At 33.3% G+C, this 61,744-nt stretch overlaps 4 protein-coding genes across 6 annotated transcripts; all 4 read left to right on the plus strand.

Moving 5' to 3' along the window:
• The first annotated feature begins 18,084 nt into the window (after positions 1-18,084).
• LOC106769675 (CO(2)-response secreted protease) lies at positions 18,085-32,331 on the plus strand. The gene is made up of 11 exons (XM_014655395.2): positions 18,085-18,259; positions 18,349-18,452; positions 18,572-18,669; positions 21,626-21,796; positions 28,488-28,599; positions 28,732-29,269; positions 29,368-29,468; positions 29,709-29,951; positions 30,332-30,446; positions 31,025-31,241; positions 31,444-32,331. Exons 1-11 carry the CDS (start codon positions 18,173-18,175, stop codon positions 31,992-31,994), a joined length of 2,337 nt encoding a protein of 778 aa, XP_014510881.1. The 5' UTR covers positions 18,085-18,172; the 3' UTR covers positions 31,995-32,331.
• Positions 32,332-34,106: 1,775 nt separating this feature from the next.
• On the plus strand, positions 34,107-54,499 carry LOC106772154 (histone-lysine N-methyltransferase, H3 lysine-9 specific SUVH1). Of its 3 annotated transcripts, XM_014658355.2 has the most exons (3): positions 34,107-36,467; positions 36,916-36,983; positions 54,097-54,499. In XM_014658355.2, the coding sequence occupies exon 1, from the start codon at positions 34,395-34,397 to the stop codon at positions 36,402-36,404; it is 2,010 nt and encodes a 669-aa protein (XP_014513841.1). In that variant the 5' UTR covers positions 34,107-34,394; the 3' UTR covers positions 36,405-36,467; positions 36,916-36,983; positions 54,097-54,499. The 3 variants fall into 3 exon arrangements, with proteins under 3 accessions (XP_014513841.1, XP_014513842.1, XP_014513840.1); XM_014658356.2 differs by lacking the exon at positions 36,916-36,983; XM_014658354.2 differs by lacking the exon at positions 54,097-54,499 and having other exon boundaries at positions 36,916-37,182.
• LOC106770333 lies at positions 43,022-44,104 on the plus strand. The gene is made up of 3 exons (XM_014656148.1): positions 43,022-43,519; positions 43,704-43,805; positions 43,874-44,104. The coding sequence occupies exons 1-3, from the start codon at positions 43,022-43,024 to the stop codon at positions 44,102-44,104; spliced, it is 831 nt and encodes a 276-aa protein (XP_014511634.1).
• A 3,170-nt stretch (positions 54,500-57,669) lies between the features above and the next one.
• Positions 57,670-60,366, plus strand: LOC111242333. Its single transcript, XM_022785033.1, has 6 exons — positions 57,670-58,331; positions 58,406-59,493; positions 59,576-59,704; positions 59,794-59,897; positions 59,990-60,080; positions 60,158-60,366. Exons 2-6 carry the CDS (start codon positions 59,476-59,478, stop codon positions 60,257-60,259), a joined length of 444 nt encoding a protein of 147 aa, XP_022640754.1. The 5' UTR covers positions 57,670-58,331; positions 58,406-59,475; the 3' UTR covers positions 60,260-60,366.
• The last annotated feature ends 1,378 nt before the right edge of the window (positions 60,367-61,744 follow it).

The following is a 61,744-nucleotide window of genomic DNA, read 5'->3' on the forward strand; positions in this document are numbered from 1 at the left end:
AAAAGATTGGTTCACTTAAAAATCAATGTCATTTTCACAGTTGACCCCTGTGTTCAGAACTTTGCCTAAACTCCCCACTTATGTGGTCTTTGATCTCAGTGTTGTTTCTGCACAATGAGTTTTACAAAGAATTGTTCTTTGACCATGAAGTTTGATATAAATGTGATAATCAATGCCTGAAAATCACTTGTATGTCCAATAAGTCTTAAAAAAAATTGGTTCACTTAAAAATCAATGTCATTTTCATGGTTGAACCCTGTGTGCANAAACTTTGTCTGAACTCTCCACTTATTTGNCTTTTGCTCCCAATGCTTTTTCTACACAATGAGTTTTACAAAGAATGTTTCCTTGGNGACGGAGTTCGATATAAATGTCANCAACAATTCCTGAGTATCATTTGTATGTCCAATAAGTCTTTTAAAACATTGGTATGAATAAATTTATAAATGTTTTTAATGAATTTTCAGCATAACAAGTATGAATAAATTTTTTATATTGCGAATCAGATCGGGAGTAATATTATTCACCTAATCCTTTGTTATCCTTAGTCACGACAAGAAAATATGATTTTCAATATCCTTGAAAGAGACAAAAAGATGTTCAAACCTTCATAATCAATCACACAATAATATAATAATTGATGAATAATGAATACTCATACATTCATAAGAGCTTTTGTCGAAACTCAAAACATAAAATGCATAAATTATAATCATATGGTTGTTAGATGCTTACAGGTTAACAAACATAAATGTGGTGCGTATATTACTCCCAAGACAACATTTGCTGGGAAATCAGTATTTACATCAAATATGCCTATTTTCTAAGGTAAAAAAAATGCACTAATCTTCTAATTATGAATCTTGAATCTGCCTCTTTTGGGATTCAATTTTATTTGACTCCCTCCCAACTGGATGAATGAGATCCCTAATCATTTGAGTTCCTAATACAAAAAATCACCATATTACTACATATATTTCTTAGCTAAAAAATGAACAACAAACCTTGTAAGTGATACCGAAATAGCACAAGTTCCCAAAGTTCTAATGACAACATATTATATACGTCCTAAATACAATGTATCCATAACAAAAATAATTCAAGTTCAATATCAATTTTAAGACACTAGAATTACAAAAAGGCTATTGAGTTAGTCAGTACTCCCAATGATGAAGCTGCTAAAGTTTTTCATTTAAAAAACTTCATTTCATCTTTTCTCTACAAATGAAAAAATTAATAAAATCTCAAATAAACCGCCAAAAGTTTCATTATACAAAACATGAAAACAAAAGGAAGTACAATCATCGTGATAAACATGAAGCTATGTTACTTCATATGACCAAGTAATACAAGTTCACCCATCCTGACTTAATAAAGAATTCGGAACTATCTATATGAAACAATTATCGAGGAAAGAGTTTTATTACCCAAGAAAATATATCATCCTCAAATTAGCTTGAAGTAGGACTCAAGGGACTCCTACTGCTCGTTGTCCAATGCTGCTTAATTGGAGCATGAGCAAGTATCTCTTCATTCTCTAAAAGTTGCTTCAGCTCTTCAATGTATTCAACTTGATTAATGTTGATGATGTTCTTTTTATTGAGAGGATCCAGGACAATTAGTTTATCTCTTAATTCTGTGAAAGAAAGCTCATCTACTTTTTGTTCTTATGCTGATTCACCTCTAGATCCTTTTGCTCTGTATAAAATAACAACTTATGCACATCTTGAAATAGCAAAGTTCATAATATGGCACCAATTAAATAATGGCACATTTCACAAGGGAAATATAAAATGAAAATGAAAGTGTTTGGCAGCAAGCTACTTAATACAAAGTGATTAAAACGGTAGCAAAATCACAAGAATATCAATGAGATCACAACACTTTTTCAACAACTCAGATCAATATGCAAAATACATTNACACAAGTAAACTGCAGTAACATAATATATAAACGACTGTGCAAAAAGTGAAATGGTAAATTAATAATGATATATTTAAATGGTCAGTGGCTCATGTTTATACCTANAACAAGAATACTTTAGTAGTGTTTGCACAAGTTNATATTATATGAGAAGAGTACCATAAAGCTTTAAATATACAATTNTGCTTCTACTCAAATGAGAAGTCTCCATCGCAATAAAAAATTAATAAAGCAGATATTTCAGGACACCAACACATCTATTTTAACAAGCAGATTTCACATTTCAAAATGCATTAAATCCAAATTTCACTATTCAAATTCCCATTTATCTTTCCTTATGATGATAACATTTCTTCTTTAATTATGACATTCTTCTCTCCTTCCACACGAAGAACAAGAAACCGTGTAAGGGCCTCCCCAAAATGGAAAGAGATTTATGAAATAGAATAAAAGAAACTGAATAGTTTTATTGAATGATTGAGAAAAGGAGAACAAATTCTCTTGTAAAGTTAAACAAATAAGGTTAAACAATATCTCAATAACACCCACAAAACAACAAAACCCCCAACTGATAAAACAAAATTATAAAACAATTCAAACTCACCGATCAATAACAAACGGTTGTCCAAAGGAACGGTCCAACAGCGGCGTAATGGCAGAAAACGCTTTTGGTGGTCGTTGCTTCCAAACGGTGGAACTGTGGCGAAATGTCCTCCGGTGAACGGTGGCGGTCCTGGAACAGTCAAAACTCACTCAAACCATGATTCTTCTCACCACAACACGACTCTGGGTGCTTCTTCTCTCTAGGGTTCTCTCCAACCCAAAGTGATATTCTGATTCTGAAATTCCAAAATTAAAACCCGCCACTTGAAACACCAAAAATCCTTAATTTCCACGTCATTTTCTTTTTCTTATTTCTTGTATACATGGACCAATGACACTGTGACACGTGGCGGTGTCAAAAATTTGTAAAAAGTTGGGTGTCAAAGTATCATTATCCTTTAGCTTATGAGTCCTGATATTTTTGACAACTTTTTTTTAACAACTTTTTTATAACAGGACACGTGTCATTATTTTATTGGTTTGTTTGAACTTATGTTTAAAAAATATTTGAAATAGACCAATCACAAACTACCCGTATGCCTTATCAATAAAGAGTTGTAAAAAGAACTTTTTTTCTTACTTGGAAGATGCAAAAGGTTCCAAGTGGAAAATTCTCCCAACAAAATTTTGGAACATACAAAATTTATATATTTCATTATTGTTGTTAATATAATAAAAATAGCAAATAATTTAATATAATTATAAATTTTTTTCATATAGTTAAAAGATTGAATTTTGTTTCGTCAAATTAATTTTATAGTTGAATTAAAAGTAAAATCTTGAATTATTAATTTTTCAATATAAATAATTATATTGCTAATAAAAAAATTCATTTTTTTATTTTTTAATGTGAATAATCATATTGTCTGCAATAAATTCATTTTCTATTTTTTTATAATTGTAAAAACATAAAGAATTAAAATAAGATGAATTAAGTATCAATCAAGTAAAATGTATTTGATTTTTTTTTTTTATAAAAATTGACCTAATTTAAACATGATTGATAAATTTTTAAAATTTTGAATGATTGAAAGTAATACTCTCTTCATGCATACAATACCAAATATTTGAGGGATGACTTATGCCATATAAATTGCTTCAAGTTTGAGAAAAAAAAAATATTTTTTTGCTGTTATAGCTAGAAAAACTAAGCAGACAGTTAATTTTCTAATCTTCTACAAAAACTCATGCATAATACATAATGATGAAACTATACTCTTTTATGCTAGAAGGAAGAACAATTTATATATTACTTGAACTTTGAGGAAGCAAGTCAAAATGTAATCTTAGATTTAAGACGATAATACCCTAGTTAGGTTTTAAAGTGATGTGAATAAATATTAGTTTTGATCTAAGTCTTGGATAACATTAGCATGCATAAGCTTACAACTCAAACAATATAACTCACATTAAAGCTATCAAATACATGATAGAATCCTCTAAGAGTTGCAATAAGAGCATTAACTGAATGTGAATGTTTCCATTTATTCACTTTGTTTATTTTTTATTTTTTTGCAGAGAATGTTCATAATAAAAACTATCCTTTTGTCTAAACGATTTCATGCCTAAAGTCAAGCTACATTAAAAATCAATCACTTTGAGCCACTTGCTACTTTAAACAACTTATTTTTTTCATAATAGGGAAGTGACAATGGCAGAAAAGTGTCAGATTTGTTGCTTAAAATAAATAAATTGGATTATATAAGATAAAAGAAACGAATTAGGTGAAATTCATTTAATGAAACTCTCGTCTTAATGAAAGCATCCACTTTAACGCTCTACATATACTTCACTAGACATTGCATGCTACATCAAAATATTCACATAAAAGAAACTTAATATTATTATGAATTTAATGGCCAAAGCATAAATATTTTATTTTCTTTAATATCAAATATAATTTTTTTTTCATTCATATTAAATCATAATTGAATAAATGTTAAATAGTTATATAAAAGACTAAATAATTAAATATAATTAAAATTCTATAAGAACTAGAAGATCGATTATTTTTATAATGTTGAGAGAAAAAAAAAATATCTTGAGAATTTACGTGAATTTAATGAATATCTACACACTATTCATGTTTAATTTTGATGTAAAGAAACATTTGAGGAGTCATACGAAAACATAAGAAAATTGAAGTATTAGATGATGGAGATATCAAGAGAGGACTTCAATAATAAATTGGACGCTTAAGAAGATAGGACAGAAGCATCTAATCATAATTCTTTTTGCGATGCCTATTAAATAGAAGTTGGCCATGTACATAAAGACTTTGTAAAACATTCACAAAAACTCATTAAGTGCATAAGTCTCTTCTTTTTCAATGTTTGAAACTTTTAGTTCTCGACAAACATTTTGTGTTAGAAAATTGGTAAACAATGACAATTTCATTATATATCATTCACATTTATGTAAAACTAAAATTTAGATAATGAGAATTGATAAATATGAAGATATTTTATGTAATTGTGTAATTGAAAATATTTATAAACATTTAATTGTTCAGTAAAATCATTTATATATCATATATGACTGAGATAATCTTTATATATGATTAAGACCATCTCGGATTGGACAAAGTAACATAATATCGACAAGAACATCTCAGCCAAAGTTAACAAGGATAAACTATATTATCATTTGATGCACCTACCTGACTAGACTGTTAAAGTGTCTTTTATAAGCACATCCCTTTTCAGATTGGGATGACATCAGAACTTGTGAACATCTCAGAATATCCAGAAGCAGAGGAAAAGTAATCTTAGTTGAAGATTGAAAGAATGTAGAAAGGAGCTTCTTGTAGAGCCTTTACAGTGTGATTTCGACTTTGTAAGAATATTTGGTGCTCATCATGGAATCGATATACGCTCCAGGAAGAAAAACTTATGGTTTCTATAAGAAGCAAGATGACCAACGAAAAAGAAGTCGCTAACAACTCAAGCAAAATGGCCCTACTACTAGATATGAAGAAGGAGTTTGTTGAATTCAAAAAGAAGAGTGCAAAGGTGATGATGCGTTAAGAGAGGAGGAAAACGCGAGAATAAAGAGAAAGACGGAAGAGGTGGAACATAAAAAAAAGCAAAACCATCACTACCCCCAACACAAAACACAACATTTTGCCCTCCACCTATGCCTAAGATAGTGGAGCAAAACAGTTATGCCACGAATGAGCGAACAGGTGACACCACCAATACTTTCACAACCCATAGGAGAAGTTATAGACATTCCTTTATCGATAGGATAATGGACACCCCACTACTGAGTGTCACCAATTTTGCTCGAGTAAATAATTTTTTTTAAAAAAAAAAAGATTCCAAAAATAAGAAAAGGTGAGGTAAAAGTTTTCTTTTAAAAAAAACAAAAATCAAAAGAATATGAAAAAGAAAAATAAGAAATTCAAAATGGAAATGAAAAAAAGAGCAAATGGAAAAAAAAAACAGAAGATCCAGATCATTTACTCTAAGCATTGGAGTCAATTTCTTTTTGGCTCATGATGCTTAAGTCACACTCAAAATCTTAAACATTTTCTCCTTATAAAAGCATAATTTGTAATAGGAAGGGGACATCTCTTTTTGACCTAAATAAAAAAAAAAAACAAGAGAAGGAGACACAAAGGAGTAAAAGGAAGGAAAAGGAGAAAAAAAGATGAAGTATAGGGAACAAAAGATTCAAAGGATTTTAACTTACAAAAAAAACCCAAGTAGAAACACCACAAAGGTAATACAATAATCTGTCTATGTTTTCCATTCTAATAAACTCTCTATAAGATATTCATTTTCTCTTCTTGGTATTCTAGTATTGTTGTCAATATCATCCCATTAATAATATAAAGCTACTAAATAAAACAATATAAGATTAATAATGCAAAAGAGACAGTCAAACATATATAATATTAATACAAATATTTTAAAAAATTATATATAAAGAAACTAATGTTGTCTAAAGCTTTTCAAAAACTCTTGTACATAAGAACCACTACCAATTAAGAAAGCTACATAGCAACATCACCAAACATCACCACCTTCCTTTAGAGGCACATCATCACCTACTTTTTCATTTGATCACACTTGTAGGTGATTATTGAAAAGAGAAAAACAAACACACAAATACACAAAACATAGAAAAGAGTAAGCTAGTGTACAAAAGAGTTATCTAAAACCAAATAAGTCATGTTATAGATACAATTGAAGCAAGATAGACACAAGAATAGAATATGCACACAAGATATTCTAGACTCAATTATCTAGATACATACATTGACATCAGATTCATTGGAGGTGTGCACTTATGATGACCTCTACCGCTCTGCAGAGCAATTGATAATTGGTTTCACCCTACTACACACAAAAATAATCCCTTTCGTGCCTTAGTCCAAACCATATAGATTAGGACCTCCGACTATTTTTCACCACATAACACATTCTACTCTAATTAAGTGTGTAATTATTAGAGCGTGAGAATACCTCCTCACTTGAATCCATACATCAATGTATACACTAAAGGAACGCCACCATAGAATCTCTCCACAAAATTCCTAGAATTATGTCAAACACATATAACATCACCATGGAATCTTTCCACAAGATTCCTAGAATTACGCCAAACATATACATTCTCATATTTAATAACAAACTCGTAAAAGTACTTTCACATCATATATATTAACCATTAAAACCATGAACACGAATATTATCAACCATCAAAACCACTAAAAGCAGGTATATATATATATATATATATATATATATATATATATATATATATATATATATATATATATATATAAAATATGAAAATAAAAAATCTATTCCTTTTTTATGTTTGTTTTGGCACTCACGTCTTTAACATCCTTTTAAATAATTCAAAAGTATAAAAATTATAAAAATATAAATATATCAAAATAATAAAGAAAATTGCGTTATCTTTGTGTGGTTGGGTAAATACCTTTTTTATCAAAACCTTTTCTGGTAATATGGTTGGTCCGTGATCTATTAAAATTATCAAAAAAAATATAGTTTTTTTTTTAAAATAAAATAAATTAGTTTTCAACCAAAAAATAAATTATTTTAAAACTACGTTATCTTTAATTTTTCATTATGAATGAGAATATTGAAATGAGGTCGATTTTTTTTGTCTAATTCATAAAAAAAAAAATCATTTTGGCAAATAATTTTTTAGAACTATGTGATCCTAGTTTTTCATTAGGAATGAAAATACTTAGAAACGAAGTTAATGTGTACTATACCCAGATAGTCGACCGTTCAAGGGGAGTGTTATCTGTACTGATCGATAATTCAGTGATCACGAGTCAGATAAGATGGATGTCATTAATGGTCAGTTAATATATTTAATGGTCATATCAAAGACAAATATATGATATTTATAGTTGATTGACATATTATATTGCACAAATATATTGTATTAATGAATAATTAATATAATTAATGGGTTGAACGATTATGAGGCCAATAAATACAATATCAATGTTCAGGTAAAAGGATCATTCCCAATTACTATTATGATAATAGACCGAGGGCAGTATTTTCTAACTTGAGCATCGGAGTATTTTCTGCAGGACCACCACCGGTCGGGAGGACAACTTAAACACTAGACGAACGGATTGACATACTGAAGGTCATACTTGCAGGCAAAAGAGGTTAGAATTGAAGACGATCAACCTCGGACCCAATTCAACTGAAACAATTTTAAGCCCCCCAAGCCCCAAGCAGTTGTTTGCACGTCAGGAAGTTAAGCGGTGGGGGAGTTATAATGGTTGATTTTACATGTTTGTGTGTGTATATTTTGTGAACAAATCAACTCCTTCATAGCTTTTACCTTGTTTTATCCTCACGTTTAGTGTGTTTTCTAGTTTTCTTGTGTTTTATTTAGTATATGCTTTTTTTTACCTCTAATCTCTACGTTTGAGTGTGTGAAGTAAATGAATAGGAAGCAATTCTAGTGGAGGAAAACAAGCAAGAACTCAAGGAAACATGTTTTGGGACAATAAAAGATCAATTTGAAGCAAATACCCATGTTGGACGCCTTTGGATTCGCACAAGAGCCTCAATTTTAGAATGCTGTCAAAACCGCCCGAGCTGGGCGCCAAAATTCCAAGCTGGGCGCCAGAGAATGGGTTTGGGCGCCAGAAAGTGGCGCTGGGCGCGAAAACTTGTTGTAACTCACTTCTGATGCAGTGAAAAGTCACGCTGGGTGCCAGGAATCCGAGCTGGGCGCGAGTTTTCGCTGATATGTCAAAATGGGTTATTTAAACATGGCTCTCGCAATTTTTGAGAGGCTTCTCCTCCTACACTTCATTCTTCACCTAGAGAGATTGGGAGAGGCCCTTGGAAGCTATTTGGGGTGTTGGGAAGCTCTCTCACTCCCTCCTTGAGTCTTCAAGCTTCTTCAATGGTGATTTTGCCCCTTTGGGGTTGAGGAAGAAGATGGGTCACAAATTGGAGATGGAGATGCGAAGGGGAGGCGCAAATGGAGCATGGAGCAGCTGCCAAGAAACTTGGGAAAGGCTTTGCATATTCTCTTTGGTTCCAATTTCTTCCCTATCTCTTCAATTTGTAGAACCCTAAGTTCTCCTCCATGGAGGGTTTTTCCTATTTGTTGAGATTAGTTGTAAAACATGGAATTCTTATGTATTTTGTGATGCTAATGATATATGATTTTCCAATTCATGTTAGTATTTGATTTCTATGCTTAATGCTTGTTGTGGCTTGATCACCCATGGCATGAATTGTGGTTCTTGAAGTATTGAGAAATATGATTGAACCTAGAATTGAAATTGAATACTTATTGGATGGAATTGAGATGTTTGTGGATGCATGAGAATGAAATGGATGAATTCTAGTCTTGACAAATTGTAAATACACTATGTTAAATTCCTTGCACACCAACTGTTTGGTAAAATACCAAAAAGAGTTTCTTGTGTTGTTTATATGCACTTTGATGTCTAATTGAGTTATAAAAGGAAGAATTGTCATGTGTTGCACAAGTCCCTTGGGAGAGAACGATATTTATCACTTGCTACGCTGCGACCGGTGCACTTGCCGTTGGTTTTGCAACCAACAGTGCGTTTGCTTCACTCTTGGTTAAGATGATTCGTTTGTGGAATCACCGAGCGAGTCGTAGTTCCGCTCTGTGTAGAGGTGATTCGTTTGTGGAATCACTGAGCGGTGCGTTTGCTTCACTCTTGGCTAAGATGATTCGTTTGTGGAATCACCGAGTGAGTCGTAGTTCCGCTCTATGTAGAGGTGACTCGTTTGTGGAATCATTGAGCAGTCCGAGGTGAGTTTTTGGCTGCAAATAATAAGCTAACAAATATCTAAAAATATTTGGTATTATTTCTTGAATATCATATTACAAATTGTACTTAACTGATATGACCCCTAAGAGGTCATTCCCTACTCTTGCTCCTACTGCACAAATCGTCATGCCACTGATCGACCATGTCAGGTTGTCGATTGTCTTCCCTCGGGGCCTTTCTCTGCAACTCTCCCCGTACATACCTTTTCAAATGCCCAGCTCTCTCCAATCTCTCTATGTTGTCATAGAGGGCTACACAATCTTTGGTATTGTGCCCTAGATTCTGATGGTACTGGCAATGCTTTCCCCCATCAACATTTAGTGAAGTAGGTACTCATTTTACCACTAACAGGTTCACTCGCAGTGCCTCCTTCAGCACCTTCGCCCTCGAGGCATTCAAAGGTGTGTAACTCGTATAACTGGGCACTGTAGGGAAATCTTGGCACCTTGCACCACCCCCCCGCTCGTCTGGAATGAACAGTCTTTTTCCTTCCTTGTTTTCATGACTGGGCTTAACCGCATGTGTTGGTTCCTCCCTTTGTTCCTTCTGAAAGGCTCGCACTTCCTCAATCTTTATAAACCTTGTCGCTCAGGCTTGTAGTTCGGCAAGTGTTTGGGGCTCCTCGGCACAAAGGGAATCAACAAAAGGTCCTGGTCTCAGAGCGGTAGTTAAGGTGCCTATTGTCAACTTTCGATCCACATCTTTCACTGACGCACAGTCTGATTAAATCGATCCATGAACACTTAAAGTGTTTCATCTCTTCCTTGTTTCATTTTAACTAACGCCAAATATGTTAAACCTTGGGTCCTACTGGAGGCGTACTGCTAACTAAATATTCCTCAGCGTTGCAAATCCGTTGATGGTTCCTGGTCCTAGGGAATGAAACCAATCCAACGCTTCGTCTCTTAAAGATAAAGAGAAAACCCGACACCACACTAGATCATCCGATGAATACACCGTCATAGCATCCACAAATGACCGAAGATGCTTCTCTGGATCAGTCGCCCCACCATACCTTTCCATTGCTGGAAGCACTTTGTTTTCAGGCATTAGGACCCTCATTACAACAGTAGTAAATGGGTGTAGTCCCTTAGCCTGGTCTGGACGCTCTACATTGCCAAAGGATTCTCGGCAGCTACATTTTCTACGTTAGGGTCGTCATTTCGGGAGTTCCCTCCCATGGCACTATTCGCCTCTGGCCCTCTACCGTCGTTCTGGACAATATGACTGTCTTCACCGAGACATCGGGTTTAGGGTAAATTAGAAAGTGACATTAACATTAATAAAGAAGTTGAATTTGTAAATACATGAGAGTGGTAGGATAAGTCGGAAACCCCAACAACAACATCATTCCATAATTTTATCAACCATTCACCTGCATATTCTTTGGTCAATTGATCACAACTTCCATTCATGTTTATTTTCGGTTTCTGCATTATAAACACTGATTTTCATTTCTTTCAAGTTGTAAATAATCAACAAATCACATTACTGTCTAGGTCAATGAGTCTCTAGGGAAAACGATACTTGGTCTTACCATTTATATTACTTTATACGATTCGGTACACTTGTCGGAGTCTTAACATCAAGGCTCTTGGCTTCATTATTCACCGACTGCTGCATTGTCCGTCCTCTCGGTCCACCCTGTTCTGCTCTCAAAGCCGCTACCTTCACCCTCAATTCTTGCATTTGCCTCTGCATCTCCTGGAATACCTGCAACTGGAGCTGCTCCGCCATTGTGGTCTCGAACTGGGTTTCTTCAGCAATCCTCGGCCCCACGATTGGTGCTAATTGTTTCGATTGAATTAGGTCTGAGGTTGACCGTCTTCAATTCTAACCTCTTCTGCCTGCAAGTATGACCTTCACTATGCCACTCTGTTCTTCCAATGTTTAAGTTGTCCTCTCAACTGGTGGTAGTCCTGTAGAAAATACTCTGACACTCAAGTCATAAAATATTGCCCTTGGTCTATTATCATAGTAGTAAGTTGGAATGATCCTTTTACCTAAACATTGATATTGTATTTATTGGCCTCATAATTGTCCAGCCCATTAATTATATTAATTATTCATTAATACAATATATTTGTGCAATATAATCTGTCAATCACTCATAAATACTATGTATTTGCCTTTGATATGATCATTAAATATATTAACTGGTCATTAATGACATTCATCTTATCTTACTCACGATCACTGGATTATTGGTCGGTACGGGTGACACTCCCCTCGAATGATGGGTTGTCCGGGTATAGTACATAATAATTGTCAAGTTCAAAGAAAAATGAAATCTAAATTCTAAATAAAGTGTGATTTCATATATACTTAAAATTTAAATTCTAAATAAGATGTGATTTCATATCTACTTAAAAAAGGATAAAGTACGAAACCATGTAAAAATAAATTTATTGTTGTATTATATAGTTTAGATAGACCTTATGCACTTAATTTAAAGAAGTGTTCATTACTCAACTTAAAGAGAATTTAATGGTAATATGGAGATATTCATGGAATTACATAAGTCATAAGTGACAATAAAAAAAATACTTATAAACATTTAATAGTTAGTAAAATAATTTAAAATCTACATTAGAAAGTTAAACATAACCTATATTTTAAGGATAAAATAGTATTGAACTTAAAGTATTTCCTTAAATCATTCTAAAAAAATGATTTTTATAAAACCTTTAAACGATCTTATATTAGATCCTATTACGGTATATAATTAAACAATTTAAACGAATTAATTTAAATTTGTAATAGGTGGATAAAAAAAATATCTATTATTAAAAGTGCACAATATGAATATATGATATTTTTCACCTCTATTATAATATCAAATTGTTTTCTAAGTCAAACAAATGAAGTAATTTAAAATTTCTTACATGAGTAACCTTGGTGATTATAAATAAGGACATCTTTTTCTTATAACATTTTTTTTTTTATTTCGCACACATTCTAATGTAAAATCTTTTTCTTAGATTAATGTGGGTGTACATCCCAATTCCCAATCACATTCGACAGTTGAGAACCACTTTTATTTAATCATTAAAAGTATTTGTCATTCATGAATTTCTACTTGGGATTGAATACAACATATTATATATAACAATTTTTATACAGGCCATGTTTAAATAAATCTTTAAAATATTTATTGAAGGAAAAAATTTAAAACTTTTTTGAATTAAAATTAATTTATAAACAAGTTAATGTGCAAAAGAAACCTGTTAGTTTTTTTTTTCAAAATTCGATTTTTAATTTGTATATAAGATATATTATTAGTTAAGAAAATATTTTATTTTTATTTTCTCATTTCTAGTTTTAATCTCCTGGAAACATTTTTAAGAAACTATTCAAACATATGGGTACACTAATTTTATAAATTTAACTATTAAAAGGGGACAAACAAAATTAATAATTGGTTGAATATATAACATCTCATTTTAATAGTATAAAACTATCAAAATAAAATGTAACATAGTTGTTAAAATAACAACTTGGTAACCAAATTGTACCTGATGGGTCGAACGACCACTGAACTAGCATTATACCAGGGGGCCGAACGACATCTGGGCCATAATGACGTAGACTCTGCAACAAAAACTAGTCTCAATCGTGATGGTCCAATTTTATGGACCGGACGACTTGAAATCAGCTTGTAAAGATATGACTGGACGTTTAGGACGGACGGCTAGGGAAAATCTATTATTTACGCTAGGATTAAGGTAAGAAGTGATTAGGGTCATTGGGACGGGATTAGGCCGTGATTAGAGTTCCAGTAATCCCAGGCCATTACAAAAGACTATAAAGGTCAAAGGTATGAGGTAGGTGATTCACATTTACTGGACATTTATTATTGTCCCCAAATTTACTGTGTGGACTGTACACTGACTTTCGGTTGAGGAGAAGGAGACCTAGGAGTGTGACTAGACGGTTATCGAAGAATATTGAGGGAGATCTGGAAGTGGAATCAGACGGCCAAGAAGACAAATTGTGAAGGTGTCGGTAGTGGCTCGACCTCGCAACCGAAACACAAACCTTCCACAAAGAAGAGATATACTTTTGCATATCCATCTAACTACACCTCTGCTCCACCTTCACCTATCACTGGAGCAACTGCAAAGACTTCTTCCTGAGCTCACATCATTTAGGTTATCATTACAAAAGAGAAGAACAACACGAAAATAAAAGACGCAAAAGCAATGGTAAGCTAGATACAAGACAAAACATATCACCTTTATAATATAGCATACATCACATACATCAACCCAAAACATCTTAACATGCAAGGACCTAGACTGACTATCTGGATATTGTATGGAATGTCAAGTTACAGAGGTTCATGCACTTGTGGTGTCCTTTACTACTCTGCAGAGCCCTTGTAATTGGGTTTCACCCTTACCACACACAAGGTTAGTCCTCAAATGCCCTTTTGCCAAATGAAAAAAGACCTCTCAAGCTCGGACCTCCTACTATTCTCATGACATGACTCATCACTCTCTACTTGAGCATGAATAATCATTAGAATATTTGGATAAATCCCAGCTTAACTTCGGTCATTCATACTATCAATACTTGAAATCATACCAAAGGAGTTCCTCCATGGAACCCATGTTACCAACTGTGAAACCATTTGAAACCATACTTATATCATATTCTTTCACATTGAATTCCAACATATAACATCACTGATCATATACATAACCTTGTTTCTAATTCATATTATAAATCACTTCATACTTCACAATAAGTATTATAAACCAATCATTCAAACAATTGCATACATGGAACACAATTTAAGAAAATACATAGAAACTTAGTTGAAAATTTGATATTTTCTCTCAATCACCAAGTCTGTTCGCTAAGCTAAAAGTTTTTTTTAGCCCATTCGCTCAACTGTCAAGACTCGTTGTGCGAAAACAGAAACAGTGGGTTCTGCTCACTCAACGACTACACTCGCTCACTAAGAAGTGTTCTTCTCGCTCATCTAGAATCCTTTCGCTCAGCTAGATTGTATAATTCTGCAGCACCAAAACTGTAGAATTTGCACCTTTCAACCACTCATGACCTATCCTATGCACCTTTCCCAACTTCTAACATTCTTAGATTGCATTTTAAACTCAAATGGACCTAAACAAATGTATCTAAACCAACCTAAACTCATTTTAAAGTGATTAATCACAAGACTCCAATCCAAAATTAACCAAAACCTTACTTTAGAGACCTAGATTGAATTCCACAAGTTATAGCTCATTTTTAAACAACTTAGGTACTCCAACAAGTCACAAATTACTTGCCAACACCTTCTAAAATGATCATTAATACACAGAACTTAAAATTCAAAATCTCACTAGTTCAAACCCTTAAAATACACTTAAACAACTTTATAAATACTTCAAAATGACTATCACTCCATTCTAACACGCATATGAGCTAATTATCATCCCAAGTAAGTTACAAATGACCAAATAACAGTCCTGAAACAGTTGTTTCTTCACCCTAACACCTATTTCTTAAACTCACCTATCAAAACCTCCCTTTTTAACTTCACCACCCAAGTATTTGATCCCTCTTCCCTCCAAACACTTTGAACTAAATTTCCAACATCAAAACAACTTCATATTACATCATTCAAGACAACAAAGACATACAATTTCGTCATATCAAACATAGAACATACAATACAATAACATATGCATCTAATTGAACTAACATAGCATAATTACTCGAATTAATACTCAATCAAGTTAATAAGCAAACAATCACTAAACTTGCAAGACAGTTATAGTTAATGCTAAAATGTCTAGCTTTTCTTACCTCTTAAAGAAACTCCCCAACTCTAAGAACTCTTTACTGATTACTTGAACCACAAGGAATACCTAGACGAACCTATGAAACACCAAATTGAAAACGGACAGAGTCCTTAGAACTCTAGATGAACCAAGAACGAGTAAGAGAAGTGTGATTACACATGCAACAATACTAAATTCTTCTAAGACAGATGTGGGAGCAGAATGGGAAAAATGAGTCAAAACTTATTTGCTCTATTGAAGAACTGATCGGGTAGAAATGTAGACCTCATCGTCGTGGTCGATTAAGCATCTCCTGATCGTCAAAGAGATGACTCAAGAGTTAGAACAGTTAGAGATAAGGTAGAGAACTCTAGAAAAGTAGTTTCTAGAGAGATTGTTCGTTTTAAAATAATGAAACTCGTTTATAACAAAACTATTTATAAATTAACCATTTAATATTAAAATGAATGAGTCTCACTATTTTTACACCACCATCACTTTTAAAATACCATTTCTTGTTTTACATAATAGGTTCCATACACTCCATGTTGGTAAATGTTCCTTAGATTAATATAATCAATTTTTATTTAACATTAATTTTTATTTGCTCCATCTAAATTCTTTTTTGTAAGAAGATACACGAAGTCTTGATTGATACTTAAATAAACTTATCTATAAGCATTTCCACAAATATAAAAGTAAAAATTCTATAACAATTAAAATTAATTTACATATAAATTGAAAACATTCAAAAACAATAATATAAATATTGTGATACGTCAAAAGTCTCATATAATTTACCAATTAAACTCCATATAAAACTTTATATATATCTCTTCCATTATAATATGTCTAAATATATTTTAAGATAGAAACGGTAAAATAACTTATGAGTACAGTTATATATATATATATATATATATATATATATATATATATATATATATATATATATATATATATATATATATATATATATATATATATATTCTTTCTTATAGATTTTGTTAGGCACATTAACATTCGTACTTTAGAATTGTCTCTTGCAATGCTATCAATGATAAGATTAAACAAGCTCAGGTAGATTGTTCATACTATTTTATTTAGTATTTAAAGAAAATAAATGAAAGTTTCTCAAGAAAAGAAAAGAAAAGAAGAGAAGAGAAAAACATGATTATTTTTTAACAGAGTTTTACAAATATGCTATAAATTATGTGATATCCTAAAGTCTAATTCTTATTCCACATTTTAAAAATCATAATTTGTTATTAAGTATTGAACAAAAAATTTATCTAAATCAATCTCAATTGAGCATCTTTCGAGTATTTTTTATTGTAAGTGCCTTATGCATTACCAAAGCTGCATTATGCTGTCACAGAAACTGGCCAATGAGAGAAAACCTATAACAAAGAAGATGCCAACACAAAGAAAGACTTCAGGAAGAAGAAGAAACTAATGGGAATGAGAGAAAGAGAATGAAAGCAAACAAAGAAGAGAATCACACATGGCCATGAATATATATATATATATATATAACAATTCTTCTTCTTTTGCACATAAAGAGACAATTTTACTTGCATGTCAAGCATATGATTTTGCTTTATTTCATTCACATATACCATCTCTTTAAAGTGTTAGAGAGCATCTATACAGGTAACTGGAATCTCTCTTTTCTTTTCTTTTCAACAAGAATTTTGGTGCTTGAAAACATAACTTCAACATAAAAAAATGGCAATGTTTAACTGCTACATTCATATGGACCAAGAAAATGAAAACCCACAAAAGCATTTTCTTAAGTGAATGCTGCAAAATTTCAAATTTTGTTTCTTCTATATGTAAGGAAAGACATTTTTCTGATATGATAAAGTGGGTGCGTTTGGATTTCAATTTTCAACACTTGCATTACTTATATGCATTGGAAAGTGCAATTTTTCTGTTTAAACTCATTCTAAGGGTGATTTTCAAGCACATTCTAAGGGTAATTTAGATTAACCAAGTTACAAGAATTACTGAAATTGGCTAAAGTAAAAATGTTCTCACTTTTGAGTATTTGTATTTTTGTTGAAATGGGTTCTTAGAGGGACAAATATTTGCATCATAGTCAAGTGCATTTACACTGGTGTGGTCATAATTGGCAAACTCTGCTGATGAATTATCCTTCAGTCACACTGAATCACCTAATTTTAGCACACTCATTAAACAACAGTGGATGGAAAATAGAAAAAACAAAAATAGAAGAGACAATTACATGAATTTCCTCAAATTTTTGTCTTGGACAAGCAACAGAACTTATCCTATTAGCTGTTGGAAGAACTGGTTAAAAGCAGAGACAATGAAGAAAGTGCATATATATTATAGTAATAATATGCATTAGCTGTTCACATAAGTGGAACAAAAGAATTAACAAAGATTCTCTCACATGCTCATCGCTTGAAGCTTCCTTTAATTAAGCAAATTAATCACACCTACCCTATAAATGGATCATTGCATGAACAACTCTCTTCATTAATACCAATTCATCTCACTCTCTTCAATGGAGTGGCTTCAGCAATTCCTAAATTTTCTCTTCTTAGCTTCTCTTCTTATCAGCACCACTGCAATTTCAGATCAAACTCCAAAGGTTTATACATACACACCCATTTTCCCTTTAGCTTGTTATGTTCAATCTTTGTATGACAGGTTCACCAGAGATTCTCTTGTTCTCTGCAGCATTATGTTGTTTACATGGGAAATTCATCACCCAACAACCAAAGGGTACAAGGCCAAATACCAGAATCAGATCATCTGCAGCTACTGTCATCAATTATTCCAAGGTTCATTATCTGGTTTTCTGCACTTTAATCTGTAACCATACTCATAAAAGAAATCAAAATCAGTTAAACTTATGGAATGGAAATACTTTTTTAATTTATTTTCTTTTCCATTTTCTCAGTGAAGAAAGTGAGAGGATAGCCCTGATCCACCATTTCAGCCATGCCTTCAGTGGATTCTCTGCCATGCTTACAGAGAGTGAAGCTTCTGCACTGTCTGGTATTTTTCTGAGCTTGTCTTCTACCCCTTTTCCCTTTTGTCTGCATCAAATTTTTAACTTGCATGATTCTTTGACTTTTCTAATGTTTTGTTGTCAATTTACCTTTTTATTTTGTGGTCATTATTATTTAGGGTTAATCACTAGAAAAAAGAGCATTAATTTTACAATATGGTTTTTCTTCTCAAAACAAAATCAATATAGATAGCACTTATTATGTGGTTGGAAGTGAATTTTGGTTTCCTTTGTGTCTATGATTATTACTGTGCACTAATAATTTTGTTCACCAACCTTAACTACACTCACAATGATGTAAAAGACGTTTCAATAATAATAATTTCAATGATAATTATAATAAATTAAAAATGAAAAATACTGATAACTATTGGGGAAAATTAATTATTTAAATAAAAAGTGTGAATATATAATTAAAATTAATTAACAAATAGTATAAAAGTAAAACAACATTATATTAATGGTTCCAAAATAGAGATCTGAAGATAAGAGAGTTGTCTTCTGGGACAGGGTGGCACTACTTCCAATATTTTTGTCATTATTTTGTAATTTTTCTTTTTGTTGCATTTCAATATTATATGTATATAAACATATGTGATTGTCTGGTGAATCTCTGGTTTTTGTACTTTCAATTTACACATAACATAGAATTTTGTTCCTCTTTCTCAATAAAATGTTAAGATTTTTAAATATTCCATTGTTTCATTTTAGTATTGACTTTAGCGGTAACACTTTCTTTTTTGGTTTTTTCATTTAATTACAATCCAGTGTAATATTTTTATATTATGCTATTCAATCATACATAATTTTCTTAATTTTGATAATAGTTGTATAAAAACTATATTCAAGATGAATCATAATTAATTAATCCGACAATGTAAAATTTTACATTGCCTTAATGTCTTTTTTCGGTAATTTTTATTATATAACGCAGCCACTGCTTAAATATATTTTTCTCTTTAATAATTAATTGTTCATTGATGTCAAATTTAGTTTATTCATCACCTGCTCTTTAAATTTAAAATCAGAAGTGTTAAAAAAAATGTGAAAATAAGTATTATTTGGCTACAAATAAATTTACTCAAGATTCGTCACTGAATATGAATATTTATATCTTCCCTGCTGAAAATTCATCATGTACGAAAATAATAAAGAAAAGGATAAATTAGTGTATATAAAATAAAATAATAAACTTTTATTCCATAATTAATCTATGATACAAATGTAAAATTTTCAATAAACTTTGTTTATAACTTTTTTTATGTTGCATAAAATATGTAACCACATTTTTTTTTAACTTGGATCACATTATTACAAGTGGGAATTTTTTACATTTTTATATCGAATTACAATTACAACACAAAGTTCTGATTACATTTTATTTTATTAGATTTTTATAGACGTATCTTTAAAAAGATGAGTGACTCCACACTATCAATGTCTTGAAACTAAAATAAGAATTTTAAATCTAGGTTATAGTTTTTTTTTTCAAGATTTAACGAAAAAATTAATTAAAGTAGACTAAAAGTACATACGATTTTTTTTTTAATTTCACTTAATTATAAATTTTTATATAATTAAAAATTATTAGTCTTATCATAATTTGTTTAGAAAAAAATATTTAAGGCAATATTTTTATAAACTAACAGTGTGAAATTTTTTATTAAATTTAAATTCTTAATTTTTTAAATCTTTTTGTGCAGATAAAATTTATGAGGCTTTGAAACTCTATTTTACTAAGTATATGTCTAAAACTGAATACACGCACATCATATGATTTTTGTTTATAGATGATATTTTATACACAATTTTTTTTGTATGACATGTTTTACAAAATCATATGAAATGTTTCATACTTTTGAATCAATGATAGTTCTCTCACTTTTATTAATAAATAATTTAATATAAAAATTTCAATAATAAATTAGTGGGTAAGTAAAAATATTTGAATAATTTCAATATTGATAATTTTTATCTTCCTGTAAACTCTTATACATAAATATATAAACAACTTCCACTTTAATTTTCTAGGAAGTATATTATACACTAGTAACTAAAATATTGAGTTCGGGAACAATGTTTTTAGTTGAAAATCTTCCTAAATGTTTTAGTTTAAAAAAAAAAAAAACTATATGAATAAAAACGGAAGCCACTAATTATAACAAAAATTATACTAATAATAAAAAAAATTGTTTCGCAAATTTTGTCGAATATATCTTATTTCTGAACTGATTCATATCTTATTATATAATTTATTATTTACATTTTAACTTAAAAAAATATTTGAATTTAGTCAAATTTAAACTTACAAAATACCTAAAATATGTAAATTTTATATATAAATTATTTGTTAGAATACTTTTACAGCTGCAAATCAATTCCTAAGCCGCAAGTTTTATGGACAAGTGTAAAAAAAAATTAAAATCTATATAAATTTAATTAAATAGTTAGATCTATACAATACATATATATTCAATATTTATTTTCCAATATAATAAATAAAATACAATCTTAATAACAAGTTTTAATTTCATCAATATTTTATTTAAATTTCGTCAATATTTAAAGTAATTAAATACATGTTTAATTTTAACAATTGTCTGTTAAATATATATTTATTAAATAGAAAATTAACATTAATATTTAGTTAAATTTGTTTTTGTAAATCTAAAATCATTCATAATAATATTCTCAAAATTAATTATATATAATAAAATAAATATATAATCAATTATATTAATTTTAAAACTTACTATTTACCCAACAAAATTTTAAAATGTGACCGAACCCATATCATTAAATATTAAACAGAAAAATTTATATATGTTAAGAAAAACATCTACAGCATATAATATTGTGAAAATTATAAGCATTTTTTTTATGATAAATGTCAAAATCATAATAATTGTGAAAGAAATTGATGATAGTGTGAACACGAAACAGGTGAGAATGGTGTGGTGTCAGTGTTCCCAGATCCGATGCTTGAGTTGCACACAACACGATCTTGGGATTTCTTGGAGTCAGATTTGGGATTGAAGGCTCCTCATTATGTCACTTCCAAAACCCTAATCCAAAACTCTTCAATTGATTCCATTATTGGTGTCATAGACACAGGTAAAGGCTTTTTTAATTACCTTTTCTCCTAACCTAATAATTATGCTTTTCTCATTTTCAAATGTCTCACATTCTAATTCAATTTCTATTTTATCTTAATTCATTTTTCATTTCTAAATTTAGGGTTTAGGCTATTCAATTTTAAGTTTTTTATTATCATTTAGGAAATTATGTCGCTAATTTAAATATAAGTTTAAATTTTATACTAGATAAAAGAAAATATTTAAATCTAAATTTTGTAAGGTTTTAAGACCATATATGATGGTTTTACATTAATTGAAGTTTAATCTTAGAAAAGAAGAAAGAATGAAATATTGTATTTTTTATTTAATAATAAAGAGAGAGTACAATTGATATATATAATTGTTCAAAACAATATAAAAAAGAATATAAGTATAAAAATATATGAACATAAATACACATATATAAACAGAAAATAAAATAATTACAATATTTAAAATTATTTAAATATTTTTTTAATTTTTTAAAATATTTTTTTTAAGAATAAAATCGTAATAGATAAGACTCAAAATAGATCATATGATTAATTCTAAGAACTAAATATGTTACTAAATATATTCACTATTTCTCTTACTGTATGTTAATTTTGTTTTTAATAAAAATTGGATTGAGTAGTGATACAAATTCATGAATTGTAATGGTCTATAAAATTAAAAAAAAAGTATAGAAATTTTTTTTTGACATGTGTATAGTCCACTTAAATTTATTATTTATAATAAATTTTATACAATAATGAAGAGAGTATTTAATAATAGTAGAAATATACTATTAAGTATTTTATTTTTCTCTTTATGCAATCTGCATTGGTAAATAAGTTAAACTATATAAATGTGGATTTAGTCTAATTGAATTAATCTATTTGAAACACCATCATTATGATTCAATACATTTTAGTCAAAACTAATCCAAACTCAATTGAAAATTAAATTAACACATTTAAATTGTGGATGAATCATATAAGTTTGTGGATCCCGCAATACCCAATTGCATGTCTAAATTATTAAAAATGCAATCATAAAATTTTACAATCAAGGAACTTATTTAACTTTGTTCAAAATGATTTAATTATATTACCAATATTAATTACTATTGCACTTTGTTAAAGAAAGAAACAACATTTAGGATGAGAATGGACTACAGCATTGAAGAGAATTTACAAAGTCTTTTAATGTAGGTTAATTTGAGTATTAGTTTTACACCAACAAATCTGCAAAACTTGTTCTTTTATATGAAATTTTTTTCCTACCATTAATAAAAGATGAACTATACACATTGTTTTACTTAAAAGAAAAACAAAAATAAATGAAACTTTTTTGTAGTATAGGTAAGGTTATGCCAAAAGCAAAACTGTTACTTTTGTTTATCCTGAAAGGTTAATTTAAGTGCATTCCAACTATATTTGGCTCATTATGTGGCATTACTTGACAACACTCATTTTCTTGCGCCACTTTATTGTACTTAGTCAAATAAATAAATCAATTTAGAAGAAAATCCACCTAAACTTCACATGCATTTTTTAAAAAAAAATCCAAAACAAGGTACAGTGACATAAGTATTTCATTAAATTGATATATAATATTGTCAATTTAGACTCTCATAGAAAAAAGACAAAATATGAGAAAATAATTAGTTTAAAAATTTATTTAGAAACTAAAAATATATTGTAAAAAATGAAACTTTTAGATTCATTCAATCAATTCTCCTTCTTTGTTTATTAACCCTTCTGAAAACACAGAAAACTATAAGAACTTGTTTGGTAGAGTTAAAGTCAATGATCCAAAAAGCTTATATCAATTTAAAGGTTTTTTTTTTTTTAGAAATTAATTTGAAGTTTAATGTTTGATATATTACATTTACAAAGGAGCACTACCTAACTATAGTGTTTATTGGAATTATTTTATTTTCTGTTCATATCTGTACATTTATGATCATATATTTTTATATTCATTCATTTTTTTTATATTGTTCTGAACAATTATATATATCAAATGTATTCTCTCTTCATCATCTAATAAGAAATACAATATTTCATTCTTTCTTCTTTTCTAACATGGTATCAGAGCCATGACTGAGTCCATCCTAACGATTTCTGTTGTCGTTGGGCATATTGTTCCACCCGCTATCGGACCATCCATTAAAAAGTCTAATCTCACGCTCGAGATGTATATACCTCGGCGTGAGGAGGGTGTGTTAGAAGTCTCACATCAACTAGAGATGAGGCCATTTAAGTGTATATAAGTGGGTGCAAACCTCACCCTACAAGCCGATTTTGTGGAGTTGAGTTAGGTTTAAAGTCCACTTCTAACATTTTATCATAGCAATATAAAAAAGAAATATAAGTATAAAAATATATTACTATAACTGCACAAATATAAACAGAGAATAAAATAATTTCAATTTTTAAAAATGTTCCCCAGAAATTTATAATGAAAGGGATTAGTCAGAGTGAAAGTGAAGTTTGCCCTTCAGACAAACTTTATTTTCAATGTTAATGCATTGTTTGTTTCTTTGATAAAGTCACCCAACCTCATTTGTTTTTCTTTATGAAACTTGCAAAATACTCAACTTATAAAAAAAAAAAGGGGATCTTTTAAATCTGAAGAGAAAAACATAAAGGGTAAAATAATGGATTATCTATTCCACATATTTAAAAGGTTTATAATATATTATTTATAAACCTATAAAAAATATAATTTTTAATTTTTATTATAATTTTAAATAAGTTACTTGAAATATCCCTTTTATTTGTTTCCCTAAAAAGATTTCAATTTCATGATAAAAAGTAAAAATAAGAATGTAAGTGAAAAAAATTATGTTATCTTAAATTTTTAAAAATATTGGTAAAAGAAAATATTTTACTTTAAGAAACGACTGTTATATAAATAATAGATAAAATAAAATAATTATTAATAGATAAATGTATTCCTTTTCTAATTATTTTCACTTTCTTTTATCTAATTTAATCAATTTCACTTTCCACTCTATTTTACTCTCTTTTTTCCTCTATTTTTCTTCTTTCCCACTTTCAACTTTCTATTATCTAATACAAGTTTAAATCAAAAAATTTAAAATCAATTCACATCGTATTTCTACAAAATTGAATTTTTAGGCAAAATTTAATTCTAAAATTATATCACAAAATTAAATTTATTCTTTAAACTGAGTCTAGAAGGAGGAACAAAAGCTTAATCTTACCCAAGAGTTATTCCCTTAATTATGTTGGTGAAAAAAGGTCCCAGTTTCCTTATTTCACAAAGTTTGAGCTACCTCTCATTTATTTATTATAAACTGATAATTTCTCAGATCTGTTTTGTAATCAAGAAAATCATGAAATGCTGGAAGAAATAATTTATGAAAAGTATCCAGTGAAAAACCCAAATGTGACATTAGAGTGTTGAATAGCATAGTACAATAGAAGCATGACATGGACCCAAAACAAATGGTAATTTCATGTGAAACTCATTTGTCACTACTCAATGCCACTTTTTAGGTCATTCACCAATCTATCCTTGTGCTTCAACCCTATTGACAGTTGCAGCATCAACATCTATTATGTGCAAATGGCAACTCATTCTACCCCACAATTAGCTGTTATGATAGCTACCCACACACACACACACACATATATATATATATATATATATATATATATATATATATATAACAAGCACAATAACTACTCAAATTGTACTTAGTTCACTTTATAACAACTGAAACCTTCACTGGCTTATGGTGATCCTATAAGAAATGTGTTTTTGCATTTAAAGTATAGGATGTGAGATTGGTCCCTTTAATGCATGCCATGATCAATGATGAGTTTGGCAAGTGAAAATTAGAGAAAGAAAATGGTAGCTAGAGATGTGATTGACTTTTCCTCACACCACTCTTCTTTTATTTTTCAACACTAACAGAAAAAAAAAAATTGTTTTTTTCTTGCAATGTTGTGTGTTAGAAAAGAAGAAAGAATGAAATATTGTATTTCTTATTAAAATAATAAGGAGAGAGTAGAATTGATATATATAATTGTTCAGAGCAATATAAAAAAGGAATATAAGTATAAAAATATATGAACATAAATGCAGATATATGAACAGAGAATAAAATAATTCCAATATCCCCTCAAGCTGCAGCATATATATCCTTAATGCTCAGCTTGGACAATAAAGATTGAAATTGTGCTGGATGCAAAGCTTTAGTATGAATGTCTGCAAGTTGTGATGAAGTATAAATAAGCAGGAGCTTAATTACACCAACTTGAACTTTATCCCTTATGAGATGACAATCAATTTCAATGTGCTTTGTCCTCTCATGCATGGTTGGATTATGTGCAATTCGTATAGCAGATTGATTGTCACAAAACAGAGGAACTCGTTGTGGCAGAGGTTGTTTCAAATCATGGAGCAAATACAAAAACCATTGAATTTCACATGTTGTAGAAGCTAAGGCTCTATATTATGCTTCAGTTGATGATCTAGATATAGCATCTTGCTACTTGCTCCTTATCAGCCAGTTGATGATCTAGATACCCAAGTTTTGCATCCTTAATCATTTGGAAATCCAAGAAGCAATATACTATATCTAGATCATCAACTGAAGCAAAATATAGAGTCTTAGCTTCTACAACATGTGAAATTCAATGACTTTTGTATTTGCTCCATGATTTGAAACAACCTCTGCCACAACTAGTTCCTCTGTTTTGTGACAATCAATTTGCTGCACAGAATCCAGCCATGCATGAGAAGACAAAGCACATTGAAATTGATTGTCATCTCATAAGGGATAAAGTTCAAGCTGGTGTAATTAAGCTCCTGCCTATTTCTACTTCATCACAACTTGCAGACATTCATACTAAAACTTTGCATCCAGCACAATTTCAATCTTTGTTGTCCAAGCTGAACATTAAGGATAAATATGCTGCAGCTTGAGGGGGATATTGGAATTATTTTATTCTCTGTTCATATCTGTGTATTTATGTTCATATATTTTTATACTTATATTCCTTTTTTATATTGCTATGATACCATGTTAGAAAAGAAGAAATAATGAAATATTGTATTTCTTATTAAAATAATAAAGAGAAAGTACAATTGATGTATATAATTATTTAAAACAATATAAAAAAAAATATAAGTATAAAAATATATGAACATAAATGCACCAATAGAGAATAAAATAATTCTAATATTGTGGTTAAACTTTTCAATATACTGCATTGAACTTCCTACTGCATAACAACCAACAGAGATTGTTAAAACCTGAGCCATACAGAACTTTACATTATTGGCACCATTCCCCAGAAACCCTTTTCTTCCCGATTTGAATAATCAAGAAGCTAGTGTGAAAGAAACCACTTTTTTTTTTTTTCTTTTTTGTAGCTTCACACCCTGGCTTTGGTATTGTAACCCTTTTGAAAAGAAGACAAAGGGCCTTTACAAAAAAACTGACCAAATTCCTCACAATAGCATAAAAACATTGAAGGGATTTTCTCATACTTTTTTTTGGCTTCTGTCAAAGTTCCAGAGACATAGACACACTTTCTCTAGGGAACTTCACTGTAAATTTGGGTGTCCCTTTATGTTCAGAGCCACAGGAATAATGCTGCCAAGTTGAAACGATTAAGGGATACAATAGTAATCATATGCAATACAGAAGTAAAATGGTTATAAAAATAATTAAACTTTTTTTTATATTTCTTTTAAAAAAAAAGATACTAAAAAATAAAAAAATATAATCTTAAATTAATGTAAAAAATTTATATGTACCAAAATATATTTTTCATACAAGTAACATTTTTTTTTTCTAAACTATAATTTGATTTGACCTATCTCAATGTTTGATTTTCTAAGGTCCAATGCTTAAGAAATGTATTTCTTACTATCTAATAGTTTTAACTGTTTTTTTTCATGCAATTACACTGACTCTTTAAGATATTGATAAGAGAAGAATTCCTAGATTACACATAATGTGATTTGTCGTTTGTCATGTAAAAAAATAAAACAGTTAAAGTCATTTGATGAAAAAGACTGAATTCATACAATTTTTTTTAATAATAGGAACTAACATAATTAGAGTTTAAGATAGAGAAAAAATCAAAATCGTGAAAAAAAAGAGGATAATTAACCCTGATTCCATTCTGATTACATAACAATTTTCATTTTGTTTTTCTTTTATAAACTATTACTGAGGAATTTAATTTAATTGATTGAAAAGTGTGAGTTGTCATAAATTCTGATTTCTCATTGTGAGAAATGTAAAGTGGAGGGGAGGGGGGTGCGGTGCTGTAGCAAGTTTTTGAAGGGAAGGAAGAGATAAAAATAAAAACAACACAGTATTATTATGTTCACACTGGGATATGTGACAAAAATTTAGTGTAGTGTACAAAAGACAAGGTGGATCAACAGCAATTAGTTAATGAACAAGTGAAAATGCAAGTAGAATTATTCTTCTAAATTATAGTATAATCATGTTGAACAATTCATTATATGACAATGTAATCACCACCTTGGACTTTATGTGTTATTCACAATGAACAACTTTCCTCTTCTAAAATTGAAAATACCGATCCATGAATTAGAAGGACCTCGGTGTAGAGTTTGCATACTACATATTATGAACAGTTATGTTTGATTATTATTCAATCATTTTATGCCTTTCTATGTTCTGCTTCAAGGGATATGGCCAGAGTCTCCAAGTTTCAGAGATGAGGGTATAGGGGAGATCCCTTCAAGGTGGAAAGGAGTTTGCATGGAGGGTCATGATTTCAAGAAATCCAATTGCAATAGGTATCATTCATTCTATAACAACTTTTTTGAATAAAAAATGCCCATATATATAAGATAAGATCTTTAAGTAATCACAATATAGCACTGATAAAATGGCTAACTGATCATATGCTACACTTAATAAAACTGCAGAAAATTGATTGGTGCAAGATTCTACAATATTGAAGCTACACCAGGTAGCAACAAGACTCAAATAGAAGCAAGCAAAGGTTCCCCAAGAGATTCTGTTGGACATGGCACTCACACTGCATCAATTGCAGCTGGTGTTTATGTGAAGAATGCTAGTTATTATGGTTTAGCACTAGGCACAGCAAGGGGTGGTTCACCTTCTACTAGGATTGCTGCTTATAAAACATGCTCAGAAGAAGGATGCTCTGGTGCCACCATTCTAAAGGCTATTGATGATGCTGTAAAGGATGGAGTAGATGTGATCTCCATCTCAATTGGACTCAGCTCACTGTTTCAATCAGACTTTTTGAGTGATCCCATTGCCATTGGAGCATTTCATGCAGAACAAATGGGGGTCATGGTGGTGTGCTCAGCTGGCAATGATGGCCCTGATCCTTTCACAGTTGTGAACACTGCACCATGGATATTTACTATTGCAGCTTCTAATATTGATAGGAACTTCCAATCAACTATTATCCTTGGAAATGGAAAGTATTTCCAAGTAGGTTTTTATATCTCTTTTTGAAGTAGATTTGTTGGCATCAATTCTTTTTTAATACCCCAAAACCCTCAAATTCCTTCCATTCTTTGTGTTTTAAGGGTACAGGCATTAACTTCTCAAATCTTACTCATTCAAAGATGCATAACCTTGTCTTTGGAGAGCAAGTAGCTGCCAAATTTGCCCCTGCATCAGAAGCTAGGTATACTCAAATGAGATGCATTAAATTTAACATTGATGTTACTGTTCATATATATATATATATATATATATATTACTAGTACATTATACCAGCAGGAAATGGCCTTTATTAAAGCAACAAAGATTCACACTGTACATATATTATATAGTAGAATCAGTATCACTAATACTAGTAAATTTCAGATGTTGGGGGTTTAAAGGTCCACCTTAGAAGTTATGTTAATTGTTCTCTGAAATGCAGGAATTGTTACCCTGGATCATTAGATTACAACAAAATTGCTGGCAACATTGTTGTTTGTGCTAATGATGATCCAACTGTTGCAAGGCGAATCAAGAAGCTAGTTGTACAAGATGGAAGAGCCATAGGGTTGATACTCATTGATGAGGACAACAGAGATGTTCCCTTTGATGCAGGTGTCTTTCCCTTCACTGAGGTTGGAAATCTTGAAGGACATCAGATCCTACAATACATAAATTCTACCAAGTAAGCATCATCAGCCTCAACATTTGTTCATTAGTGATTTAAGGTAAATTTTACCATGTTGTATGTGTTGGAAAGTCTAATATAGTCTGTTTCAATTTTTGGAATGCAGCTTATATGTCTAATACACCCTTTTGTTTAATGCCAGTTGATTTAAGATGAAATCTAACACAATGTACAAGCATGAGGGAATTGAAGCAATATTAAGCACTTAGTAAAGTTATGATAGAAAATGTAAAGTTCATGTAGTGTGGTGGTTCGACTAAACAACTTTTATTGATGAACAAATAGTAATTTAGCACACATTTATGTTCACAAAAGTAAAAGTTGAAACATAATATGCTACCTGTATGCTTACTTAGTCTACCATGGCTCCATTACAGGAACCCAACTGCAACAATTCTTCCAACAACAGAAGTTGTTAGATATAAGCCTTCACCAATTGTTGCATCTTTCTCATCCAGAGGTCCTTCAAGCCTTACAGAAAACATTCTCAAGGTTTTTCTTCCCTGTGTTCTTTCATGCACTTTTTATGGCTTAATTAGTAATTTGGTTTCTATATTTTGATATTTTGACGTGTGATTTGTTTTGCTCCCAATATTTATTTTACTCATTTGAATTTTTTTTATAAAAAGATTAAATATGGTCTTTTTTTATTAAATTAATGTTAACACTGTTTAGAAGTGTTATACGTCAAAATTTGGTTTTACGTGTCAAAATCTGGATTATATTCTATCTTAGAATCTCTTAATTTTGATACATCACATCTTCACATCTTCCAAATAAAAGATGATCTAGATTTTGACATATACTAGACTTAGTTTTTTACCTGTAGTAATTTTGAATGGTATTAATGTCTATTTAACAGAAAGAACCACGTTAACTCTTGTTAAAAACATAAAACTCAATTGAGTAAAAAAAATATAAGGCTCAAAATGAATCAAAGATTTAAATATAGAAACCAAATTACTAATTAAGTTTACTTTTCATTTCATCCTTGAACTTGAATCACTTAAGCATCTTGAGAACAATGCACTCACTATTTCTTTCACATTCTTGGCAAATTTCTTGTCCAGCCGGATGTCATGGCTCCAGGAACTGGCATTTTGGCTGCTATGATTCCTAAAAATAATGACCAGGGAAGTGTTCCAATTGGGAACAAACCATCCTTGTTTGGCATAAAATCTGGTACATCTATGGCTTGCCCACATGTGACAGGTGCAGCAGCATTCATTAAATCAGTACACCGAAATTGGAGTCCTTCAATGATAAAATCAGCATTGATGACAACAGGTACTAGACCAAACACACTCTTCTAGTCTTTTTATGACATATGTAAGAGAAAGAGATGCAAGTAAGTGACACTTAAGCTTGTTCATCTTTGTGAGCACAGTTGAAAAACTTGTTCCTGTGTACATTTCTTCTTTTCAAAAGCTTTAGCACTTGTTCAGAACAAACATGCTCTAATGCTGTTTGTTCCTATTCCATTCTTCAGCTACGAATTACAACAACTTGAGGAAGCCTCTCACTAACAGCTCAAACCACATTGCTGACCCACATGAAATTGGAGTTGGTGAAATTAATCCAGTCAAAGCTCTCTACCCTGGATTAGTTTTTGAAACAAACATAAAAGACTATCTTAGATTCCTCTGTTATTTTGGCTATTCACAGAAAAAGGTAAGGTCAATGTTTAAGACCAACTTTGATTGCCCCAAGAACTCCTCTGAAGACCTTATATCCAACATCAATTATCCATCAATATCTATAAGTACACTTAAAAGGCAACAAAAACCAAAAGTGATCACAAGAACAGTTACCAATGTTGGATCCCCTAATGCCACATACACTGCAAAAGTGAGATCACCTGAGGGATTGGTTGTGAAGGTCATCCCCAATAAACTTGTGTTTTCTGAGAGTGTTCAAAGAATTACCTACAAAGTCTCATTCTATGGCAAGGAGGCCAATGGTGGATACAATTTTGGATCTCTAACATGGCTTGATGGCCACCATTATGTTCATACAGTCTTTGCAGTCAAAGTTGAATAAATTTTCTCACACATACAGGTATTGGAAAAGGTCACACAAAATGTAACTACGTGATTGTGGTATTCTTTTGCCTAACTTTATATATTTTATATAGGAATGAGCTCCATATAAAAAGTATAAGTTTCAGAGACATTAATATTATTAACTTGTGATTTTTTTTTCCACCCTCTTCTTGAGCCTACAGTGATGGGAACTTTGTTATTTTGTCTTGCTGTTGCTTGTGTCAAAATAAAAAGTGGGCAATTAGCATTCTTCCAGTTTCTAAACTCAGAAATAATCTTCGTGGAGTTCATGTCACATTGTGTGTTAGTAATTCTATAAAAGAAAATAGGCTTAATACCTATTTTGTTCCCAATTTTTGTTAGGAATATTTAAAATGGTCCTCATTTTATTTTTTTTTTCAATGTAGTCCTCAAGAATGTAATTTGTGTTCATTTTAGTCCTTTTTTGTTCAATGTAATTCTAAAGAACTTAATTTCTGTTCAATTTAGTCCTTATTTGTGGTTCACGGAGTTTTTAAAAGGACTAAATTGAACAGAAAAAGGATCAAATTGAACACAACTATGACTAATTTTATTAAAATAAGATGATGTTTGTATTTGTAGCGTGGATAATCAATTTAATGTGAGTAATTTTTTTTAATAAGTTGCATAGTTATTAAGTTATTATGAGGGTTAATTTAGGTAATAAGACCTTAATCCATCGTTTTTTGTACAATAAGGAATATCAATTTTTTTGAGTTGGAAGGAATATATACCATCAAATATCTTCTTTTTCATTTATAAAGTGTTTTTATATTATGCACTTTTAATACTTCTTGACTAACTCTTAGGGTGTGTTCACTTGAGGGTGATTGGAGGTGATTGGGGGAGAGTGATTGAGTGAATTTGAGGATAATTTTTTTTTGTTATTTATTTGAGTGAATTTGAAGGTAAATGAGAGTGAATTTTGAAATAAAGTTTGTGAGAATTGATGTAGGATTTAGTTTATATGACAAATTAAAAAAATTTACTTCAAAATTCATTCTCGTTTACCTCCAAATTCACTCAAATAAACAACAAAAAATATTATCCTCAAATCCACTCAATCACTCTCCCCCAATCACCTCCGATCACCCCCAAGTGAACATACTCTTAAAGAGATTTAGTTAAGGTAATAATGATTTTCATTAAAATGTTTTTATACAGTCACTCCTACCGAGGAGAAGTGATTAAATGGATCGGTCGGATTCATTTTGGGTTTAGTTCGTAAAAAAAGTAAGTCGAGTCAGACTAATTTATTAAACAAAAATGGATCATTACATAGGATGGAATGATCTGGCTTGTAATTGTTTCTTTTTTTTTTTTAATTTGTTTTCATTTTTTCTTTTTTAATTTCTAAATATAGAAATGAATATTAGAAACATATTTAATTATATAAATATTTTCTAATTGATTACTTAAGGTTTTTGTTAGATAAATTAAAATAATTATTACATTTATAAATTAAAAGAATGGTTCATTTTGGCTTGTCAAATAGACAGACTAAATAGAGAGAGTCATAACAGATTGATACGTTGAAATTTCAACCTAGCCCATCTATAAACCTATCGAGCCAACCCATCTTACCACCCTTACTCCTAATTAACATGAGTATATAAATTATTCTCATCTAAAATATTATACACGTTATTTTTAATTACTTATTTAAAGTTTCTCCTAAAGATCAATAAACTTAAGCATTTTTAATAGTCATTTCTAGCTAAAAAAACAAAGATTGAATCTAAGGGATAACTTTTTTCTTTTTTGAAAATTTGGATCTCCTAAAATTTTCCTTTGCTTCACAAGTGAAAGATATAACTGGTTTCACAATGCCACTTAATACAACAAGTAAAAAAATCATAATTCATTTGGAACTTTAGGAAGTATTAGGAAATTAACAATTACAAATTTACTTCCTATATTTTAGATGAATAATTAAGAATTTTAGAAATCTCATTTATCCAATTAACAATTACAAATTTACTTCCTATATTTAGCAATTAATAGTTAGGTAATTAAGTAAGAGAATATGTCGTGTATAATTCTGAAATATCGACTTAAATGAAAAAGCTAGTTTCATAAATATTCTTTATTGTCCTTCATTATTTTCTTTCTCGAAGTTCGTATTTCAGCCCCTTTTCCTTTCTGGGTTCTTGAGCAAACCATTTCCTAAGCAGCATCTTCAGCTTCAGGGTTTAATGACCCCTCTGCACCAAAAGGTTAGACTTTTCTTGTTGATTAATAGTTTGATTTGTAAAGGGAGAGCTATGTTAAGTGTTGTCGTGGTTCAAATTTGAAGGTTAGAAAGAAAACAAAAATCTTTATAAATTACGTTGAGCTTGTGAATCTTTATTTTGTGTTCTTTGTGTTAAAGTGTGTAATGGAAGAAGGGTTGTGCGAAAACTCAGTTCCTGGTTCTGGTTCTGGTTTGGTTGATAAAACTAGGATTGTAGAGGTTAAACCCCTGCGTAGTTTGGCACCTGTGTTGCCAAAATCCCTTCAACTTTCTATCTCTGGAAGGTACCCATCTGGGTTTCCTCCATTTGTTTTGTTCGGAGAACCCGTAGAGTCTCAGCCATCACCTACTCCCATTCCAGCTCCAATAAGGTCCTATAGGAAGCCATCAGATGAAGAAGAAACCCCTCATGAAGTCAATGGAGACACTTCATCACCTGTTGAGGGTGTAAATGGTGAGAGTGTCGACGATAGTCCAAACCGTCCTTCGCAGCCTATGAAGAGCTGCAAAACATCCCAAAAAAGGCGTAAGAAAACTCAGGATTTTGGTGGCAGTTCTTCGGTTGGTGTTATTAGTATGGCCCAAAGGGATGATGGTGATCGGGAAGTGGTTAATCTTGTGCTCATGAATTTTGATTCTCTTCGGAGAAGGTTCTGCCAACTTGAAGATTCCAAGGAGTTGAACACAATGATGGGAACCAAGCGCCCGGATTTAAGAGCAACCAATGTGATGACAAGCAAAGTGTTTCGCACAAATATGAGGAGGAGAGTAGGAGCAGTGCCTGGGGTTGAGATTGGGGATATTTTCTTTTTGCGGATGGAAATGTGTCATGTGGGTTTGCATGCGCAGTCAATGAGTGGAATTGACTACATGAGCGTCAAGGATGAGTTTCAGGAGGAAACGGTGGCTTTAAGCATTGTCTCGTCAGGAGTATATGATAATGATGCAGAGGAGGAGGATATTTTAGTTTATACTGGCCAAGGTGAGAACTTCAACAAGAAAGACAAGCATGTGGTTGATCAGAAGCTTCAAAGGGGTAATCTTGCTTTAGATAGAAGTACACACCGACAGAATGAAGTAAGAGTCATCCGGGGCTTGAGAGATGCGGTGAATAAACATGCAAAATTCTATGTCTATGATGGTCTGTATAAAATCCAGGGTTCTTGGATAGAAAAAGGGAAGTCTGGTGGTGGTGTATTCAAGTACAAGTTTGTTCGATTACCTGGGCAACCTAGTGCTTTTGCTGTTTGGAAGTCAATTCAGAAGTGGAAGAGAGGTTCATCTTCAAGGACTGGTCTTATTCTTGCAGATCTCACCACAGGAGTCGAGACTATTCCTGTATCACTTGTCAATGATGTCGACAACGAGAAGGGGCCTTCTTTTTTCACCTATTCCAATTCTCTCAGAGATTCAAAACCATTCAGTATGGTGCAATCTTCATATGGCTGCAACTGTAACAAAACATGTGTCCCTGGAGATTTGAGCTGCTCTTGCATTCAAAGAAATGAAGGTGACTTCCCATATATTGCAAATGGTGTTCTAGTCAGTCGGAGACCATTGGTTCATGAGTGTGGCCCAATGTGTAAGTGCTTTCCTAACTGCAAGAATCGAGTATCGCAGACAGGTTTGAAGCACCAAATGGAAGTTTTCAAAACAAAAGATAGAGGGTGGGGACTTCGATCCCTTGATCCTATACGTGCTGGTACTTTTATTTGTGAGTATGCAGGAGAAGTAATTGATAGAGCCAAGGTAAATAAGAATGGGGGATATAATGATGAGTATGTTTTTGATACTAGTCGTATTTACAATTCATTCAAATGGAATTATGAGCCTAGCTTATTGGACGAAATAAGCTCCTCTAGTGAAGATTATACTATACCCTCTCCTCTAATTATCAGTTCTAAAAATTTTGGAAATGTGGCTAGATACATGAATCATAGTTGCTCCCCAAATGTTTTCTGGCAACCAGTCTTGTACGCAGAAAATAATCAATACTTTCTTCACATTGCATTTTTTGCCCTTAGACACATTCCTCCAATGGCAGAGTTAACATATGATTATGGATGTTCTGATCATGCTGATGGTAGTAGTGCACCACAAGGGAGAAAGAAATGCTTGTGTGGATCAGCAAAATGCCGTGGTTCTTTTGGTTGATGTTTTGTTGCAGTTGCTCATTCGGCGGCATGGTGTTGGCAAATGTATTCATGGCTAAAAGAGGTTGGTTTGAAAAAGCCTTGGTTATTTATATCTATGCTTCGTAACAAACAAATATTTTAGTTTGTTTAATAATGATCTCCATCTTTTAAGTTTCTTTTAACATCGTGTTTTTATCAAATTTTATAATTGGACAGTTTATCTTATACACTTTCCGTATTATTACAAACACCCTGTAAGAATTTACTGTTCCCTACATTTTATGAATAGGATGATGTGGTAAAATGGTAAAACTTTATTGGATGCTTGTTAGCAAGAGATGACATAAAAAAGGAAAAAAAGATTTTGGACTTGTTACCAAATTTTATTAAGTTGGAAAATCCATTATAAAAAAAGTCATTTTCATGATGTTTTTGTGAAAAGTTTTATATTAATAGTGTATATAAATTTAACTCTTATAGCTAAGGCATATGGCATTTTGGATTGCTGACTGCTATGTGCTATTTCACAGAAATATTGAGCTTTGTTCGGGATATAGAAGTGCAGAGGAAACAAAATTATTTACTGGTGAAAGGGAATGTATGAAGTTTGCCTTTTAGTTTTTAATTTCTCCTATTTTCCGTTTACTGATTGACAATGACACTCTTTTCTTACGGAGTCTTCCATATCAGGCTTGTCAATGATTTTAGATTTCTCATATTCTAAATTTTTATTAGATGTTCTGCATGTGGACCAATTTTTGTCATTCCATTGAGTAATGTAAAATTAAGTTTCTACATTTCAGGTTTTGTTTTTAATTTCCTTATCTTTTTTACGTGTGGGGATTTCTGGTTCGGGGGGGTGGGGGGTTGCCTAAGGAGGATCAAGCAAACCATGACTTTTAGAAGATTTCTAACACTTACTTGTTGTGTGGCTATACTAGAGTGAGGAAGCAAGTTCTGCTGCTTTATTGCTTGAGTACAGTGCAAATTAAACAAGGAATTCTTGATGTACTTGTTGGGACGAGGGTAATAAGTGGTTGCCACAAAGAAGCCTAATGATTTAGATGGTGCCAATTGAAGGATTGAAAGTAAATGACTTCTTTAGATGAATATTTTCAAAGAAATTTGGTATGCATAAGGGAGTGATAAAGGTTTGTGGAACTAGACAAAAATGATGGATTCAGAGAGTAGCTGATGACGCACTTGGCGCATCAAGATGCTATGAACTTAATGGAAGAAAGGTCTCATGCATATAGGGTTGCCCTATCTATGTGAAAGTTTTAATGGTTATACCATCACCAAAAACGTGGGTGTATATTGGCTTGACTCTGTGCAGAAAATGAAAAACGCTATGCTCAAATAAAGTCAAGTCTTAGCTTCTGAATGAGATATTCGCATAAGATGGAAGAGTTATTTTCACAATTATTTTTTGAAGGACATACATGGTTAAGGTATTCAGAACATTATATGCAATATAGTGACGAAGATGACCAATATTATTCTTTGTACAATTTGAAGTTGTTGGCAAAAGATGAATCAAAGAGGCTGTGAAATGGTAAAGCAGTTTGTGCAAACAAAATATCTATTGAAATTTGGAAATTTCTAAATGAGGAATAGAAATGGTATAACTAGGCTTGTGAAATTGTTTAGAGAAGATGAAGTTGAAGAAAATGACAACCAAGGAGAAACATTTTGATCTCTATTACAATATCGAGGTCAAAATACATAATTGTGTTAGTTTTGAAGGGATTTGCATTTTAATGCATGTCATGTGGACTATGAAGAAGAGTAATAATGGATAGGTTAATACAAAAGAGTTACATTTCAAAGAACCAATTTAGTTTTGCTGCAATATGTTTTGTTTAGTTATTGGATGAAACAAAAATTTCTGCGTATGTGTTTTAGGATCCCAAAAAAGGCCTATGATTGTGTACCACAAAAAGTTTTGCAGTAGTCTTAAAAAATTAGTTCATGTTACACATGAGATGTGGAGTGCTTTGGAATAGTAAGATTTCAAATTGAATAGAATTAACACGAAGTATATGAAATGTAAGTTTAGGAAGCGGTGTTAGCTTTGACTTGGAGGTGAAAATTGCAGATCATACTGTACCACAAGTCACCGTTTTGGGACTTTGGATTGTTCCTTGGATGTTATAGGAAAATGATGTGAATCCAACTTATGATGGTGATGAGTCAATTTGTTGCAGTTTTTAAGTAATTAGTTTGTTTAAATAATGACCAAATCATTTGTAAAATTGCTTGACCAAATTATGTTTTGGGTTAATCAATTAAATGGGTCTTGTTTTTTTTGTTTTATTTTAAGTTGTAATAAAGGCTCATTTGGCCACTTAATATCATCCTTTGGGATACCAAAAGGATACAAAGCTGAATGTTTTTGGGTGACTTTTGGGTACCACAGTTGTAGTTACATTTAGCCATTAGTTTAGTGGGGTCATTATTAGTTTAAGTGGAATATAATTACAATTAATGAATTTTTGTAATTTTGATGGTTTAAGCTTTTATATAAGCTGAACCATTTTGATCAAATAAATATGAATTGAGTTTTATTAAAATAATATTAGAGTTTTATCTCTTTTATCTTTAGTGAGAGTGATTTTCCTAAATTCTTGAGTGATTCAAGAATTTTTTGGCTGTATCAAAGGATGTATCAAAGGATTTTCCCATCCTTTGTGTGTTGTCTCACTTGGAAAGAGTGATTATTTCCTTCCTCCTTTCATACTTTCATATCACCTTTTGCCTTTTCTTAACCAGAATTCAAAAAAAAAAAAACTAATTCTGTCCAAATTTTTTGCTTATTACCATTCCAACTTAGATAGACCCGTAAACAAACGAATCCACCCTTCTGGATTTCCATCTTTTGGAATTAATTTTTTTTCTACGTTTTTAGGCAAAAATTAAATCATTATTATGGATCTAGGCAATTTTTTATTTATTTACGTAAATAGGCAAGTCGTGTAACTCCTACACAACTTCAAATGAAGAAGTCGTGTAGGGGGTGCATGACTTCTACACTGCCACAACAAAAAAGGTGAACGATTTTAGACACTGGTAATCGATTATGAGCACCTGTAATCCATATAATCCATTACATAATGTTAAAGTCGTGCAGGGGGCTACGACTTCATTAGTAATCGATTACATCACTATTGTAATCGATTACCAATGTTGAAATTTGAATAAAAGGGTCTGGGGATTACAATGTTGTTGTAATCGATTATTAGAGGAAAAAAGGATTAAAACTAAGTTAAAATATGAATCACATTAATTATATCTATGAACATTTGAATTATCAAAGGGATTTGTGCACAAAAAAGTTGTCATGTTTCCTTTACACTTATCATAAATTGGATCAATTAAACATGAGTGTAAATTACTTAAATTCAGTATCTATTTCAGTATAAAGGAAACAATTGATCTAATTAATAATGAGTATGAAGGATTTAAATTCAGTGTAAAGGAAACAATTGATCCAATTTATGACGAGTATAAAGGAAATATAAGTGTAAATTATTTAAATTCAGTATAAATTATTTAATTGAGTATAAAGGAAACAATTAATCCAATTTATGATGAGTATAAAAGAAATATGAGTATCTAATATTAAACATGACTTTAAATTATTTAAATTAAGTATAAATTACTTATTTCAGTATAAAGAAAACAATTGATCTAATTTATGATGAGTATAAAGGATTTAAATTCAATATAAAGGAAACAATTGATCCAATTTATGATGAGTATAAAAGAAATATGAGTATCTAATATTAAACATGAGTGTAAATTATTTAAATTAAGTATAAATTATTTAATTCAGTATAAAGGAAACAATTGATCTAATTTATGATGAGTATAAAGGAAATATGAAGTATAAAGAAAACAATTAATCCAATTTATGATGAGTATAAAGGAAACATGACAACTTTTTTCATGCACAAATCCCTTTGGTAATTTGAATTTCCATGAATGTAATTCATATTTTAACTTAGTTTTAACTCTTTTATTCGAATTTCAACAATGGTAATCGATTATACTACTACGCGACTTTAACATTGTGTAATCGATTGCAGGTGCTCGTAATCGATTACTAGTGTCTGAAAACGTATGGGAGGTGCATGACTTCACCCTTTTGTTTGTGGTAGTGCAGAAGTCGTGCACCTTCTTCACAACTTCTTCATTTAAAGTCCTAGGGGCTGCACGACTTGTCCATTTACGTAAATAAACAAAAAATTTGTCTAGATCCATAATAACAAATTAATTTTTGCCTATCAACTTAACAAATCTCATCATTTGGTATCAGAGCTTTGGCTCTAGGTTTCGAATGGCAATGGAAACTTTCTATATAAGGTGTTTAATTGAAGGTCACCCTTGTATAGTTGCATACAATTATGGAATCGGCAACAATGTTGGGAGTCAAAGGTTGGTGGAGAAACTCCACTTACCAACAAGCTCTTATCTGAATCAAGCATGGATCAAATTCACTACGGGCAGTGTGTGCAAGAAGTATTATGTGATATTGTTTCGATGAACTCTTGTCATCTTCTTTTAGGATGGTCATGGCTTTGTTTTAAAACATTCAATATTGATGAATGCTCACTTTATTTGAGGCACAAGGGAAACAAAATTAAGCTGAAATTTATGACATTAGGACAAGTCAGTAAGGATCCACATAGGCTGAAGGAGAAAATAGAAAAAGAAAGAATAGAAAAAGAAGCAACAGAGAGTGAAGAAAGAATGAGAGAAAACGAAAGAAGAGAAAATGAAGAAAAAGTAAAAGAACTTGAGAAATCAGAGCATGGAAAATATATTTGTTAATGATACTTCTACTATTTGTCATGTCATTTTACAGGAACAAAATGATGAGCATGTGAATGAAATAAACCAATCCCATGTTTGAAAACGAAGCTTGTTTGTAGTACTTTATTATGCATCTGGTTCGTTGATGAAAAACAAAATCTATGAAACACCAAACATGTTGTTATTTGTTGTTACATATGAAGGTGAGAGGGTGTTAGCAAGAGAGGAGTTCCATAGATTGCAACCATTAGAAAGGAACAAATCAAAATTTATTCAAGTTGTATTTGATCTTGGAGGACGAGAATTAGTTTCGAGCTGAGAAATAAAGTCCTTAACATGGAGATAATAAGCTTTTATTAAATAGGAAAATAAATCTATAAGATTTGGGACGAATCTTCTCAAAGAAGGAGGGTATGATGTGAATCCAACCAATGATGGTGATGTACCATGTTGTTGCAGTTTTTAAGTAATTAGTTTGTTGAAATAAGGGTCCTATCTTTTGTAAAATTGGTTGACCAAATTATCTTGTGTTAATCAATTAATGGGCCTTATTTTTTTGGTTTTATTTGAAGTTGTAATAAAGACCGAATTGGCCACTTGATCATCCAGGATAAAGGCCTAACTGGCCACTTAATCATCAGCCTTTGAGATACCAAAATGATGCAAAGCTGAATGCTTTTGGATGACTTTTGGCTACTATAGTTGCAGTTACAATCAGCCATTAGTTTAGTGGGATCATTATTAGCTTAAGTGGAATATAATTGCAGTTAATTATTTTTGTAATTTTAATTGTTTAATTTTTATATAAGACGACCATTTTGATCAAATGAATATGAATTGAGTTGTATTAAAAAAATATTAGAGTTTTGTCTTTTTAATTTTAGTGAGAGTAATTCTCCTAAGTTCTTAAGTGATTCAAGAATCCTTAGCTATATCAAAGTGTGTGTTGTCTCCCTCGGAAAGGTGTTGTCTCCCTCGGAAAGAGTGATTCTTTCCTTCCCGCTTTCGTATTCACTTGTTGCCTTTTCTTCACCAGAATTCAAAAAGACTAATTTTGTCCAAATTTCTTGCTTATTACCATTTCAACCTAGATAGATTCGTAAACAAACAAATCCACCCGCTTTGGATTCTCATAATTTGGTATCAGAGGTTCGACTTTGGGTTTCGAGTGGCAATGAAAACTTAGTATACAAGGTGTTTAATTAAAGGAAGCCCCGTTTAGTTGCATATAATTATGGAAACGTCAACAATGTTGTAAGTCAAAGATTGGTGGAGAAACTCCACCTACCAACAAGCTTTTATTCGAATCAAGCATGGATTAGATTCACTACATGTGCAAGAAGTAATATGTGCTATTGTTCCAATGGAGTTTTGTCATGTTCTTTTAGGATGGTCATGGCTTCGTTTTAAAACATTCAATATTGATGAACGCTGGCTTTATTCGAGACACGAGGGAAACAAAATTAAGCTGAAATTTATGATACTTAGACAAGTTAGTAAGGATCAACGTAGGCTAAAAGAGAAAATAGAAAAAGAAAGAATAGAAAAAGAAGCAACAAAGAATGAAGAAAGAATGAGAGAAAACGAAAGAAGAGAAAATGAAGAAAAAGAAAAGGAACTTGTGAAATAGAGCATGGAAAATTTATTTGATAATGATATTTCTTCTACTATTTGTGTTAGGAGATGAAGGGTGTACGGGAGAAGGAATAAAACTATGTATACCTAACTGCCTTGGCAGTTAGGAGGGATGGGTATTCGTTTGTATAAATAGCTAACGGAACCTAATAGACCCACGATGAACCAGACCGGGGGAACGAGTGTATGGGGTTGGCAAGGAGAGATGGAGTCGCGACGAGTACGAACGCGAGGGTGAGCACCACTGTTGGCAACGAAAACAGGGGAAGAATGGTGAGAAATCTCCCTTACCCAGAATTCCTTAAGAGGAAGGAGGAGGGTCGGTGTTTCCGATGTGGGGGTCCGTTCAAACTTGGGCACCGCTGCACTGAGAGAAGTCTGTGCGTGTTGCCCTTGGCAGAGGATGAGGAGGGAGACGAAGGTGAAGTGGGGGTAGACCCTGATGAGAAACCCATGGAGTTGTCAGCGTGTTCAGCAAAAGGGTTGACTCCACCCAAAACAATGAAATTGACGGGGAGGATTGGGGAAAGAACAGTGGTGGTACTCATTGATAGTGGTGCCAACCACAACTTTGTCAGCCGAAAGTTAGTAGAAGAATTGAAGCTGCCCTTGACAGATACTCCACCATATCTGGTGAGCTTGGGAGATGGGCAAAAGAAATTGACCAGAGGGCATTGTGATAAGGTTTGAATGAGTTTGGGTGAAGCAATGGTGGAGGAGGACTTTTATGTGTTCGACTCTGGTGGTGTGGATATTATCTTGGGAGTAGAATGGCTAGCTAAGTTGGGAGAGGTGATGATTAATTGGAGAGAGATGACCGTGGTGTATAACCTGGAGCGTAAAAGGGGACCCTGCATTGTCGAGACAGCTGGTAAAATCGAAAGCTCTGCGTAAGCTGACAGATGCTGAAACGTGGACACTGGTTTGGGATCTGGGACTAGTGGAGAATGAGGTGGAAGTGAAGGGCCAGGTGATTTGACTGATGCATAGAAGGCAGAGCTGAGTGCGGTTCTGCACAAGCACTATAAGGTGTTTCAGGAGATGCAATGGCTGCCCCCACCTCGAGACAAGGAACACCGCATAGCTGTTAAGGAAGGGGTGGACCCGGTGAACGTGCGTCCTTACCGGTACCCCTACTTTATGAAAGAAGAGCTTGAGAGACAAGTGGCGGATATGATAAAAGCAGGGCTAATTAGACCAAGCACCAGCCCCTTTTCCACCCAGTTATCCTCGTTAAAAAGAAAGAAAGTAGTTGGCGGTTTTGCATAGACTGCCAGGCATTAAATAAAGCAATCGTTCCCGACAAGTTTCCCAAGAACTATTGCACGAACTAAAGGGGGCTAGATATATTTCCAAAATAGACTTAAAAGTTGGGTATCATCATATTAGAATGGGAGAAAGGGATATACCCAAAACAACTTTCCAAACTTACCATGGCCATTTCAAGTTCATAGTGATGCCATTTGGCCTTCACTAATGCGCCAACCACTTTCCAAAGTGCGATGAATAGCTTGTTGCAGCCATATCTTAGAAAAGGTGTGTTGGTCTTCTTCGACGACATCTTGGTGTACAACCCCACATGGAGAGATCACGTGGAGCGGTTGAAGAAGGTATTACAGTTGCTGGAACAACATTGGTGGGTGGCCAACAAAAAGAAATGTGAATTCGGGAGGCAGCTGATTCAGTATTTGGGCCACCAGATTTCGAAAAAGGGGGTAGAGATGGATAAGGAGAAAATAAAAGCGGTTTTAGAATGGGAGGAGCCTAGAACATTGAAGGCCTTAAGGGGATTCTTAGGCCTAACTGGGTATTATAGGCACTTTGTGAAAGATTACGGGAAGACGGCAAAGCCCTTAACATAATTGTTAAAAAGGGGGAAATTTGAGTGGAATGATCAAGCCAGGGCTACCATGGAAAGGTTAAAGGCAACCATAACTCTAGCACCAGTTCTAACACTCCCAGATTTTGGCCAAACTTTCCACATCGAATGTGATGCTTTAGGGGCAAGTGTTGGGACAGTATTAACCTAGGGAGGGAAGCCTATCGCCTATTTAAGCAAGGCGTTGTCTGAAGGCTTGTTAAGCAAATTGATTTATGAAAAGTAGTTTATGGCGTTGGTGTTAGCCATTCAGCACTAGAGACTGTATTTGGTGGGGCAGAAGTTCATGGTGCATACTAATTAGAGGAGTTTTAAATACCTCCTAGAATAGAGAATTACCACCCAAAATCAACAAAGTTGGGTGGCAAAGCTCTTAGGCTATGAGTTCAAGATTGTTTATAAGGCTGGGAAATCCAACCTGGCAGCAGATGCATTATCCCGTAGAAGTGAAGGGGGAGAGGAGGAAAAGGAGATACGCATGATAGCCAGGCCTTACTGGCAAGATTTCAAAGAATTGCTGACAGAGATAGAAGAAGATGCGGTGCTAAAGAAGGTTATGGAGGATCTTCAAAAGGACCCCGATGCACATTCTGCGTATACACTAGAGCAGGGAAGGGTCCACTATAAAGGAGACTAGTTTTGTCGGCAAAGTCAGGATGGATCCCTAAACTCTTGGCTGAATTTCATTCAACAAACACAAGAGGTCACTCAGGAGTTTACAGAACATACAGAAGGTCAGCCCAGTCTTTGTACTAGATATGAATGAAAAAACCAGTGACGAATTTTGTAGCTAGCTGTTTTGTGTGCCAACAACACAAGTGTCTGGAAGCTTCTCCACATACCTCACGCAGTTTGGGAGGAGTTGAGTATGGACTTTATAGTCAAGCTGCCCAAGTCCCAAGGCTATGACGCAATTCTGGTGGTGGTTGATAGGCTGAGCAAGTATAGCCATTTCGTGCTGCTTACATACCCGTACTCGGTGAAGACAGTGGTAGAATTATTTGTGAAAGAGATAGTACGACTGCATGGAATTCCGGTTTCAATTGTAAGTGATAGGGACTTGTTATTCTTAAGCGTTTTTTGTAAAGAGCTGTTTAGGCTGCAGGGGACACAACTCGTGATGAGCACAACATATCACCCTGAGTTAGATGGGCAAACTGAGGTGATCAACAGGATTTTTGAAGGTTATTTATGATGTTTCTGCTCGGAGCAGCCGAAAAGTTTGAGTACAGTGTTGTCATGGGCTGAATACTGGTATAATACCAACTATCAGAGTGTAGCCCGATGCACGCCTTTTGAAACCGTGTATGGGAGAGCTCCACCATCCCTTAGGTTCATACCAGGAGAGACACCAGTAGAAGCGGTGGCCCAGGATCTTTTAACCAGAGATGAGGCTATCAAGCAGCTGAAGTTTCATTTAAATCGGGCACAAGATTTAATGATGTAGCAAGCTAATAAAAAGAGGCATCCAACAGATATAGGAGTAGAGGATTGGGTTTACTTGAAGATTCGACAGGCAGATATCTATGCCCTCGAGGCTTCACCCAAAACTGCCAGCTAGCTACTACGACCCTTTTCAAGTAATACAGAAGGTGGAGGAAATGGCGTATAGAATCAGGTTGCCAGAGACAGCTCGGATACATCCTGTTTTTCATGTATCCCAGCTTAAGAAAGCAATTGGAGAAGGAGTTGCCACCAGAGTTGTAGGCAGAAGGGCCTACTTTTCACCCAATTCGCATACTGGAAAGGAGACAAGTGAAGTAGGGAGAAGAGCTAGTGCAGCAAGTCTTGGTGGAATGGAAAGAAGGGGGAAAAGAGGGCTCAACCTGGGAGGATAGGAGCACTATGGCAGACCAATATCCTAAGTTCAACCTTGAGGACAAGGTTGTTGGAGGAGCATAGGGTAATGTTAGGAGATGGAGGGTGTACGAGAGAAGGAATAAAACTGTGAATACCTAACTGCCTTGGCAGTTAGGAGGGATGGGTATTCGTTTGTATAAATAGCTAACTGAATAACTGTGAATAGTTAGTTGATTGTTTTAGTAGAAGTCTAACGGGAATCCATTATTCTTGAGGGGGGGGGGGGGGGGGGGCTTAAGCTCTCACGGTTCACATACTCTGCATTCTTTTACTATCAATACAAGAATTTATCATTCTTTCTTCTGGGTGTGAGTGTGTTGTGTGCCTTATAGACTATTGTGAAAGGTTCTTGAGAAGGGAACCTAACAATTTGTCATGTCATAGGAACAAAAGGATGGGCATGTGAATGAAATAAATCAACTCCCATGTTTGAAAAGGAAGCTTGTTCATAGCGCTTTATTATTATGAAATAGTGAAAGAGATGAGGGAAAATCTCCCTTGTGTTGAATATACACATAGGGTCCTTTATTAATAATAGAAGAAATATGGGCTAAGCCCAAAATACAAATAAGAAATATAAACAAACTAACTAAAGATAAAAGATAAATATAAACTAAATATAATATCTCGAACAATTATGTATCTGGTTCACTGATGAAAAACAAAATTTGGAGGATAATGATACACTAGACATGTTGTTATTTGTTGTTACATAAGAAGGTGAGAGGGTGTTGTCATGAAAGGAGCTCCACGGATTGCAACCATTAGAAAGGAACAAATCAAAATTTATTCAAGTTGTATTTGATCCTGGAGGACGAGAATTAGTTTCAAGTTGTTGAGAAATAAAGTCCTTTACATGGACATAATAAACTTTTATTAAAACTAGTATAAAAAGAAATCTTCAAGATTCAGGACGAATCTTCTCAAAAAAGGAGGGTATGATGTGAATCCAACCAATTATGGTGATGTGCCACTTTGTTGTAGTTTTTAAGTAATTAGTTTGTTTAAATAATGACCCAATCCTTTGTAAATTTGGTTGACCAAATTATGTTTTGGGTTAATCAATTAAATGGGCTTTTTTATTTTTATTTTTTTATTTTATTTCAAGTTGTAATAAAGGCCTAGTTGGCGAGCCTTTGGGATACAAAAAGGATGCAAAGCCTAATGTTTTTGGGTGACTTTTGGCTACCATAGTTGCATTTAGATCAGTCATTAGTTTAGTGGGATCATTATTAACTTAAGTGGAATATAATTACAATTAATGATTTTTTTTGTAATTTTGATGCTTTAAGCTTTTATACAAGTTGAACCATTTTGATCAAATGAATATGAATTGAGTTTTATTCAAAAAGTATCATAGTTTTATCTCTTTTATTTTAGTGAGAGTGATTCTTCTAAGTTTTTGAGTGATTCAATAATCCTTTGGTTGTATCAAAGGATTTTCCCATCCTTTGTGTGTTGTTTTCCTTGGAAAGAGTGATTCTTTCCTTCCTCCTTTCATATTCACTTTTTGCCTTTTCTTCACCAAAATTCAAAAAAGAAACTAATTATGCCCAAATTTCTTGCTTATTACCTTTCCAACCTAGATAGATCCGTAAACAATCGAATCCACTCCTCTAGATTCTCATCAGAAAACTTTACCGCAACCAATAGAGAGGCACAATGCTTTATGGTACTAAATGTAGGGAGGTGAGCTGAAAGCCTGAACATTGCAAAGTGTTGTAAATATGTGATCTGATCATTGCCGTGGATGAGTGGAAGTTCAATGAAAAGATAAGCCTATGAATGAATGTGTAAAGACAAATAGTCAATAGTTCCTATGATGAAGGATGATTGGATTGTTCCTAAGATGGTTTACCCATAGGAGACTAAGACCAAAAAACATTGCATTATGGAGAGGATCACATGTGATGTTGAAATGCAATGTTATTTTATTAATATATCCTTTGTGTGTACCCAACTTTAGGGTTAGGCTTTTAGGCAAGTGCCTTGCCTCTTTTTGTATCCTATATATATATACACGTCAATAAAAAGCACAATAATGACATTAAAAGACATTGTGTACTCATTTTTTTGTGTATCCTATATATATACATCAATAAAAAGCGGATAGTAAGGAGTTGCTTTGTGTACTCATTCTGAACTAGAAATAATAAAGAATATGTTAGGAGGTTGAAAGTATACGAGAGACGTAAGAAACGTGAACAGGCTAACTGTCTTGGCAGTTAGGAAGAGCAGGAAATAACTTCATATAAATAGTTTAGAATAAACGTTTTATACAGCTTTTGATTAATTGTGAATTCTGACAGGAATTGTTATCCTGTGGGGGAGGTTAGGCTCTCTTTGTTTCTGATATACTGCACTTTGGGTTATTGTTAATAAAAGGAGGAGGTTATTCATCAGTTGAGAGTGTGTGTTTGGTGTAGTCTGTGACTGTTTGTGAAGGTTTCTTGAGAAGAAACCTATCAGAATACTTGTAATCATTATATAATATTAGTGGAATCATTTATAGTTTGTAAAGGAGAAATAGACATCTAGACAAGATAAAGTTAGAGTGAACTAGTATAAAAATCAAATGTCTTATTATTTTGTCTATTAGACTTGTACAAGCCTTGACTATCTTTCATATCTTTCATATCTTTCACATGTTTGCGAAAATCACTTTAGGAATCTTTTAGAGCTAGATTATCATCCCTAGAATGTCTATTGGCAATTCTCACACAAAAATCTTCAGAAACATTTTTAAACTTTGTTCAACTGTCTCTTTCTAGAGCTAACATTATTTTCAATGTTTTCTTTGAAGTTGGACTTATTACTTAATCCAATAAAATTTACTTGTGATATGAGATGGTCATCATATTGTATTTGAGTATCCACGAAATAGATTAGACGAAGACCAATAAAAACTTAGAGAAAAACTAGAGATAGACTTATTATATCTATGGCACCTACGTGAGACTTTTGGTATTGGAGCACATGCCTTTTTATTTCATGTACCCAATTCCACCTAACCAAGAAATGTGTTTGCTGTAATCCTTTTTTTTCCTGCTTTAGTCATGCTAGTGCAACCTTCCATGTAAGTTTCTCTTGAGATTAGAATAGAAAATATATTTCTCGAGGGCTTAATTGATCGCTCTAACTTTGATCTATTTATAATAAAGTTCTGGTACAAACATATATGGAAGATTAAGGGTTTGCCCTAGACACCTAGGTGTAGACCTAGGTACTACTCTAGATACTAGACTAGCACACTACCCTTAAATAGGCTTAATGATGATACATAGGTATAATTATTCTAACACTTCCTCTCAAACTAGAGCATATAGATTGTATGAACCAAACTTGGAATAGATAAACTAAATTTGAGATCTCTCTAGGAATTTGGTCATTTGATCCAACAAAATCAACTTGTCTCGAATGAGACAATAAACATGGTAACTTTGGCTTCAAACAAGATGCACTTATGCTTCAGACCATCGAGAGAGAATCTCTATAAACCAAATTGGACTCACAAACCAGCATAACCAAAGAGACTTCTCCATAAATATATGACCCATCTTCAAAAGTGTGTGGCAAACATATGACAGGAAATTGGAAACACAGATTGACGAACAACTCCCAACAACTTATGGAGAATAATATTGGATATTGTTAGAAGTGGGTTCTAGGCCTAACTCAACCCCACAAAACCGGCTTGTAAGGTGAGCTTTGCACCCCACTTATATATTATAAATTGGTCTTATCTCTAGTCGATATGGGACTTCCAACACACCTCCCTCACGCCGAGGTATATACATCTCGAGCGTGAAACTAGATATTAATGGGTGGTCCGATAATGACCCATTAGCGGGTGGAACAATCTGCCCAACAAATATCGTTAGGATAGACTCTAACCATAGCTCTGATACCATGTTAGAAGTGGGTTCTAGGCCTAACTCAACCCCACAAAACCGGCTTGTAAGGTGAGGTTTGCACCCTACTTATATATTATAAATTGGTCTTATCTCTAGTCGATGTGGGACTTCCAACAGATATCAATGGACAACTAGGATTACTTTGATAACAAAGATTTCCATCAAAAGTGGATGACGACCAATAGTGGTAGACAATGACAAACTGTAGGGACTGGATTGCCATCATGTAAGGATAGGGCCTGCAGTGGCTAAAAGCGACAAACTGTAGGGACTAAATTGCCATCACTGACTGATGGTGCCTGTAGTGGCTGAAAGCAATAAACTATAGGGACTAAATTGCCATCAAGTAAGGATGGGGTCAGTAATGGCTAAAAGCAACAAACTACAGGGACTAAATTACCATTAGTAACTAATTGCCGGTAGTGACTGAAAGCGATAAACTACAAGGGACTGTCATCACTAACTGATGGGGCCTAATGTAGTTGAAACATACTCCCCTCATGGTGAACAACGGAAATGACGATGGACTGATGACATACCGTGAAAGTGGAAGATCTAGCTCTTCAAAAGACTTTTCCACAAGAGATGCAATGGTTTGACAAAAATTGAGAGGCAATAAGAACCTGTATGCAGGGAAGAAAAAGACTATGGTGCTGGTAGTGATGTTATTACGAGTGACACATATGGCTGTTGAGTGAAAAAACTGCTGAGACGAAGGAGTCGATCTAGAAAGCAAATGAAATATCATAACTGTTAGGAATCCAAGTGTGAGTCTAAGTCCCACATTGGATAGAAATGAGAAAGTATAACACCTTATAAAGATGAAAGACCCATTAACCCGTTGCCTTAAGGTTTTGGGTAGAGAGTGGTGTCAATCCCTTATATGGTTGGGCTCAGATCTCATTGATATTTGTGTCTCCCAGTTGAACCCTCTCCTCGATAGACCCAACAGTGGTATTAAAGCCAATCGTTTGTCTTGGTGACTAGCTCATACAAGTATAATGATCCCTGTTGGAAGTCACACATCAACTAGAGATAAGGCCAATTCATAGTATATAAGTAGGTGCAAACCTCACCTTATAAGCCGGTTTTGTGGGGTTGAGTTAGGCTTAAAGTCCTACCTCAGCGTGAGGGGGGTGTGTTGGAAATCCCACGTCGACTAGAGATAAGGCCAATTCATAGTATATAAGTGGGTGCAAACATCACCTTATAAGTCGGTTTTGTGCAAATTCCGTTAAGATGAACGACGGTTGGAAAGGGCTACTCATGGTTGTGGTTGGTTGAAAATGCTTCCGCTGGAGGGGGAGTGTACCAAGGGACTCACCCCTGAGGGGAAGATTGTTGGGAACCCAAGTATGAGTCTAAGTCCCACATTGAATAGAAATGAGAAAGTAGAGGACCTTATAAAGATGAAAGACCCATTGCCTTAAGATTTTGGGTAGAGAATGGTGTCAATCCCTTATATGGTTGGGCTCAGATCTCAATGTTGTTTGTGTCTCCCAATTGAACCTCCTCCTCGATAGATCCAACAATAACAACCTGAATTCTTCAAAGGAAGACCATATAGACACATAGTATCCAATTTTCTCCATCGCCCATCGAAAAAGGTGAAACTTACACACATCCTGAAGCTCATTCAAATTTGACAACCTTAACTCTAAAGGGAAAAAGTTTAATATGTAAGAGGGTAAAGAAGAAGTGAGACCTTCATTGAAAGACATTGTGTGTATTTGACAAGGGGACTTCATTTCCAGCTAGTGACTCCAAACCGAATTACTTTCTTCTACCTTAGAAACATTCATAGCTTCAAAATTGGAAAATGACGACGGAGGTCTCCTTGGATTTGACTTGCAGAATGAAAACAAAAAAAGATTTGGGGATTTTTGATTTTAGGGTTTCGCAGAGAAATTGGGATTCTCAATTATTTGCCATGGTTAATGCGTTCTGTTAGATATTGTTAGATATTGTGTTTATTTCATTTACATGTTCATTTGTATTTGGGCTTAGCCCACACTCTTATTATTATAAATACATTACCCTATGTGTATACACAGACACATAAGGGAGATTTCCCCTCATCTCTTTTACTATTTCATACGTTCTAAGTCGCAAGGGGCTGTTGCAAGGGCGAATTCGCAATCCACTTGCGATCGATGCTTGGAAGGGCGTCACGAAAAGCTAGCGCGAGACAATAGGACTTCTATTATGGTGTGGCTACTATTGAGGTTCATAACAGAGAGGGAGGTGTAGCGAGACAACTGACAGTGGTGTAGTGTGATTTCGACACCGAGAAGGTGGCGCGCGACGAACCGAGATCTGGTCGGAGAGAGGTGGCGTGTGGATGGGAGGTTCGCGCTAATTCCAGTGGGGTTGGTCATCACTTGAGGAGGCGATCTAGATCCATTGGTCGCCAAACTAACTTGTGGTGACATGGTGGCGGATGGTAGTCGGCAGTGGACAATAGAAAACAGTGAAAACTACATATCATGAGATTAGAAGAACATGATTGTTGATTGTAGAAAAGACAATTTTCTAAGGTAGCCGGTAGTGGCGGCCACTGGCTACCAACGACAACAAAGACAAAATAGGAAGAGATTCAGACAACCTGCTCTGATACCATGTTGAGATTAGAACAGAACATACATTTCTAGAGAGCTTAATTGATCCCTCCCACTTTGATACGGTGGCTCCAGCCGTGAATATGGATTTAATGCAGTGGCATGCTTGGATGCAGCGGAAGTAGTTGCTTGCGGTGTGGCAGCAGTGAAAGAATGAGTTTTAGTGGTGTAGGTGGTGGTTTGAAGAGCTGTTTGGTGAGGTGAACACTAGCTCAGGCGGCCTTCAATGGAAGGAAGCTAGGTGGAGAGGGAAAGCTCAATTTGGAGGTGACTTTCGGCAGAGTTTTGGATGCTAGAATTTGCTTCAGCAAAGATAAAACTCATTTAATCATCAAAAGTGCATACATGGTGCAGCCAAGGTGAGCTTTATAGACTTCATCATCCTTGGCCGGTGCTTAAAGTGTGTCCGTGAAGTGTGGATCGGACTCCACGTGTACAAGCATGTGCACAATGTGCTAAGTTTCTAGAAGCCTACATGTGTAACACGTTTTACACTATAAAAGCATGTGACAGCATTTTAATTTGGGAAGGATTCCTGGTGGAAGGATTCCTGGTGCACCTCCTGTTGTGCTAAACTCACCCCTCCATGTGTGAAAATGTCTCCTTTATCCCTTTCCTTGCTTTTGGGTTGTTGGTCTTTATTTATTGGACTTGTGCCTTGCGTATCACACTTTCATCTATTTATAATAAAGTTTTGATACAAATGGACATGGAAGATTAAGGGTCTGTCCTAGACACCTAGGTGCAGACCTAGGTTCTACTCTAGATTCTAGACTAGCACACTACCCTTAAGTAGGCTTAATGATGATACATAGGTATAGTTATTCTAACAGTTTCCTCATTTGTCTTCATGTAAGATTTTCATTTTGATTTACAAAGCCAATACAAAATTTTGGTGATGTGCTATATATCACATGTTTGTTCTCGTCTAAGCAAATGCTGATTCTGTCTGTTTTGTGTTAAATCTTATCTGTTTTATTTGATAAACAGACGAGGAGGCATTCAACGTGAAGAAATAGATACAGCTTGGAAGTTCGTACTGAGCAGATGCTTTTCCAAATGCCTTTGTCAAGGGTATATATACTTGATAAATAATTAACCATGTTATTCTTTAAGCATGGCCCACATTTGTCTTTGACTTATTTTAGTCAAGTGACTTTTGATCATCTTACCCTATTCCGGATTTTAAGGGGAAATTTTTTAGAGAACCACTTGTATAATTATTGTGTTAGGGAATTACTGTGGGCCCTAGAAAATATTATTAACATTCATATTTTTCACCCTTGAGGGCTTTTGTAATCGTAATACATAAAGGCTTTTGTAACTGTGATGCAGTTTAGGTTGATGTTTGATTGAAGGCTAGATCTATATATCGTATTTCTGTTTCTTGAAATTAATTTTTTAGACTGTGCTTTACAATATTTTCTATGCTAATTGTATAGATCTTAACTCATCCTCTAGGGTTCTTTCACTGCAGTTAGGGATTTCATGATTCATGATTGACTATCGAGAGAACCAAATTTCACTCATATTTCTTTCAGTATGACTAGAATAAAATATACAAGTGAGTGTTGAATCTATTTTACATTCTGGTTTTGTGAGATTAAGTTTGATTGAAACCAAAGTTTTCTTTTGTCCTGTATACAATTGTTTGTCATTTATTTCAAAATGCTCTGAAACAATTTGTTAGGAACCAATAGTTGTGGAAATTAAATTCTTGGAGTATAAAATTCTGCATGCTTCCAGAGAAGTCAATATTTGTACCTTTTTGCATAGTTTTGAAATTTAAAATCGGAAACCATAACAACCTTTTCCGTCACCTCAATAGGATAGCAAAATTAGCGTAGGTTTTGTTTTCTAGGCATTAGGCTGTAGCTTTTCTTCTTTGCTATCTGTTTTACTTTTATAAATTTTTTCTAGGCATTTCTCTCCAAAGTAGGGTATTGATTACCTTATTCACCCTACTATTACTAATTTTACTCTCTATTGTATGCATTTCACAATTCATTACGTGTTTTTATTTTGTAATGAATTCAGTGACTGAATCAATCGGGCAGAGTATTGTGTTCTTGGAGAAAGCAATTTATGACATTTTAGAATTCCAACAAGAAATTTACTCACTCAAGGAAGGTTCATGCACAGTAACTGAGTTTTGTTCATAATTGGAAATTCTATAGGAAGAGTTGGAAACCTGTATGCCAATACCTAGTTGTGCTTGTCATGTAAAATGCTCCTCTGCTGTTATGAAAAATGCAAGACACTATAACTATTTAAATTATGCAATTAGGAACTTTTTCTATTGTTATACAAAATGAGAGGCAAAACAATTACAAACTCATCAAGATCTGTGGTGCCAGATCTTAGAACTGAACAATGTGAAAAACTCATCAGTATACTCCAATATGATCAATATTCATCAGTGCAAGTGAATGTAAGTTCTCAGGTTGGTCATTCACCTAATGAGAAATCCAAGACAGGTAAAGCTTTCATTTGTCTTCACTTAATGCTTGTGACATGGACTCTTGGATCATTGATTCGTAGTCTATGATCAATCAATATCTGTGCATCCTTATTTTGTTTCAACTTATGCTTTAAAATTAAACTGATGAGTGTAAATTTTGCATTGCTAAACATGCTCGTACTGTTATTTTTTCTGCTGGTTGTCCTCCCAGATGTTTTGTATATACCTGAATTTTCTTTTAGGCTTCTTTCAGTTCCCAAACTGTGCAAGGCTGAGTTGCGTAGTTTCCTTTACAGACACAACTTTTATACAGGATTTGAAAACCCAGACAATGATTAATTCTGGTGAGAAGCTAGAGAGGGGTTGTAGCATTTGATGGTTGATTCCAAAAATGCTACTATCTCAAATCTGCAACCTGGAGGAGCTGTAGAATAGTTGTTTATAGGTAAAAGTATCATTTTAATATAAATTCCAGATCCATGAAATGTTTAAAATTAAAGAGTTACCATATGTAAATAATACTTTTATGCATAAGCAATATATTGGAAATTTCTTACGCTTCAACACAAATCTAAAACGGCTTTTACTTTGTGAATACCAAATTTCATCCATTGGTTTCTGGTTTTATTGTATTGTCATATGTTTTTATTACTTACTTTTCTCGATTTTCATTTTTATTTTTTATTTTTATTTCTTTTATATTTTATTTTATCTTATTTTATTTTACTTTTCTTTTCATAATTTTCATTTTTAATTTTTGTTTTTATTTTTAGTTTTATTCTAATATAATTAATCTAGTTAAATATACTTAATATAGTTAAGAAAAGAAAAAATAAGAGAAAGGAAAATGGTATGAAATTTGTAGTTTTGTCTTTAGTGTGAAAAAAAGGAAAAGAAAAAAAAAATGTTTTGTCTAGAGGGAGAGGGAGCATAAAACAATTTCTGCATGAGGATTTGGAAATTGGTCAGGGCCATCATTGCAAAAAAGCACAGAATCAAAATCCAGAGGGCAAGATATATTTTTCAGAGGCTCTCATAAAAAAAGCAAAATGTTATGTTAACACCGATTTTTGACACCATTTTGATACTGTTCACGTGTTAAAATGTGATTGGACAATTTCAAATTAAAAAAAAAAAACTGTTTAATGCTGAGGTAAGAGCATATTTGGAAGGGAAAAACCAAAATTTGGTTTCGCGGTTTCTTCTATCTCGTTTTGTGTCGTTCTCTCATCATTCTCTGAAGCATTGCCTCTTTTGCCTCTTTTGCTCTCATCTACCATCCCTCATCAGTCGGTTCTCTTGCTTTCGTCTACCATTGCTCATCACTTTTGCTTTCGTCGTCGTCAACCATTGTTGTGGGCTTTGTCTCGACGTTGAAGCCCTTTGTGTCGGCGTTGAAGCCATCTTTGTGTCGTCTACCATCACTCATCACTTGCTTTCGTCAACCATTGCTTTCGGTCATCACTTTGGCTTTCGCTGTCGTCAACCATTGGTGTGTCTTGTTTGTTGCCGTTGAAGTGTTTTGTGTCGACGTTGAAGCCCTTTGTGTCAGCGTTGAAGCCCTTTCTCCCGTAGTGAAGCCCTTATCTGTTGTTGTGTGGTTTTTTTTTTTAGTGACCTTTTTCTAGCCTTTGTGCTCTTCGTCGCTGTGGAACGTTGAACCCGTCTGACATTGTTGTGTTGGTATGTGCCGTTGAAGCCTTGTTCTTTGTCGTCTTCGTTTATTTTGGTAAGCGGAACTGGACCATATCTCAGCATCTTGTCCATTTAGTTTTTGTTCATTCGTGAACCCTAACAATGTTCTGACAATCTTGTTTTGTGCATGTTATGAGCGGATGTCCAATGGCATCCCGAAAACCAAGTGTAAGATTGTATGAAAATTTTGTGCACATTTCATATGGTTGATGTTTTGAGTTATAATATTTATTATATTTTTGTTAATGTATTGTAGTGGCGCCTTCGTGTCTCCCTTCAAATGAATACCTTACTGCGAGACCCTCACATAGAGCGTATTAAGATGACCCCTTTTCATTGATGCGTGCAAATTTTAAACCCTATTGAGGTGAATTTAAAATTATTGAAGATTATGGTGAAACGGTGGGTTGGCAATGATGTTAGTTTTTGAGTTAGTCAACAATTGGTTCCTTTTACTGATGTTGATGTCTTCAAGGCAATCGATTTAGGTATAGGTGGTCTAGATGTTCCTTTTGATGAGTGTGTAGTTGGATTGGTTGGTGAGATATTTAATTCCAAAACCACTACAATGCAGGATTTGATTGACATGTTCCATTTGATTGTCAAAGATGAGGAGATACTTGTTGATGTAGTCTGTAGGTTGTACATATTAGTTTGTTTAGTAACATTTTTTTTGCCTAGGAAATCTAAATATGTTGCTAACATGCCTTGTGCAGTCTTAGACGACTTATATAGTTTATGTTTGTATGACTGGGCTTCATGTGTACATAAACACCTTGTACAAAGTTTAAATAACTCAATGAAGAAGATTATGTCAGGACGAATCAAGAAATCTCTCAATCTTAGTGGGAATGTTGTTGTGTTGCAGGTAACATGATTGACTGAATAATGTATTTTGACAGCATTTTAGAATTTGGCTAACTGGTTGTTTTGATACTTGAAGGCTTGGGTGGTGGAAAGACTGTCTTTGCACAGTCATACTACTCACAAGAGGTTCCCCCGCATATGGCAATGGTACCCTTATAAGGAAAAGAAAGAAACAATTAAAAATATATTTAAGTTCGAAGATGTAAGTGTTTTAAAGTTTGTTTAAATAATTGGATGGATATATTTCACTGATGTTGTTTTTTGTGTTTGTTACAGTTACATCTTGATTGGTACGTAAGTAAAGTGGATCGTCATACAGCTGAACTTCGTATTGCATTGGGAATGTATGACATTGGGATGGGTCAGGGTGAGGAATCAATGGCTCAACCATCCAGGGTTCAGGATTCAGATGACGATATATAGCATCGACATTACCATGTGGCTAGAAGGTGCTGATGCCATATTGAAGAATACAAATTCTGAAATAGAGTCATTGCATGGCCACATTGCAAGGCTATCGAAGGAGTTAACGGACCTTCGTGAATTTCCAATTTATAACGAAGAAGGTGCATTTGGTGATCCTGAAAAAAGGATATGAAGAACCAGCAGGTGACCACCCTGTAGGTGACGAAGAGTACGACAGTGGAGATGATGACCACCTTGTAGGGGATGAAGAACCAGCACCTAAAGATGACAAAGCTACACCATCTAAGCATCGTCCTGATTATATTGATGTTGATGATGGCAACGACGATGTTCCTCTAGGGGTGGTACCATTGGCAGTTCCCCCTCTCCGCAGTTTTGGTGGTTATTCTACCGCCGATGTCGACGTTGACCAATTGTATAACGCAGTAAGCCTCAGGGACACAAACAAACGATCTAGGTAATTGTTTTGATTCATAATTTTATTGTGATAGATGATCGCGTGTCAAGTAATAATATTTGAATATTTTCAGAGTTTTGTGTGAAATAATGGGGCAGTTCTTGGACACAACTTCTATTTGTTAATCTTTATTTATCTTCTTTAGTGTTTATTGAAGGTTGACCAGTGTTGTATTGTGTAGGTGGTGGTGTTATTTGCATCTACAATGTTTATGCACTACCAGAGAAAGTTGACCGGTGTTGTCAAGATGCTTCATTTCAATTCCATATACGCTGTACATTTCTATTTATTTGATATGATGATCCATTTGTTGGTAGAAATAATGTTCAATACATTGATGCATTTGAAATTGTTGATAGAGCCATGTTCTCGGTGATTTTAGGAGATGTCCTGAAAATCAACATGAGTAATCCCTTCGTAGTTACACGGCCTATATGAGGTCTGATCATTTGGTCTTGGAGACATGCCCACTACTGACTTTGTGAGTTAGTGTAATATGTAATTATTATGTTTGGCAAATGTTGATTGTTCAAGTATTGACATGTGTTTTTCTTTGTTTGTAGTTGTTTATACCCTTTATCTATGATAATCACTGGTGGTGCTATGCCGTGAAAATTAGAACATTAGAAATATATGCCATTGACTCAATGGGCAAGGGTGTTAGAGATAGGAAAAGAATTGACAAATTTGTGGTATGATATGATAGTTAATTTTTTGGAACAATTTTATTCATGTGATTTAATGATGTTTTAATGAACTTGTTAATGAATTTCTTTGGTAGGGTGAAAATATGGCCAAATTCTTTTGCATGTTGTACAATAGACCCGAATGGAGTATTGGTCTTTTGTCCATTCAACAATCAAATATCCCATCCCAACCAAACTTGTAAGTTGTTTTAATAATTCTATTCAAATATTTGGATATTTTATTATTGTTTGTTGTAATAACTGATAAATGGTTTGGTAGTATTATTTAAGATATGATTGTGGAGTTATCATGTTAAAAGCCATAAAAATTTGGGATGGAGAGGACAAATACAACGGGAAGAGCATGCCAAAGTACATGAATGTAAGTATCAATTTCATTGTTAGCAATATTTGATGATTTTGTTAATTATATCTAAAGTTAAATATATTTTGTTTCAGGAGGAGTTGCGTCAAATTAGAAAAAACTATGTAAAGTATTGGATCCTAGACAACGAGAACATTAGAATATTCGAAGCGCTAGATGAATATGCATTATTGTAGGATTTGATGGATATGTACAAATTTTATATGTATTTAGACCAACAATGATATATGTATTCATATTATATTGTAATAAGTAATGATTGTTACAAACAATGATAAATGTATACCAATTCTTATTTGAATCCCATACGATTTATATCCATTCAATATTATCTCCAATGTCTATTTATTTATTTTGTTTGTCTATTGATCATAAATTAAATCTCCATATTAATAAGTTCTTTTAATAAACGCAATTGTTCTCCAATTGAAGTGAATGTCTGAAAATTCTGCATCATAAAAGTGATTGGTAATCGTTTACCGTGACTGGTAATCGTTTATAGTTGAGGAAGTTGTTTGATTTCGTGTGAGTTGTGCTTGAAAAAAGCCACTGGTAATCGTTTACATGCCCTGGTAAACGATTACGAGTGAGAAAAAGTGGTTTTGTACAGAAACCTATACTGAAGGAGCCAGTTCTGGTCAATTAGAGGACTACCCATAGTATTTGTTAATTTTTTCCATGAGTGCAATGCATTTAGGTGGATAACGTTGGGATACTGCGTTAAGAGTGTTGTAGGTGATTTTTGGGCAGCCCAGGAGAAAGTAAGTGAAGTGGTGTGACTTGTGCTTCTAAAAAGCCACTGGTAATCATTTACAACACATGGTAAACGATTACGCGTGAGAAATGGAGGATTTGTACAGAAACCTGAACTGAAGGAGCCAGTTCTGGTAAGGCAGGGGACCAACTATGAAATTTGAAAATTATTTCCATGAGTGCAATGCATGTTGGTGGATATTGTTGCTAAGCTTTGTTTGGGGTGTTGGAGGTCATGTTTGGGCACCCCAGGAGCAAGGAAATGTTCCAAGTTTGTGAGTTGGGCAAGTTAAGTGAAGTGGTGTGAGTTGTGCTTTAGAAAACCCACTGGTAATCATTTACAGGCCTTCGTAAACGATTACGCGAGTGGATTTGAGGATTTGCATAGAAAGTTGTGCTGAAGGAGCCAGTTCTGGTAAGGCAGGGGACCAACTATGAAATTTACATATTTTTTCCATGATTGCAATGCATGTTGGTGGATATTGTTGCTAAACTTTGTTTACATTGTTGAAGGTCATGTTTGGGCACCCTAGGAGCAAGGAAATGTTCCAAGTTTGTGAGTTGGACAAGTTAAGTGAAGTGGTGTGACTTGTGCTTCAAAAAACCCACTGGTAATCATTTACCGGCCTTGGTAAACGATTACGCGTGTGCAATGAAGGATTTGTGCATAAACTTGAATTGAAGGAGCCAGTTTTGGTAAGGCATGGGACTAACTATGAAATTTGTAAATTTTTCCATGAGTGCAATGCATGTTGGTGGATATTGTTGCTAAACTTTGTTTACATTGTTGGAGGTCATGTTTGGGCACCCCAGGAGCAAGGAAATGTTCCAAGTTTGTGAGTTGGGCAAGTTAAGTGAAGTGGTGTGACTTGTGCTTCAGAAAACACACTGGTAATCGTTTACAGGCC

This window comes from Vigna radiata, chromosome 8, assembly GCF_000741045.1.
Source record: "Vigna radiata var. radiata cultivar VC1973A chromosome 8, Vradiata_ver6, whole genome shotgun sequence".
Classification (NCBI taxonomy): domain Eukaryota; kingdom Viridiplantae; phylum Streptophyta; class Magnoliopsida; order Fabales; family Fabaceae; genus Vigna; species Vigna radiata.

Coding starts and splice junctions, on each gene's coding strand:
- LOC106772154 (XM_014658355.2), top strand. CDS start 34,395: ATGGAAGAAGGGTTGTGCGAAAACTCAGTTCCTGGTTCTGGTTCTGGT.
- LOC106769675 (XM_014655395.2), top strand. CDS start 18,173: ATGGAGTGGCTTCAGCAATTCCTAAATTTTCTCTTCTTAGCTTCTCTT. Junction 29,469..29,708: donor GCCCCTGCATCAGAAGCTAG/GTATACTCAAAT, acceptor TCTGAAATGCAG/GAATTGTTACCCTGGATCAT. Junction 31,242..31,443: donor ATCAGCATTGATGACAACAG/GTACTAGACCAA, acceptor TCCATTCTTCAG/CTACGAATTACAACAACTTG.
- LOC111242333 (XM_022785033.1), top strand. Junction 59,898..59,989: donor ATCCCATCCCAACCAAACTT/GTAAGTTGTTTT, acceptor GTATTATTTAAG/ATATGATTGTGGAGTTATCA. Junction 60,081..60,157: donor GCATGCCAAAGTACATGAAT/GTAAGTATCAAT, acceptor ATTTTGTTTCAG/GAGGAGTTGCGTCAAATTAG.
- LOC106770333 (XM_014656148.1), top strand. CDS start 43,022: ATGGGGTTGGCAAGGAGAGATGGAGTCGCGACGAGTACGAACGCGAGG. Junction 43,520..43,703: donor CCAGAGGGCATTGTGATAAG/GTTTGAATGAGT, acceptor TTGTCGAGACAG/CTGGTAAAATCGAAAGCTCT. Junction 43,806..43,873: donor AGGTGGAAGTGAAGGGCCAG/GTGATTTGACTG, acceptor AAGGTGTTTCAG/GAGATGCAATGGCTGCCCCC.